General features: G+C 38.6%; 3 protein-coding genes across 4 annotated transcripts; 2 read left to right on the plus strand and 1 right to left on the minus strand.

Moving 5' to 3' along the window:
* Positions 1-2,601: 2,601 nt before the first annotated feature.
* Positions 2,602-26,747, plus strand: LOC123871826 (zinc finger protein 423 homolog). The gene is made up of 8 exons (XM_045915817.1): positions 2,602-3,095; positions 9,386-9,633; positions 20,760-20,902; positions 22,471-22,678; positions 23,303-23,947; positions 24,264-24,554; positions 24,913-25,230; positions 25,644-26,747. The coding sequence occupies exons 1-8, from the start codon at positions 2,993-2,995 to the stop codon at positions 26,475-26,477; spliced, it is 2,790 nt and encodes a 929-aa protein (XP_045771773.1). The 5' UTR covers positions 2,602-2,992; the 3' UTR covers positions 26,478-26,747.
* A 296-nt stretch (positions 26,748-27,043) lies between these two features.
* LOC123871963 (phenoloxidase-activating factor 2-like) lies at positions 27,044-31,866 on the minus strand. Of its 2 annotated transcripts, XM_045916050.1 has the most exons (7): positions 31,320-31,866; positions 30,844-31,139; positions 30,311-30,460; positions 29,770-29,867; positions 28,902-29,162; positions 28,061-28,262; positions 27,044-27,306 (listed from the first exon to the last, which is right to left on the minus strand). In XM_045916050.1, the coding sequence occupies exons 1-7, from the start codon at positions 31,627-31,629 to the stop codon at positions 27,145-27,147; spliced, it is 1,479 nt and encodes a 492-aa protein (XP_045772006.1). In that variant the 5' UTR covers positions 31,630-31,866; the 3' UTR covers positions 27,044-27,144. The 2 variants fall into 2 exon arrangements, with proteins under 2 accessions (XP_045772006.1, XP_045771997.1); XM_045916041.1 differs by having other exon boundaries at positions 30,844-31,866.
* Positions 31,867-33,383: 1,517 nt separating this feature from the next.
* LOC123871850 (C-Maf-inducing protein-like) lies at positions 33,384-60,716 on the plus strand. Its single transcript, XM_045915853.1, has 14 exons — positions 33,384-34,583; positions 41,600-41,830; positions 49,468-49,596; positions 50,484-50,534; positions 51,252-51,323; positions 51,857-51,946; positions 52,088-52,326; positions 53,158-53,376; positions 53,926-54,196; positions 54,524-54,622; positions 55,139-55,294; positions 55,802-55,957; positions 56,192-56,336; positions 56,679-60,716. Exons 1-14 carry the CDS (start codon positions 33,939-33,941, stop codon positions 56,801-56,803), a joined length of 2,628 nt encoding a protein of 875 aa, XP_045771809.1. The 5' UTR covers positions 33,384-33,938; the 3' UTR covers positions 56,804-60,716.
* Positions 60,717-60,948: the final 232 nt, after the last annotated feature.

Below are 60,948 nucleotides of genomic sequence, written 5' to 3' on the forward strand. Positions count from 1 at the left end.
GATAGGCAGACAGAGTCACATTAATAGGGTTCCATTTAGGTATATCCTTTGGGCACGGAACCCTAAAAAGGACACCTCGTGTTCACGCTCGACAATTTTATCTAAGTATAAAGTAATAATTTCAACGAAAGGAAAAATTGTTTCACATTTACTCATATTTTTATCCTTGATAGCAGACACCGTGCTTTCTACCTATACCTACCTAAGTATTTATGGGCAATATTTCAAGTGGACTCGTAAAATCTACGCGAAATTCAGCAAAACCATTAATGATTATTGTATTGCTATTTAAATCCTATAATTTACCTACCTACTTAGGTAGAATGAACCTATCCAAGGATCATAAAGGATAAAGACAGCTGTCCTGTAACAATCCCTTTTTAGTAAATTGCGAAAGAAGCGAGTGCAAAAATATATAAAACCGAACCCTCATCAGAACGGGTGGCAGTCGCGAAAGGCTTTCTAAGTAGATAAGAAGTTGGTACTTTTTCATAATACTTTATTCAAAGCTCGGAGATTTGGCTCAGTGACAGGCTAATCGGTCATGTCAGGAGGCACAGGACGCTTAAGTATTTATGCTTAACCCTTTTGTATCCAGCTCTGCTGCGCCCGACAACTCCATGTCAATCCATCCCGTTTTGAATCCAACGTCCCTTGAATATTTAATGTTCATTAATATGTCAGTTCCTGTAGGTACGCCCATTCAGTTCGCTTCAAACAAACATCATGATTTAACGCGTCATTAGTCTTTTGTTTTGGAAAAGCGAACGTCGACTAATTAGATAAAAGCATGGGTTACCTCACACTTTTTACGCTAACTGAGTACGTAGAAACTGAGTACGTGCGTACAGTAAAAAACTGCGTTGGACACTCTTGGAATGGGTAAAAACTTCAAAAAACTACTTACCTACCTACCGTTTAATTTACAATTGATAAGTAGATAAGTACCAAGTAGGTACAATTAATTTTGAGATCCAATAAAAACTAAGTATACTTTTATTCCATATTCTTTTTTCCCCCTTTTTTCGGCAGTCATCATAGTGCTACAATTTAACGAAAAATATGACCTACCTACTCAAGTCCAAGTAGGTACCTAGCACGAAGCACCTATCTACCTACGAGTAAAAGGCATACGAATAATTTTTGGAAAATCATATGGGGGTTTGCAGTAGGTTTCTCGAGTTTAACCTCAAAATAAAGTTCTGGCTACCCGCGGGTAATATATTCACAACTAAAAGGTGTCGTCGGGAGTCGCATCCATCGGTCCCTCAACACCGCTCTCTGGACACCGGGTGGCACTTCAATTGCTTTGAAATTCATGTTTTATGTACAGATTTTATAACTTTACAGCGGTCGGTAGATTTCTATTATTTATACAGTAGGTTCTAGATTCGTGACTGTCCGCGGGGATTTAGGTTGTAGTAAGTCGGGTGAGAATTTCGCTTTTCCGGGATAAAAAGTAGGTAGTTTATATCCGTTTTCGGGATTCAAACAATCACTGTACTTACGAAATTTTATCAAGATTGGTTTCCCAGATAAACCGTGTAAAGGTTACTTACTGACAGATAGGCACGTTCGCATTTTTATAGGTAGGTAATATTAGTATGGAAGAACGGATTACAATTATTTAGCTACCTAGGGTGCCAAACGAGCTCTTATCTCAGAAAAAGATGAAGAAGCATCTCACAACAGGTACCTACTTACTTCTCAATCAGCTGGGTGTCCTTTTTATCATATCTACCTCCTTAGAAAGGTTTAATTAACAACAGCTGATCAAATGAACTTCTCAATAAAAAATAAATACTTAGGTAGGTACCTACCCCACAAACGTATAAAATAAATTAAATGCAGTTATAGATAGGTAATGGCCATGTTAAATAACAGTTGAAGTAAAAGTAAAAAAGCCTTTGGTTTCAGGCTTTGTGTAGCCTATGGCCTATGCTAAGTAGACGAGGCGCGGGGCGGGAGGGCAGCCGCCCATTGGTCGCGCCCATCCGTGGGTGGAACGCGGAAAATATTTCTGCAGTTTTCCTACCAATTTGAAAAGCTTTTAGCGCCTGTCAGTTGCGTTTTGCCTCTTTTTAGCCGCGTTCACGTATGCTTCATTTGATTTTGTGAATCGAGAACGTCGAGTTGACGATTGATTAGGCTTGGGATTCAATGAACCCTTCGACAGGGAAATTGCGCAGACTGATTTTGTGTGAGTTCTTACGTTATAATAAAATTATATATATAAAGCAAACGATACTTTGCACTTGTAATTCTAATTAGAAATTAACGAATTAGTGATAGAGTCAATAGGTGTTTGTAGTAGATAGCACCTCTACTTAGGTACCTATCTACTCTACGAAGATAGGTAGATAACCACTTTTTATTGGGTTAGGACTAAGTTACCTATCATACCTACCTAGCAGGATTTTGCCCTCGTATATTAAGTATGCCTTGAGGCTTTTAGGAAAATATAGTGAAATGGTGGTAGTTGGGTGCATGGAGGGAGGGGGAGGGGGGAAGTAGGCGGGGCAGCAGGCGGGGCGCAGGGTGCTGAGCGCCGCGCTCGGGCGCTCCGGACGCCCACCGAGCCAGTCGCTCCGCGCTCAGCATTCTCATCGCGCGCACCGGTCATCACGAGACACCCAACCGTAGCCTCTACGTAGGCTCATCTACGAAGTTCTTCTTCAGTACCTTATTAGAATCCATTAAATCCTGTGTACGGCAAAATTCAAAGGTGCACACGCTCGGTCCTGTTTCTAATTATCCCGATCGATGGATCGCAGGCACCCAAATAATTGCCGTGAAAAAACCGTAAGCAGGACGGGCACCCCTTCAATTAGAGCCACCAGCTGTCGGACACGCGCCGCGCATTAATTTGCACTTGCGGTAATTTGGTACGCAAAAACCTCCAAAATAAACAGGTATCGATGCACCTGCGGCGATCTCGCGTAGCGCGGTAACTGACCGCGCACAGGACGAGCTTAGGTTCGGTGCTTTCGCTATGATCATGCTATTCAAAGGCAACAGCAGCAGACTGGAACATCTGATAGAGAAGATTCAAGCGAATAAGGAAAACCACGACGTAACGACAGAAGAGATAAAACGTAAGTATTTTTAAGTAAATAACCACCAGATGTTTATTAAATAACTTTAATTTGACAAACTTTTCCAAGATTTCTAAGTTGAATCATTTTGCACGTTGCTTAAACTCAAGATAAAGCAATTCTTTTAATTGCAGAAATCATTTTTAGGGTTCCGTACCCAAATCGTAAAAGCGGAGCCCTATTAATGTCACGCTGCTGTAGGTATGTCTGTCTGTCTGTCTGTCCGCATGCCATAGGTCTCTAGCTCGTAGACGAAATAGTTACAAACCTGTTTTTTTTATATGATTAAATATTCAGTCAAAAACTTCAATTCTTAGCATATAAATCGCACAACATAAACGGAAATAGGTCACATGCTAACCAATGAACCAGAATATTTACTGTCTACAGCTATACCTACTACTTATATAAAATTAATGTAGATAAAAACATTTAGGTAAACTAGAAAATAATTTTAGAAAATATTTAAGTTTTTTAACAAAAAATGGAAAAATAGTAATTATTATTTTAACATTTTCTTTGCCGCTAGATGCAGGAAAATACAAAGGGAAAATGATGAACTGTCACAAAACCATTCAGTCAAACAAAATTGAGTTTTGATATACACAAGTTTGTTTTTAGTAATAATTTAAGAAACATAAGTCATGTTATATTATTATCAAAAGAAAAACGAATATTTCAGAAATTCATTCGAACTGAATAAGTATCGCCCGTACTAAGTAGGTATTTGACCGAACAAAACAGCCCCATTTTATTAAAGTTACCTTTTGATTTGTTCAGACTCTTAGATACGAGTATATCTATCTATCTATCTATATCTAATTATATGGACGACCCAACTAGTATGTTAACATACCTACATAGGATATAGGACATTATCGTCAATAAGAGTGGGTGATAAATTAAAACACAACAAACGACTAAGTAACTTTTATTGCAATTTTTATTTATTTCAGTACTGGTACCATCACCAAATTTTTTATTTATTTTTAAAACAAACATACTAGCCAATTTTTTTTTAAACTTTTTTATAAACAGATAGAAGAGCTATCTAGAAAATTATAGAATAGTTGTCTAGTCTTAACGTGCTATCAGAGCACGAGAGACGGTCAATTTCGGAGTTCCGCAGTCGGTCTCCCTGCTCTCATCCAACTTATATATCTAGGTATTCGACTGATACCTATTAGATAAGTATGCACTACCGGAACTATGCCACTACACCCACTACACCCTCAAATCTTAGTTACAACCTACGAATGTTATAGCTATAACAAATTATCTACTCATGTCAATCAGCTACGCCAGTGGATTTTGAATAAGTTATAGCGAATGGTCCTTTTGCCTGTCACTATAGGTGAAGCGTGGAACACGTGAGGTCGTCGGTGAAAAATCGACATCTATAATATCAACCGCGCCTCCCCGGGCCCTTTGATATCCATGACGGAATTCCCACGAAAAAAGGATGATTTTTTAACAGCAGAAAAAGTGCGGGAGCAGAAAGTCGGTAGTGGAACGAAACGAAACGATGGATATTGCATCAAGACGACGTGGTGGGCCTGGTATCTAAATTCTAAGTAGGATTGTCATAGTATAATTAATGATCTACTTCGGACATTCGCATTAACATAATATGACAGACTTGATCATATTATTTTCTTTGGAAATAACTAACTATTTACCTAGATTTCAGATTTACATGTAGGCACTTCTTATCTCAATTGAAAAGATTTGGGATTCAATTTTGAATCCTCCTATAAGAATTTGTCAGGTTGGAGTTTTTTACTGTTGCTAGAGACATCGTCAACATGAATTTCATGTAACTAATAAGAAACTTATTAATATTATTCGGACGATTGAGATATATTCCAGTGGTTTTAAAACATGAACTTCCATGCAACCTAAAGGTCCTAAAGGGGCAAAGATTTAAGAAATTCTCATCTTATCAAATGCATTCACTGTGTAAAGAATCTTCCTAGCTTTTATGTTTGTATGTTTTATAATTTCTGAGGTATTATTTTCTTCTGAACCTAACCATTTGCTGTCTAAGAGTGTTTCGTGCACATGACATCTTTACTTACTTGATCAGGATCAAATTACGTGGTGCGCAGATAGCTTGCACCAAAAGACGGACATGGGCTACATTTTCCCACTCGCTTTAGGTAAGTATATTAAATCACATGGACGAAGTTCAGGCATCATCTATGTACGTAGTTAATTATTTATAATTTATAGGTTTATTGAGGACTAGATCCTGCCCGCAACTTCCCCCAAGTGGATTTAATCTTTTTAAAAATCGCGCGGAAACTTTTCGATTTTCCTGGATCAAATGTAGCCTATGTCCTTCCTCGGGATGCAAGCTATATCTGTACTAAAGTTCGTCAAAATAGGTTAAACGGATGGACCGTGAAAAGCTTGCAGACAGACAGACAGGCACACATTATAACTATATAAGCAGTAAGTATAATGCATGTAGTATACAGAATAGAAGTATATGGATTAAATTAAATTAAATAACAGTATGGATTTATTATTTCACTTGTGTCACAAGAACGCGTGTCCTTCATATATAGGTACCTAACAAAATGTTTCAATATCGTAATTAAGTAGGTACCTAACAATCTAAGTGCGATTAGCAGGCGTGAATTAGGTAGGTATATCTACGCTGATGAATTTGTATAATTAAGGGTTGATTAATCGCTTTTGATTTGCCCTTCAATTATACCTACACGGAAATTGATAAATTAATTACTTTGAACGTTTTTGTTGAGTTACGGTAGTTTTTTAACATTTAATTATTTACTGCGACATTATTAGACGCTACAATTTATCTTGCTTGGACATAATTTTATTCCAAACTGCTTGGCTGCAGTTGCAGTTGCAAGTTGCAACCTATTTTGACGAAACATTTATAATAATTAACAAAGTAGTTAGCAAATTGATGTTTTTAGAACTTAAAAGCATCAACCGACCTTCAAGCAAAGTATTCTTAAATTAGCAATGAAACTTGCAGAAGTCAGCTCTGGCAAGCGTGCACTGCGTGTTTTTTAAACCCCCGATCCACAAAGAGGGGTGTTATGAGTTTAACGTGTGTAGGTATCTGTGTATCTGTCTGTGGCACCGTAGCTCCTAAACGAATGAACCGATTTTGATTTAGTTTTTTTATACTTACTAATAATTTAATTGGCAATGGGCAGGGCACATACTTAGTTCGAGAAAACAATACCTACTCAGATCCTAATAATACATCTCGCATCAGAAAGCGCAACGTTAGAAGAACGTGGCATGTGGAAGTCTCTACAAGAGACCTATGTTTAGCAGTGGAAGTCTATCGGTTGATAATAATGATGATGATTTGTGTGACCTAAGCTTGAGGTGCATGCGACATTTTATATAAACCTGTGAGGATGATACTGCCATTGGCGCAATTAAAGTGTCATAAGCCAACTTTGTCGTATTAGTTTACAAATTGCGAAAATCCAAATTAAATTTGAATTTCGCGGACAGATCCGTCGCATGCACCTTAAGGGCCGGCGCACATAATATGGCGGAGCGCAGCGCCGAGCATTTTTCACAGTCAAAGTATTATCGACATTGTCCTCATTGAAATAATATCAAAAATCAATTGTGCATCCGTGCGGATACTCGCGCATCCGCGCGTAATCCCGCGCGTGCTCGCGCATTCTCTGGTAGAAATTCGCGTAATGTGTCACGCGATTAGAAAACCGCGCGGGCATGCTCTACACTGCGCTCCGCCGCGTTTCGCCATATGTGCGCCGGCCCTAAGAGAGTGGTCCAGGCATAATAGTGTAGTGTTAGCGTTTGGCGATTGCCGTTGATTGGCGAGGCGCCGGTCGAGGTGTCTCAGACGCCGCAATTAGGAAGTGCGCTTCCGCCGCCCACAGCCGCGGCGCCACCGTGCACCGTCGTCGTCACCCGAGGAATTGCCGCAATCGCTGCTAATTACGCGCGTCCTATCGCCGACCTGACACCTACTTACTTTGAAAATTTGATACAATTGAATGTTGAGTTAACAACACTGAAATGGACATACAAGTACTCTGGAAGAGGTGTGCTATACAAATGACAGTTATTTTTTGTGCCGATTCGAAGCACCCTACTGTACCTACTTACCAAAAATCGAATTTGACAGTGTATTAATTGGTCTTCGTGATCGAACCTTTATTAAACCATTAGTCTTATTAATATACTAGCTGTGCCCGCGACTTCGTTCGCGTGGAATAGCTCTCAGCGCGCTTTACCTATATAGCCACGGACGCTCAGGCGCGAGGCGTGTAGTACGTACGTACGGTAGCTTTCATACAAATCGGTTGAGCGGATGGGTCTTTAGGAATCCCGTGGGAACTCTTTGATTTTTCGTGATAAAAAGTAGCCTATGTCCGTCTCCGGGATATAAGCTAACTCTGTACCAAATTACATCAGAATCGGTTAAACTGTTGGACCGTGAAAAGGTAGCAGACAGACAGACAGACACACTTTCGTAACATTCACACATTTATAATATTAGTATGGATAGATAGAATATACCTAGCTAATTGTGGTTGTATGAAAAACATTTACAACAAACTTGTGCTGTCCCGATTTTGTTTCGAAAAATGATCCTTTGGTAGGTAGACGAAATTGAAACGATCAGTATTAAAAAAATTGTCAGTTTTATTTATTTTTATGAACAAGTCACGCTTGACAAAAAAAAATATATTACATACCATTTTTTTTTTACGAAAAATATTTAATGGTTACCTAAAAAGACAGTTCAAAACCATCGGAGGTACGCCACGGCTCGGGTGGTTTTGAAGATCCCCATACTGTCCCAGATAAAAAACTTATTGCACCTAATCACTGTTAGTATAGGTGACCTTTTTGCTAAGAACTGAATTTCAAATAAATCTTCGTAGATGTTACCTCCCTTTCCGTTACCTCCCTTTTCGAAAAAAAAACCTAACTAGGTCCCTTATTTTATAAAGAAAATTGCATTGTCTTCCTTGAAATATTTCTCCCTTTATTTCATCCATTAAATGACTCGTTACGTGTATCCGGGGTGTGAGGCAGGCGGAGGGCTCTGATTGATACAAATAGTTTCCACCTATTAAATGGGCTTGAAGGAAAGGAAGTGCGTTGTTAAGGAAAATGGCATCGCGCGGAGATCCAGAATTGCGAAAACCGTTAGATAAACGGGTTACATAACATCGTATTTTGTCGGTGTGTAGGTACAGAAAGAACTACTTACAAATACTGTGAAAAACTGTGAAATCCTAACAGCAGATTTTTTAAATTTTCAAATTGAATGTAGTATCAACATTTCATTATTTGCAGATAATATATAACTAGTATAGATTGTCACGGTTATAAAAGTCACAGATTTGACTAGTAAGTATCATCCCTATTATTGATGGTTTGACAGTATCCCCAATGCGCGATTCTAAGGTGTACTATGGTCCCCTATTCATTCTAAGTGGAGACTCGTGTTCAGTAGTGAACCAGTGAAGGATAGAGTGATACCTAAGTATCATATTATGGGGATGTTCTTAAAATCCTAAGATACCAGAATCACGATAGGCGGTGAGGGTGACAAATGACACCCCCCTATATAATGCCTGTTGCTTGCAGTCGAGAGGCTTTCGCTCTTTCTCCAACATTAGTCATCATTTGTGCTGGCTCTCATCTCTGGAGCCCATTCAATTTGTTTAAATTTCACGCTCTGAGGTGCTACGGAAAAATATTGGATGTTAACCCCAAAATATGGACCTTTGCTAATGTATGGGAGAGCTTTAGCAATAATGTGGGGCGTACGCGTGTATCTTAATATAACGGGTTTTAAGCTAAAGCTTTTCTTAGTCATGTTATGTCTATGTGTATGACAAACATTTTACGCTAAGTAGATGATACAAGTTACTTCGTCCGCGACCCGTGTGGATTCAGGTTAAAAAATTTCCTGTGGAAACTGTTTGATTTTCCAGGACAAAAAAGTCCAAGTGAGGAAACCTGCATGCCTGAGAGTTCTCCATAATGTTCGCGAAGGTCTGCCAATCCGTAGGTACTTGACCAGCGTGGAGCAGGTGGACTATGGTCAAAACCCTTCTCACTCTGAGAGGAAATCCGCGCTCAGTAGTGGGCGGGCGATGGCCATATGATGATGATAATGATTCTTTTTAAATTCCGATACAAGTTAGTGATGTGATGATAGAGTCTAAGATGGAAGTGGACTAACTTGGAAGGGGGATGGCAGTTTCATTAATGATGATGACTAAATTGTGGTTTGGTTGTTAAAACAGAAGCGCTGGGCAGCGTGGGCAGCGTGGGCAGCGCGGGCAGCACGGGCGGCAGCTCGTGGCCGTCGTCCACGCCGGAGCCGTCGCCGTCGCCGTCGTCCACGCCCACGTCGCGCGACGCCGCGGACGCCGACGCGGATCCCGACGTCGAGCCGCCCTTCACGCTGGGAGCCACCGAACACACACCATACAAGTGTAAATTTTGCGACAAGGCCTTTCCTAGGCTCTCCTACCTCAAGAAACATGAACAGGTTTGAAGCTTTTTATTATCGGTAGCCTAACTTTTTTACTTTTCTTTTAAATTCAGTTACAAGTTAGCCCTTGACTGCTATTTCACCTCATAGTAGCTGATGATGCAGTCTAAGAAGAAAGCGGGCTAACCTGGAAGGGGTATGGTAGTTTTATTAAACCCATACCCCATTGGTTTCTACATGGTATCTTACCGGAACGCTACATTTCCTGGCGGCATGACTCTGCCACGGTGATAGGCCACGGCTAAAACCTCGATAGTTTAGCCATGTTAGGGCTAGATGAAAAATATGATAGGCAGAATGCCAAGCTTCTCCATCACGAATATCAATCTAACTACTTATACGAGTCCATAAAGTATTTCAGTCATTTCAATTACTACGTCAACCATCAACAACCAATGTTGAGACAAGAAACCAGCTCGGTTAGGATCGTACAACCCTAGCTATTACAATGGTCATACTCATAACTCGTATCTGTAAATACGAATCCTGTTCCACCATGCTAGAGCTAGATAAAAAATGTGACAGGTAGAATAAAAATTGCAAGCTCCTTGCGAATGTTGATTTACACACGTCTTATGCGATTTCATGAAGTATTTTAGCCATTTCAATTACTACATCAACAATCAACGAACAAAACAAACCAACTCGGTTAAGATTATACAATCCCGAGTCATTACAATGGTCATACTCATAATTCATATCTGTTTTGTATCCAGTTATGCCATGCTAGAACCTGGAATCTCCCAGCTTCATTAACCAGGAGATACCCAAAATGGTCCATTTACAGAGACAGTGCTTATTGCGAGATATGCATCGCAGTAGCCTTGCGGTGTACAACACCGGGGCCTGCGAAATTGTGACACGCGGCCCATTACGCTCGTACATCTTGGAGTCCTTTGTGTGGCGCCGATTTAGCCGCATACGATTGCAGTGCGACTCACGCCGCGACAGATCTAGCTGCGATAGGGTAAATAGAAACGTCACTTTGCATAACGCCGGTCGTGTTCCTACCTACGCTAAAAGCCTCCGCAAATTACAGACTTTTTATCCACCGATATTGGGCTGGGCTGCTAGTGCGCCTATTGGGCCAACTAATATTGGTTGGTGGTGAGTGCGCAGACCAGCTAGCGTCGGCCGATTGGTCTCGAATAATTTGCTAGTTGTTTCCAACTAGCAAATTGCTCGAGAGCAATCGGAGCTGCGCTTGAATATATTTAAGTAGTTTTGAATCGTCAAATGCATCTGCCATTGGTTCGGAATGCCTTTTCTACCGAGAAGAACCAGCAAGAAACTCGACGGTTGCTCTTTTCAAAGATTTGATTTAGAATATTATGCCATGCGTAAAAGTCATTGAAGTCCCGCGCATTTCTGGTCAAATCCACGTTCTTTTATCATTTACATTGTCTTCGTTTGTATATTATGTGCTTTTGTCAAGAAAATAGTTTTAATAGATTTTTTAAACTTGTGTAAAGGCAAGTCGAAAATTAATTAGAGCTCTACGATTAAGAATAGAGCGGTGGCGTAATGAAAATAAAATTAATACTACTTATCCAGAAATGTGTTATTACCTTTAAATATACAACGGGGGAGAAGAATCAAGAATAAAATTGAGTGTTGGGTATAACCCATCAACAGTGATACTCGTAGGTTATTGCAAAGAATCGGCAAAGAAATTGCGAGTCACCAGAATAAATGAAATAGCGGCATGTATGTGCACGTGGAAGAGCGGCATACTGATTGAATTAAGAGGGCTCTCTCCGTCACTCGTTTCATACAAACGTAGTTCCAATTTCATTTGAATATTAAGCAACCAAAGCCCATGAAATTTTGCAGATATATTCTAGAAACTAATATCTATGTCTGTGGTTTTCCAGATTTCTGTTAAAATATTCGGTTTCAAAGTTACGCGGTCATAAAAATTTACATACAAATCTTTGAACCCCTGTAATTTTAAAACTACATATTTTTTGAAAAATCTAAAACACCACAGACACAGGTATTAGTTTCTAGAATATGTCTGCAAAATTTCATGGACTTTGGTTGCTTAATATTCAAATGAAATTGGAACTACGATTGTATGAAACGAGTGACGGAGAGAGCCCTGTTAACAGTTGTCCGATAGTTCGCCGACAGTCAGTTTGAAAGCAATCGTATCACCCACGGCCGACATAGAATCGTTATAATGCACTTGCATACATCTTAATCAGACTGAACTATTGGCCGATAGAAAGTCTGTAATTTGCGGAGGCTCTAAACTTAGATCCGGATCTTTGTGGCAAAAAACGTAACACAACATTTTTAGAATCGATTACTTTTATAATTGGCCAACACCATCCTATAAGGATTTTATTAGATTATCGGGATGCAATTGCCATCACTGTTGCGTTTTAGAGATATCGATCAATCCGTTGGGTTCGTAGTGTTGCGCCGACAAATGTATCGGTAGATCGTGTTGCGCGCGCGACATCGCTTTGACGGCCGGAAATAGGCTGCGATAAGAACTCCCTAGGCTGGCGTGCCAGTCTTTTATCAATTATCATTGCGCCGCTTGGGAAAGGTAATCATTATAAAAGTAAATCATGAGATGCTGTATTAAAGAGGCCCGTTTTAGATCGCAATGTTAAGAAATGTACCGACCTATCTATTAAATCAAAAACCTTTTGATCAAATTATCCAATGAGACACCTTCTCTACTACTATCGGCAAGTAATACCATAAACAATAAGCATTTTCTCTTTTAGTTACATTCAAAGGTAGCCCGGGCCAGATAGGCTATAGAAATAAAGCTCATGCAAACAATGTGCTTCAAAAATGGCGGCGCATTACCAAGGTGGCTTACATTATTAAATTAATGATAGCTTCAAGAAGCCTATATCATCGGTCAGCCTATCGTGTGATTTTCACACTATTTCCAAAGGCAACAATGTACCCTCTTAATAGAACTTCCAGATTCCTAAATCATGAATGCACAGTATAGGTGGTTTCATATTATTTACCTACACTACATATTTCTTATTATTATTAGGCTAAAGCGCTAAAACAAGCAATGAAAATTCTGCGCCAACAAGACTACATTGTACAGTAGCATCTCGTTTCGTAGAATTCATGATCTGCAAGATTATTTTTTGCATTGCATTGTTTAAATCTGTTTTAATTTTGGAATAAGAGGACGGACTTACTTATGTAGGTACCAACTAGGTGTCTCATTTTAGGGTTCCATCATGCCCGAAGGATGCTAACTGAACCGCGTTATTAAACTTCAGCTGACCGTCCGCCCGTTTGTCCTGTATCGCGTAAACGCAAAGATTACCCCCAGCATAAACAGTTACAGGTACCTAGAGAGTTGAAATCACAGAATGCCAAGAGCCAATGCATTGCTGGCTTTTCAGGAATTTGTTATTCCGTTCCCTGTAGAAATCTAATGAGAATATCCTCGAAGGGAGTTTGTTCCACAATATACATATAATAAGTGCGTGACCAAATAGATCTGGCACAACGCTGGTCGAAATACACCAGGCTCCCAGAATAACGGTGGTAGATAAAAATTATATTACAGAAGGCTACCTAAAGGAGCATTAAACTTTGCAGTAGATACCAACAAATGTACTAGGTAAGTAAGTGCACCACAAAATATTCCACGCAGCCTATTTCGTAGAATGATTCCTTAATTTGATACGAGTTTTGGGGTGCTACGTATATGGCCAGTTACATTCCGCCGATGACCCCGCGCCGGCGGGTATGTGAACCACCGATGACATCGCAGTTATTGTACTGGGAAAGTCGCTCGGTAGCCGTCCACTGCCCATTTCAAAGCTTTATTGGCTATCACGCTCGCCTTAAACTACTTACGACTAGTTTGAAATGTGTTTTGGTGCGCTTTACGCGGAATTTCGACGGTACCGGCTCCCATTATGGCCAACGCTCTCACGCTGTTTGTTGGTGAATACCTAATAATAAAGATACCTACTTCGCGTCGCGTGTTTTTTCGCTATAAATAGGGGCATGGTGTCGTGGTGAGAAGCACGGGGCGGCCAGCAGGGCTCCACCACGCACCCAGGGGGCCCAGGCGCAGGCTCCCGTGGAGACCATGAGTCTGCTTATGCGACATTGGCACGAATTTTAATAACATTATCAATAAAATCTACATTGAACAGCTTAGTTACAGAATTGTTAGTAAATATGTCTTTATCGTCTTTATACTTTGTATTAAGTTAATAGATTTAACTTATGTGGCTGAAAAATGAAAAGGCTCCATTTTACAGATAGAGTCATTGGTATTTTCTAAAACGAGATGAAATAAGCTATCGAAAGAAAAAGGAATTGAGTTTCCAGGTGCAACCAAGTATATTTTTTGTTGGAAACATCGAAAATAATTGTCTCAGCAACTGCATTGTTCCTTTGAAAATTTTTGACGGTAGAACATTCAAAAGAGGGGAAATATCAAGCCTATAAAAATGGCCAAATATTAGCAATTTTTTAAATAATTCTTCAAAATCGTCCAATATAGAACTCAAATAAAAAATGATACTGAAATAATTACTCATAAAGTCTAATTTTCAAGAAAAGAAAAGTTTCGTAGTTTGTTGATTTACTTACCTACCTGTAGAAATTTAACTAGGACATGAAGGTAAAACTTTGAAATTTTAAAACTTCGGGTTTATTAAAGTTTGTTCACTAATTACTGCTACTAAAGTATTAAATCATACCTTGAACAATGGTGCTCGCATCAATGCGATAATTATGCCTTGTGTTAACCTTAGGTAGGTGCAGAGGTTTCTAATGCGTTTTTAAATAAGTTTCGATGGCTCGTGCATATTTTTCTTTGTGAATGCATCCATCATTAGCTGGACGAATTTACCGCAATTCTGTTGTAATTAGGTGGGCAGGCCATCGTGTATGTATATATCTAGTAGATATTGGCTTGGATGATCTTAAGTTCTGTTTTACGCGTAGGTTTTTGAATTTTTAGCATACCTAGGTATAACTTGAAAAAAGCTATGAGTTCTACATATAGAATACACACAATAAATTTAGAGTAAGTATCTGCATCTTTTTCTTTTTAATATTATTATAAAAGGACGGAGAAATAATCTTAAATTAAAGTCTAAGTAAATTTTAGTGCTTCTCTATAATTAATATAAAAATTATGCTCACCACTGCCATCTAAAGCACAGGAGTATAAAGTCACAAGGTTTGACAGTTCTAAATTGAATTAAGTTTGCCTGTCCTTTTAGTATTACATTCGTGAGAAAAAGATGTAAATACTCTAAAATTCAGATCAGATCAGAGAATTGTCCTCTGGGAAAAAAAATTTTAACTCACGGACTCTATGCCAAAGTGCTGCTAGGCTATTTCGGCATAGCCCTCTTGATAATACAACTAAAATGGCTCTAACAACTAGAGAGCCTCCATATCTACCTATACAAAATGTACCTAAGTAATTTACGGAACCGACTAACAAAGAATGACATTACGTTACATAATAAGGGGAACATAACGTTCATTCAAATCACCTTCGCGTCATGTCGTCTTCACCTAAATAAAAAAAAACGGGCAAGTGCGAATAGGTCTAGCTCAAGAATAGTCCCGTACCATATGTAAGGTTATTTTTAAAAATTGATTTGAGTTGTCAAAAATAATATAAAATTATTAATTTATCTAATGCAGGTAGTTTGATAAAATCGATATTTGGCTCATTCGATGTCATACAATCTGTTGCTAGGAGGCCAACAAGATTGAACTTGCATAAATACGGGTGTTTTGAAGGTTTTAGTTTAGTCTCCTTCTGAGATTCGGAGCGATATCGCATATTTTCGGTATTTGGATTGTAAACTGAATAATTAGATGTTGTGATAGCAATCACGCTCTAATTAAATTATTTATTTTGGCATTAGTTTGTTTAGATTAAAACTCTCGGATTACACATTAAACTTGTGTTTTTTTTGTGTTGGTTTTGGAGAGGACATTCCAATAATTCGATAAAAATATTTAAATAATACCTGCTTTTCTGAGTGACGCCAATAATTCAGAAGTGGGATGTGTCTCACGTTGCCTTCATTTCGCTTTGGTATCTTTTTCAAAACAACCCACATTTGATAAATTTTTTTAATGAGTTCGGTGGTTTTGGTGATTAAAATTTTAAGTTTTTTTAAAGAATTTAGTCTTTTGTGAAGTGGAAAGTAATTTGTTTTAAGTGGTTCAGATTTTGTATACATCGAATGAGAAGTTAGTCGTTTGGATTTATTGTTGACTGGATATTAATACTGAGAGTTCGGCAGTTCAAGGGTAGGTTTTAATGATTTGACGGAGGACAGGATAGCCCATGATTTGGATTTGACTTAGGGCAAGGAAGCCCGCGACTGACACGACAAGATTAATTAGAAACACGAGGACGTGTTAAATTCAGGACGGCCGAACTGTAAGGTTATTTTTAAAAATTGATTTGAGTTGTCAAAAATAATATAAAATTATTAATTTATCTAATGCAGGTAGTTTGATAAAATCGATATTTGGCTCATTCGATGTCATACAATCTGTTGCTAGGAGGCCAACAAGATTGAACTTGCATAAATACGGGTGTTTTGAAGGTTTTAGTTTAGTCTCCTTCTGAGATTCGGAGCGATATCGCATATTTTCGGTATTTGGATTGTAAACTGAATAATTAGATGTTGTGATAGCAATCACGCTCTAATTAAATTATTTATTTTGGCATTAGTTTGTTTAGATTAAAACTCTCGGATTACACTAGAGGTGTCAAATATGGTTAGATTCCTATATCATAATATTAATGTTTGTTACAGAAAAATATTGAATATTTTTTACGTTAAAATATATTAACTATCAAAAAAAAAAGCCGCAAGCAGAAACTTGCATGCAAACGATTTTCAACCTTATTGACATATTTCAGAAAACCACATATTAGCACTCTATGAATGATACTGAGCAAGAATATGACAAAATAACAACTTTCTCGTTACCGTCAATAAGGTCGAGAATCGCTTGCACCTGTTTTTCTGTTGCTTTCACCCCTAGCGAACCATTATACAGATTACCACCTTAAAAGCGACGTCTGGGAGGTGTCGGAGGAGGTTCTGTAGAAATATATTATATCACTTTAAAAAAACAAATAATTTTTATTTTGTATTTTTATACTTAAATTATTTCTTTTCATTAATTTTTTTATAAGAATCATCAAAAAGAAGTGAGAACTCATCGCCGGCGCACTACTGAGCACGGGTCTCCATTTCAATAACACTCAAGTAATAAAAATAGTAGGTACCTAACACTATACTAGTACGTTGGTACTAGTATACAAATTTCAAAGGCACTTGTAAATCTTTACTTCAATAAGTACCTACAAGCTTCACAAAAATAAATAAAATATTCTGTATTCCTTGTTAGCACCCTTCAGGTTCAGATACGGAACCCTAAAAAGCATGACAATAAAGAAATCCCGAAAGACGTATAGTATATGGTAATAATTTTACTCTAAATACCTAGGTACCTATCTATATCTACCTACCTATTTATGTAAAATTAAAAACAATTGGAATGATAAAGAAATGTCAAGAAGGTACAAAAAGTAGATAAGTTTACCCAGTTACCTATTTAAAAATCGTTTTAATAACGAGCTTTTATTTTAGCCTTCATCACGGCTAAAACTAATACAAAAATCCAACAACCCAAGCTCCAAGCACGCCGGAGCTATAACAGACACTCGGTTCCTATGGCTACCTCCCAGTTCCATCATGAGACCCTGGATATAATCACTATGCCCACCCGGTTCCATCATGAGACCACACAAACACACACATTTCCAAAAAGACCAATACAATTTACGTACCTAACCTATAATAACAAACGCGCGAAATGTATGAAGTAACTAACCTAATCTGTGATAATATCAACTCCGATAACGAAATATGATATTATTTACATTCAGTATTACCCACAACCAAGTTCACAAATAAATAAATCTACTATCCTGATTGAATAGCAAAATCGAAAGAATCTATTTGATGAGTAAAACTACCGAGGGGCAATATTCCAAACGAATAAAAAACTAACGCGTAGCGATTATCACGCATTTTATCGCGAATGAGTATGATATTCGCAACCATATTGATATCGTGTGACGTAGATCGGTAGACGGTCTATCTTTGGCAAACGCCTCGTGAAATTTAAAAGCAATTTCTAATAGAAAATGTATTGCTTTAAAAATTACTATATTTTGTATTAAATATGGGGTTTATTGAAAATCTAATATCCTGAATATTTTTTTATATTGAATATGTATTATAGATAAATTATTTTTTGACACCACTAGATTACACATTAAACTTGTGTTTTTTTTGTGTTGGTTTTGGAGAGGACATTCCAATAATTCGATAAAAATATTTAAATAATACCTGCTTTTCTGAGTGACGCCAATACATAGTATAAGAAACAACACTAATTAAAAAAAATAATTGTGATGTCATCACAAATTCACATTTTCTGATTTTTCCCTTTACTTGTGCAACCTAATAGACAGAATTTTAGTAGTAAAACGGGAAAGAGGCACCAAATAGGATTCTCTGACAAGTCTTGACAGGCAAAGAAGTGATCCTATAAGGGTTCCTTTTTTCTCTGGAGATACGGAACCCTAAAAATGACCATTAGCAGTGAGTAGTGACACGTTCTAAGGATTATTCATAAGTTAATTATGAGAATGCTAATGTGGCTGCCAGAGGCTAATAATGGGAACCGTCGTTTCGGCCTTCGCCACCCGTAAACTGGTGCAGGCGGGCATAAAGACGTCCTATACGTCGACACACTCCTAAAACTAACATGCTCTTCACGGTTCCACTAATAATTGACCACCTCGCTGATTATGCCTTACTATTATGCTAAACACAAGTTACACTTGATTGACTGAGCCATTGAGGAATATGTTTTTTTGTAATTCCCGTGGCAACTTTAATTTTTCGGAACAAGACATTTGAAATAACTTGAACCTAAAACCTTCAGCCACCATAGAAATGGAAGTATTGGTTATCGATAAACTTGTTAGTAAGAATGATGGTGTTTGCTTAGTCGAGGGTTTGTGCTCTCGTGGTCCCTCAATTACCACAGCGAGGTATCACAAACCATTAGCACCTACGGCAATTTGTTAGCGCCATGGTGTAGTGCACCCGCTTGCTTGTACTCATAAGCCATCATCGAGGTATAGCTTTTGTTCAAAGTTGTGGTTTATTGACTTCTAATGGATATAATACAATTGATTTTTTTTAAAGGAGGCTATTTTACGGACTTTTAGGCTCAGTCACCGGGGAGTTGAATCCTTACCGCTAACTTCTCCAAGGCACACATCTGTTAGCAGCTTCTTTATTTTACTTGTCTTCTTCGTATTGCCCGACTTCCTGACTGTCTGGAGTGGACCTTTCCAATGCAGTCAAAATTACCTTCATCGTATTATAGCACGCATTCGCTTCTGTCGGTCATTCTCTGACTCCTGATTTATATTAACGTTATGACGTCATTTAGGTGCTATTCAAATTCAAAAACAACAACCTATTTCATGTAGACAAACTTATGGTTCCTATGACTAGTCGACTCTACCATCAGTTCTTATCTAAATTACTACACTGTAAATTATTAAAAAAATTAAAGTTTTACGACAGGTAGGTAGTAGGTAGGTACTAAACTTATTGCAGAGATTATGAGTGATCATCCGTCCAAGAGTTTTGTTCTCCGTCTTTGAAAATATTTATCAGATCTACAACAAAATATGGCAATGAATTTTTTATCCTTTTTTAATTGTGTATTTGTGCGAAATAATAAACCTACAGCCAACCGGTTCCTTTAATAGAATATGCTACGTAGAGCGGCGCCCGCGCATAAACATATTGCAGGCATGTTTACAGCTTGTTTTTAATTGGAGTTATCGGTACCTACAAGGTGAAATTAATAAATTCTAATGTCTGATATAAATCATAACGGCTCTAAGGTGAAATATTAGACTTTTATCGATGTTAGATTCGTATCAATGATATTAATTTAAGAAACTTGTAAGTATTTAGAACCACTGTGTACCTAGGTATAACGCAAACTTATAAAATATAAACTAAACTATAAACTATATAATAAATAAATAAAAACTAAACACCAGGTGTATAAATACTCAAAAACAAGTTGGATATAAGAGCTCTACTTCCTAGTTTCATAGAATAATAAAAATTTGATTATAAATTAATTAAATAAATATTTTATTTGATTTGATTTAAAATTGCTAGATATGAGTTAAGTGCTGAAACCTAAATATCAAATATATAAAAAATATTAGGTACTAATTGGTAAAAAACATGAAGGCAACAAGGGACGTCACGTCATCTTCAGAGCTTACCTAACGTAAGAACTTGAAAAGCTTGTTTCGGGTAACGTCACACGGCGCAACTCCAGGGCAATTTCAGTACAAAAATAAAATTGAATTTTGGAATAAAGGATTTGCCTCAAAGGTTGTCCGGGAGAGATCGCTTAGCGATAAGACTGCCTTTGCACGCTGCAGCTATTAGATCATGATCCCTGTATATTTGTCTTAGGCTAATGTTTTGTGTGCAATAAAGTATTAAAAAAAAAAATGACTTACCCTAAATACCTTACGTTCGCGTGCCATAATCCATACGAACGCACTAGGTTTTACCTCCTAGATACGTTCAAAGTTTAAATCTTTGGATTTGAACCTACGGATTTCAGTTCCTCCTACATAAAACGTTTAGCTTTGACAGGCAGCTTGAATTTACTAATTATTTAGCAATCACTATTGTCGTTAACAGCTACTATTCCAATTAAACGGTCGATGTTGGTAATTTATTTGAAACTAGCCGATGCCCACGACTTCGCCCGCGTGGATTAAGGTTTTTCGAAATCCCGTGGGAACTCTTTGATTTTCCGGGATAAAAAGTAGCCTATGTGCTAATCCAGGATATTATCTATCTTCATTCCAAATTTCAGCCAAATCCGTCCAGTAGTTTTTGCGTGAAGGAGTAACAAACATACACACACACACACACACACACACACACACACACATACATACAAACTTTCACCTTTATAATATTAGTGTGATGAACGTTCCTTTCCAGACCCATTCAGATCAGATGCCGTTCCGCTGCGAGTTTTGCTCGCACCTGTTCAAGCACAAGCGGTCCCGCGACAGGCACGTCAAGCTGCACACCGGCGACCGAAAGTACCGCTGCGCGCATTGCGAATCTGCTTTCTCCAGAAGGTACTATACCGTTTACTGTCATGCTTTTGTTTTTTTATTAGGGTTCCGTACCTCAAAAGGAAAAACGGATCCCTTATAGGATCACTTTGTTGTCTGTCTATCTGTCTAGATGCCCGCGACTTTATTAGCTTGGACTTAGATTTTTTTAAATTCCAATGGAACTCTTTGATTTCCTGGAATGAAAAGCAGCTTATTTCCGTCCTAGTATTTCCTTAAAAAACATTACCTAACATCTAGGTCACAAAAAAAATCTAGGTAGGTATAAGGTAAGTAGCATTCAGTACTTACTTAAAATTCGGTATATTATTGAGTTTTCTAAAGCTGAGAGCACAAAGCACTAAGTATTTACAAGCGCATGACACGAGAGGTGCTTGCATCACAATAGTGGAGTAGCAAGATTGATCACCGTAAGCCACAGCACAAAGCTCGTCGTCCGCGAGGCGACGCGTCACCTTTTTCGTCACCTCAGCACGACCACGTGACTAATTCCACGCAATTTGTCGGCTCAACGAATGCCGAGTGAAAAGAGTTGATGCGCTGACAAATGTCGTTGAGGGTCTCACAAAAATGAAATAATGGCCCATTCCTAAACCGGTGCGGCGAGAGCGGCCATTAGTGGAGGTGTTTGGGCGAACGCCACTATTCTGTAGTTTGCGTGAAAGCCTCTTTGTTGGTTGTGTTTGGCCCGCGCTTTATGTGGGTACTTATGTCTCCAATGACAAATTGTCTTCTCCGGTCACATAAAGACGATTTATCTCATTCAATAGAAATAAGTGAGTAGAAAGATTTTTTATTCAAATAAAATTTTACAAGTGCTTTTACAAATCATCTCTTACCACTGTTTCGGAGAAGAACTCGGCAGTTGCTCTTTCCAAATGTTCAATTTAGACAATATAATGTCGTGAACCTATGTAATGTATCTAGTTGCAGTCTCGTGCATTGCTGGAGCGAGCTGCGAGTCAATTGGAGTCATTTGCATAAACTTTGATTACTCGCAAAACTCTTATTCCTTACAAAGAGATAAAAGTTTACGCCATAAAAAGAGAGATGATTTTTTAAATTTTAGGCCGCAATGCTGTGCGAACTGAATTGTACTTTATTGCATCGTAACAAGAGTCGCTATTTAATTAAACTTCTTTGTGGAGTGAACCTTCTGTACCTGTTAGGTACTATTCAATATTCGGTGGTTCAACGTTCAAAGTTATCATTTCACTGATGATTCACATGGAAACGCATAACAAACAATTTATTAAAAGCTATTACAGTGCACGCACGGTGTGGACGGAGTGTAACCTCGGCTATAGCTCAGCCCATATGCAAAAGCGTGAACGCGAGGGCCGTGAAACCAATCAGAAGCGTCTCGAAACATAAGAGTCGACATTTATTTAAACAATGTTACTCTTTACTGGCTTATTGTGATTATCTAGACTAAGGTTAAAATTTTGTATTTATAGCTATTGGTTTTGGAATTAACTGAAAAAAAAATCTTTACCTACTGAGCTTTCTGTACCTATAAGGTACGACGTGCTATTAAGGACTCTGTTGTGCAACGAAAGTAATCATTTCAGTGACCATCTGAAGATTCACATGAAAACACACGACAACCAAAAGCCGTTTCAGTGCACGGTGTGCAACCGCGGCTACAGCACGGCCGCCGCGCTCACGTCGCACATGCAGGGCCACAAGCGTGAACGCGAGGGCCGTGAAACTAGCCGGAAGCGTGCCTTGCACTGCTTGCGTTGCGGCGATGCGTTCCGGCGACCCGATCTCTTACAAGTAATGATTATTATTTTAACTTGCATAAGATAATTATTGCGGTCATTGCAGCCAATCTCAACGGAAACTGTAGTTTCGTCTATAGATGGGAGACTAAGTTGCGGACCTCCTCTATTTGGTTGAGAGATAGCTTGTTTCCTGGAGACACAGGCTACTCTTTGATTTTCCGGGATAGCAGTAGCTATCCTTGAAATCTGTATTCTGTAGCACATCGAGAACTGTTATGTATTAAATAGGTAGGTAAGTATCCTTCTGTAAAGCACTGTTACTCGTAATTAAATAGTTATTAGATGATGCCTGCGACTTCATCTGCGCGGATTTACTAAAAATACTGTAGGAACTCTTTGATTTTCGGGATAGCAGTAGCCTGTGTTTCCGGGATACAAGCTATCTCTCAACCAAATAGATGAGGTCCACAACTTAGTCCACGTGGAATGTGAACTCTGACTTTCCAGGCCAAAAATAAGCCTATGTCCATCCTCGGGAAGCTATTACTCAAAATCGGTACAATGGATGGGCCATGAAAAACTAGTAGACACACTTTCGCATTTATTTTGATTTCTGCTTTGTCTTAAACTGTCACCATAATTTTAGAAATAGGTAATGTGTTTTCGTTTGCTTCAGGCTCATATGGCGAGTGTTCATGGCGTCGACGAAACTTCGATGACGCCTCCTCGTCGAGTTGCGTCTCAGCCACCACCACTGCTTGCTTGCATATATTGCACTCGAGATACTTTTACCAGCATGGAGCAGTTACAATTACATGTACGCGCAGCTCATTCAGCACTGTTGAACGGAGAGAGTTCTGCACAGTACACAGTTGACCAGCCGATGCCGACAGACCTGAGTAGACGAAGTCCTGAAACGTCAACGCCTGCTAAACGTACTAAGTTGAACTCCGGCTGTGCAACACCAAAAAGTGCTCTTTCCCCGAGCACACTCTTGTGCAATCAGTGCGACGCAGCGCTACCAGACTTTGAAGCGTTTCGAGCTCATTTGAAAGGTCATCTTGAAGAAGGTGGGGAGTTAGGGAGGATGAGTCCCGCACCTTGCCTCCACTGTGGTGCAACGTTTGCTGATGCAGCGGCCTCCGAGCGCCATCTAGCCGCTCATTATCTCGCTGTGTCTTGTGAATATTCTTGCCCCAGTTGTGTACGCAGTTTCCCTACACCGGAAGATTTGCAAAAACACCTGTTCGATATGCACGCTCATCATATGTACCAGTGCAATCTTTGCAAGGAAATATTTGATTCTAAAGTTGCGATTCAGGTAAGGATAACCCTGTGAATTGATACCTAACCTTTATTTAGAATCTTACAACTACAATCATTTATCCGTCCGCAGTTAAGTCCCTCTCATTTTATCAGTACAGTAGATACATATATTGGCATCTTGACCCCTAAACATTTAAACAGTCCGTATTTTATCTGTTGTGAGATTTTGTCTGTTGTGTTTTGCTATGTTTTCTCTTTATTTATTGTAGAGTTCATTAAGAAAAGGTTTTCAGAAATTGGACCAGAGCGAAAACGAAGCAGGTCGGCTCGCATGAAAAGGATAGTTATTAAAGGTATTGTTTGTATTGCAGGCTCATTTCGCAATGTCACATAGTGCTGAGAACAAAGTGTGGGTGTGTCGCTCGTGTGGCTCGGCTGGGGGCGCGCTGCGCACGGAGGCGGAGGGCGCGGCGCACGTGCGCGCGCGGCACGCGGCCTCGCGCTGCGCGTGCGGCGCCGTGCTCGCGGGCGCACGTGCGCTGCGGGCACACGCAGCCGCACATCACACCTACCGGTGCCCTGTTCCTACTTGCACCGAATCTTTCGCCGTGCAGTATCTACTCGAGCGTCACATGCAAACTCATCATGCTGTTACGCACCAAGTAAGTTTATCCGGTCCCAGGTAGGTAGATATTTTGTAGGTAGGTATCTATTATAGTTAAGGAAGGCTCCTCTATTATATTTTCATAATAATGGACGTATAGTAGGTACAGTTTCTATTGTGTTAATATTTTGTGGCCAAAGAATAATTGATTATTATTTATACGATTCCATTATTCGAAATGTTTCGATGGTTTCAGAGTTATAGTCGCAAATTAATTTGGTGGAAACTTGGAAAGTTGGGTTTCCTGGGAAATTAAGAACTAGCTCGAGAGACTACTCATTTGAAAGCAAAGCAGTAATTTGAAACATTAATACACATTAGAGTTAATGTTAAAACAATCCTATTACATATTCCAGGGTCTCAACGGCGATATAATCAGAGGCAAACGAACAGAAAACAACAATGCTGTTGAAGGTGATGGTGCGAGTTCTCCTTGCATCAGTGGTGATGGCCACGTGCCCATCGTGCCCAGCGGAGAGGAACGTAGGAGAAAGAATGGAGCCGTGGCATTGCAGTGCGCGTATTGTGGCGAGCGCACGCGAAGCAGGGCGGAGCTGGAGGCGCACACTCGTGCGCACTCCGGGGCCGGCGCGGCGCGACATAAATGTCTCATTTGTGATGAGGTCCTGCCGTCAGCTGGCGTCCTAGCCGAGCATAAACTTACACATTGCAAGGTAAAACTCTCTTACAACAACTCTGAACTCTCCTACAACCTCTATTACACTAAAAATTCGACTTTGTAAGTATAGTAATTGTTGTTGCTACTTGCGTGAATGTTTTAATGACATACTATAAACAGTGTCGCGCGAGTCGTTAAAACAACGAAAACACAAAGTACACGATTTTTATCCCATTAAAATAAAAGATTAATTCTGAGTGGGTATTATTTATTAATTGTATCAAAATTGAAGCGAACGGCTAGTTACTTACCTACATGGTAGATGATATGAAACAGACTGTTTGTTCCCAAGATCTTACTGTAACTGGGAAAAAAGAGGTTTTTGTAAAAAAAGGTCTTATTTTATTTAGTTCACAAATTGTTATACATAGTATCAAGGAGATTATGTATAATTTTTATGTATTTCAGGTAGTTGCTGGTGATACTTGTGCTCGATGTCGTTCAAGACTACCATCAGAAGAGGCTTTCTTGAGTCACATGGCACGTCACCACCCTGCGTTACCAGCCCCTTGCGTCATTTGCCGTCAAACTTTAGCTTCCGAGGCTGAAGCGCGGTTGCACGCCCGTTTTCACTTACGACCGAACGAAGACGAACAAAGATGTGCAATATGTCTAACAGCGTTGTCTGAAAGTGAGGCTGGGGAGGGAGCCAGGGCATGCAGCGCTTGCTACGCTCGCCATGCTGCTCCTAGAGCTCCACCGCCCTCGGACCATGACTGCCGTCTGTGCCGTCGGACCCTCGGCTCTCCGACCCGTTTACAAGCTCATCTTATCGAACACACGTTCGCCGGTATAGGAGCGTTTACGTGCTACCTTTGCTCTGCAATGTTTACAAGTGCAGCTGGATTGCAAAGGCATTTGCCGGAACATGCTACAGCACCTAGACCTTATGACTGTGGCCGATGCGGGTTGAAGTTTTTCTTCCGCGCGGAACTCGATAACCACGCATTCGTTCATCTCGAAGAAGCAGAGATCGCTCAGAGGGCGTTTTATGAAGCGTATGCCCGTGGGGCGGCATCGGCATGGGCTGCTTTGCAACCGACGGACTTAGCGCCGCAACCTACTGTATCCACTCCAGCATCGGTGGATAACGAAGTGACAGTCAAGCAGGAACCAGAGGTGAAAGAAGAACGCAACGATGAATACATCGAAGTATCGTCGCCCCCTCCTCAGCCCCCGCAGCCCGAGCCGGCATCTACGTCACCTCCGGTAGTGAAACAAGAGAAGCCCGACGAAGACTGAATGGAAAGCTAAGTTGAACGTTATCGTCCGGTGTGGGATACATTCCTACTGCAATACTAGATTACGTCCTTGCAAGTTATGCATAGTTAAGTTAAATTTTGTTATAGTTGTGTCTGTTGAGCGTTTAGAACGCAAATAAAGTAAAATAAAATTAGATAGACCCGTCGTCTTTTATGTTGGTTAGGGAACGTACTATGTTTTATAATATTTACACACGTATTTGTATAAACTTGTTAACTTAATAAATTATTATTATTATGCTTCACTTGATATGGACTTTTAATATCGCCTGTTATAGAACACTATAGTTTCACACAAAATTATTTGGAGTAGGTACATAAATTACCTTACCTACTACCCCTATCATATTCAGGGTTCCGTACCTGAAGAGTACCAATGGAACCCTATTACTGAGCCACCGCTGTCTGTCCGTCCGTCTGCCCCTCTCTTTGTCAGCGGTCTGTATCTCATGAACCGTAATAGGTAGAGAGAAGAAGAAATAATAAAAATTTCAAAAGGTGGCCATGCAAATAAAAAAAATCTTGTATGATAAGTACGGACCCCTTTGTGTGCAAGTCCGACTTGCACTTAACGGGTTTTGTATGTTCAGCTCGACTGTAAAACTGTAAGTGTAAATCACGCGAAATGGAGGTAAATGTACGAAGGTTTAAGCTGTAGCAACTTGCTGCTGGATCCAGGGGAGTAGAGCGGCCACGTTGACGTAGGCGGCAGGCACGTTCGCGTTGGCACAGCCCAGCCCCCACGCCACCAGCCCCACCACCACCCACTGCCCGTTCACCTGGCACACGAGGCCTGACCCACCATCACCCTGTAAACGTTTACATTCAACTTTATAATATACCTATCTGACCTAAAGATTAGCCAACTGCGCGGGAGATAAATTATATGTAGAAGTGTGCGCGCAAACACAGGTGCACACTCTATTCCTTCACTCTCATAGCAGCCCTCTCTCTCCGTTGTGATTGGCTGGAGATTCGGTTTGTAGAATCACACTATCACACTAATAAATAATAATATTACAAAGGCGAAAGTTTTTGTGATTGTGTGTAATATGTGTGTGTGTGTATGTTTGTTACTTTTTCGCGCAAAAACTTTACTGGAAGGGTTTGGCTGGGAACGGAGATAAATATAGAGATAAATAATATAATAGAGATAGATATAATATACCTGGAATAGAGATGGATTCCCTAGATTATAGGCTACTTTTTATCCCGGAAAATCTAAAAGTTTCCACGGGATTTTGAAAAAACCTAAATTCACGCGGACGAAGTCGCGGAGATCAGATATTATTATAATAAACAATTGCATGATTTTACGGTACGTCAAAAGATTAATTTATTGGCGATCTTTGAATTCAAACCACACCAGGCCAGACCAGGGTCACTAGAGTTAACATTCGAGATGCATGATAATTCACATCAGGCATTGTCAATCTGTTTTCGGGACCGTATACTTCTGAGATAATATGCTGCTAAAGTTTTCCTTTATCGAAAATAATTTTCCTTTTTACAAAAAAGATTTCACAGCTGTTGTTATGTAAGTTAAAGATGTAAGATACTAACCGTACAGGCATCTTTACTCGTCTCCCCGCCAGCGCATATAAACGAAGTGGTGTCGAGGACGAAGGTGGCGCCCAGGCGTGCAGTTTGCATCTGCGTTTGGCAAGTAGCTGGTGCGACAATCGGCACGTCTACTTCCTTTAATATCTGTTGGTATTGGCCTTGAAGACCAAACATATCCTTTCCCCAGCCTGAGACCCAACATCTATAAAAGAAGCAGAAATTGACTGACTGGTATATTAATTGATACCTATACAGTTCAAATCGCTCGGTATTTTCTCCGGGACGAGTCCAATGGGCGTCGTGCAAGGGGACACCAATGTGTTCCTATTTAAGAGATATCAGAGCCTCCCAATGTGTGCTGAGGGTGGCCACCGAGGGAGTTTTAGGAGTTTGTCTTTCCTAGGACATCGGGTATCTTAAGAATGTAGAAATATTTTATAGATACTCCGAAAGATAATAAATTAATCTAACTTTAGGCCTACCTACCTACCTACCTAAAGTAATAATATTGCTTAAAATTTAACGATGAGAACTGCTTGATGTTAGGTAAGTACAATTTTTAAATAGGCAGTGCAGAAAAGAATTATAGTTCTAGAGATAGAGTCTATAGACTCTATAGTCCAAGTCTAATGAAAATCAATTTAGGTCACCATTGGGACTAATACGACATTTTACTGACTTCCGAGTTGGAAGTCTTCAATCCCGAAATTTTCTTAACAGCTGAATATTAATAATAATGCTTCCCGTTCACCTCTAACTAGGTTTGATACTAGTGCAAGGTGTGGTAGATAAGTAGTGCAGCTTTGAAATTTTGAAGCAAGAAACTAGACTATAAAAATACCTTTGACCAGTATATGTTGCGGTTGAGGCCGGTGGTAAGCAAGCCCTGTTAATGGTTGTTGTAGAACCAACCGTCGGGGTAAAAGGCACTGCGGAAGACAGCCGCAGCACTGTAATATCGTACTGCAGAGTGTTTGCATTGAAGGATGGGTGTGTAAACACTTTCGCGACGGTGTATTCTTGAAAAGGTACTGGTTCATATGTGCCGGCAGCATCCCATTCACCCAATCTGACTTTTACATTCGGCGCCGTTCCCGAAACACTGTAAGTAAGACAAACCCTCTTAAAAGTATTTTTTGTAGATAATCCCCGGGATTTCATCATGTGTGATTTAGGGATTCCTTGGGAACTATTTGATTTTCCGAGATATAATATCCGTCACCGTAATGCAAGCTGTCTCTGTAGTAATTTTCGTCAAAATCGGTTTATTAACGGTTGGGCCATGAACAGCTAGCAGACAGACAGACACACTTACGCGTTTATAATTATATTAGTATGGAAATATGGATTTTAAAAGAATCCATGCATGCTTATAGTTTGTTGGTCTCATTCCATACAATCCTAAAGCTATTCTAATGATGCCGGCGTGGAATGGTGCCAAGAATACTGGCTACATTTCTGCACTGAACAGCCAGGCTGAGCCGTTGCGTAAAAAATGAGTCAGTCCTTCTTTTACCAGATTAGCGGTGAAATGGCTCCATGGCCCCAGGGTCTCCATGGCGAACGCGACGGTCCAAAAATGTTACTCTCGATAAGAGAGGCATACTTGCGCCGCTTGTCGTTTTCATCCATTTCTGCTGCGGTTCCCAGTCCTTATGCTGTCTCCCTGATATGAGCTAAGTTAAAAGGTAATATCTAAAAGTACTCACACGTAAGGTGACATACGATGAGTAACGGTTATAACGTTGAGTTGATCTATAAGAACTCCACCAGCTATGTAATCATTTTGCTTTGTAAGAATTAAGGCCTGAAAAGTGAAAAACGATGAACAAAAACTGATTTTACTTATTTACTTACTTATGTTGCATAATTATATTGCACTGTATGTTTATATACCCGAACTTACAGTGCATGGTAACACGCAAAATTATTACAGTGCAACCGTCGCAATTGATATGAATTGATATTGACAGAATTTACTCTCCCAGAACTTTGTTTTATAGCCAGCCAATAGTCAATCTGGAATGATAGCGACTATTGAAATTGGCACACTCTTCGGAAACTCTTTGATTTTCCAGAACAAAAATTGTCCGTCCCCGTGCACCCAAATTCCAAAATTGGGTTTTAGGATATGCCCAAAAAGGCAGATGGACAGACATTAGACAGACACACTTTCGCATTTATAATACTGTTATAGTATTTAGTATGGATCTCTAGTCACTAAGTGTAGGTGTAAAGTTTCGCACTCACCTGCCAAGGATATTCTCCAAAGCTAGCTTGACCAGCGGCAGGCATGACGACCGGGGCCGGCGCTGTTTGTAATGTGCCACAAGCTATTGTTGCTGCTGTTGTAGTACTTCCACAGCAGTATTGCTGGCCAGCAGGGCAGGGTCCGGCTGTCTGAAATTGTTAACTTACTTTGCTCTTTTCTTGTCATCATAAATGCTAAAACTACTATAAAAAATAACCAATTCCTAGTAGACCTACACGGTAAGTTTCATAAGCACACGATGTATATTGTATATATTACGATTATATAATATATAAATAACGATGTAGGTACTAAGTAAATATTTTCTTTACAATTATTTTGTCTCTACAGTGTAAAGTGTTTATTTTCTCAACAAAATTGTTCTCTTCTTTAAAAGCACGTCTTGAAAGTTTATTTGAATAAAAATATTTCTATTTCTACATAATATATTTACGCGACTTTTTTTTGCAGAGAGAAATTTATTAGCCATATTTACCATGGATAAGTTTCTTTACTTAAATGTATAACTTACTGGTGTCACTATTCTGAAGTCAATCATCCCTGCACCGGAGGAGCTTGTAACACAAGTGCCTGCTGGAACACATCGGCAGCTTTGTCTTTTACGAATCCGGTGTTCACTATCATGCATGTACTTTACTCTTTTCACTACATCTTCAAATCCAAATAATTTGTATCTTAAGCTTCTGCGTTCTCTAGGAAATTTAACAGCTGAATCGAACGCTGGAACCTGCGCAGTATATCCCATTATAAGTGGAGCTTGCATCGCTGCCGGAGTGGTGCCGAGCCGTGGATCGATCTGGAACGACCCTGAAGTGTTTTCGTCAGGATTAGAAACACATATCGCATCAGGATTGTTACAAAGCAAAACTGGTAAATTTTCTCCACCAGACGTCGATGTTAGAACTATATTAGTCGATGGAGTTGAAGTAATGGATGGCGTTGCAGTGGATAGTGTTAATGTCGTCAATGGCGGTGGTGTTACATTACCGGAGATCGTAGTTGGTGCTGTTGCTGTAGGGGCAGCTGTTGTCGTGGTTGTCGTGGCCGCAGCTGTCGTAGCAGCCATTGTTGTTGTCGTGACAGGGGCAGCTGTTATTACTGTTGTCGGGCGCGCTGTCGTAGTAGTTGTGGTGGTTGTCGTCGTCGTCGTAGTGGTGGCTGCAGTGCTCACGGTCGTCGGCATCGTCGTAGGCTGAAGTATCGGTGTAGGAACTCCTTGCACCACCACGATTGTAGCAGGCGGTGAACCATTCGGAGGCAAAAGCCCTAAACAGGCAGTCAACAGCCACAGGCACATAATATACGCAAGTTAGCAGCAGTCCGGCTAATCATAAACTGGCATGGATCTGGACTCGTTTAGTAAATATAGTTATAAAATCGGATGAGATGAGCCTATATTAAATATGTCCTTACTGTAACAATTGGTATTCCCCTAACAATTGCAGCCTTCATGGTATTTTGCGCGCAGCTATAGCGATAAATTGACGCAATCAACAAAATGTGTATTACTAATCCGTGGCAGGTATAGTCATCTGCAGTAGTTAATTTATTGTGCATCATAGTCTGCCATATATACATGGTAGTTACAATCTATACTCAAGATTATCATATAGGTACATACAAAGAAACCTGCCTATTTCAAAAATCTTGGTATGCGCAAGGAACGTATAAATAAATCATGACAGGCACGTATAGTAAGTATCATCTACGACCTATGTGGGTAGTAGGTGCGTAAACCTGCAGAAACATGGGTGCTTACTTTTAGTTGAATGTAATCAAAACTTCAGCAACTAGGCCACAGCGATACTTACAAATATTGTATTTGCGTACACATCGTGTTCAGCAAAAATAACTATTGTATCAAAACTCTAAATACTTCTTCAGTGCCATTATAGTGACGTCTTCATAAAAATTTGACTGTGTAACGAAAATATTTTTAAGCCGCATCAGCGATCGGCATACAACGATAATAATAATAATAATTGATGTAGACACAGCTTACTTAATGGTAGGTATATAATAATAATAAATAATATAAATATTAATAAATATATACCTACTCATTTAAATTTCACAAATATAATTTTTCACGCACTTAAATATAGTTATTATATTCACGATTTCACATTAAATTCATGGAAGGGTGTCTAGGTCAGTCTGAGTATGAAAATGTAACAGTCGATAATAACGACAATTATTATTAAACGATGTCAAAACAGTTTAATAGCGTTACATATTTAAACGGGATTGTATGGTGAATTGCATCATTTTATTTTTAGGCGGTAATAATGTTAAATTATGGTAGGTAATGCCCGCGAGTGCGACTTCGTCCGCACGGGTTGCGGTTTTTAAAGTTTCACAACCAAAGGGCAAGTGTCACTCTGTCATGATTTGATTACATCTGTTTAGATCCTGGTAAACTGACAAACAAAGACAAATTTTCCAACAAAAACAGTCAAAACATCCAAATTCCTCAACATTTTTTGTTGATTGAAAAAAGGCAAGTCTAAGGACTTATCTGATGTGTACTTACCTACCATCTATCTAGGTTCCTTCAATATATCTGTACGTTTATCATTTTGCAGTAGAGTCAGAAGGAACAAGATAAAAGTAATTTTACTGGTGAACCCCACGCCAATAATTTTGGCCAACAACTGCACCCGCGTTGAACTCTTTTATATGTATTTTGAAAATCAATTTGAGAAACACAGTCGATTTGAACGATTCGAATTTCGATCCTTTTTCAGAAAAGGAAGTTTTTAGTTACGAAAAAGTTATTTTGCCATTATCTTCTCTCTATATATTAATTACCTTTTTTTCCTATTTACGTCCACGTGGATTTTAAGTTTTTAAAGATGGGTACCTATCCTTTCGAACTACTTAAAATCGTGGGAGTCTAAAATCTCAAGTTTCAGTTGTTGATATTGATTCGTGCCACCTGCCGTTCAGTACTTACACTGCTACCAAAATGGTAGCAATCGTATCAGACAGCACCGAACTAACGTGATACAATAGTTTAACGTTATCGACGTAGATGGAGCTAGTCGAAGCGCCCAAAGCGGTCGCTAGGGGGAGCTAGAACTCGTAATCCGCAGTTGCGCATGTTGGTTGCACGTCAATATAAACAAGAAAGAAGTCCACAATCGAGTCTTCAACATACATTTATATATGTATAGTACGATACGCAACTCCAGGCAGGCAGTAGTGCTCGGTTTGCGCACACTGCTTGAGTTATTCGAGGCCGATTGTGTTACAATTTGACGCATAAAATCCGTAGCGTTTCTGCGGGTAATGATCGATTCGCGTAATTTACTTTATACACGCTTAATTTTAGATAAAGTTTGTACAGTGAAAAAGGATTGTGACTGCATAATCTTAGTGCTAATGATCAAATCGATGACATAAAGCAGTTGAAGTTCATTCCATGAGCTACATTTTGATTGAGATCATTCGCTGATAATTTTTTTTTTATGTAGCCACTAATGTCAAATAGTGTAAAATGTGTATTGTGGGTAGGATCTTTTTAAAACAGGAAAAATTTTACGAAGTGAAGGGGTAGGTAATAATAATTTTAGTAATCGCCCTTAAATTGAAATAGTTGTCACGATGCCTTCGCACAGTCAAGAAATAAACGTGGATCTAAATCCCAACGAAGAAGGTACTATCAAGACTGAAACGAAAGATGGCACCAAGGAGGACGTTAAATATGTGGCCTCCGATGTAGTTAATAATGGAGCACCGGCAGGGTTGAACGCGGACCAGAGGCTAGCTTTTGCCCTAAGAGATTTTTTGGTGGATGGTTCCTCGAATATGGTTTTGGAGGAGGACGGGCCGTCTCCGTCCGATCTCGCCGATTCCAAACTGCCTTATATAGATGAAACCGTAGATACCGAAGTGGAAACTAACCAATCAGACGGGGAACTACCTCAAAAGCATGAAACGGACGAAGTTCTGAATAACGCTGCTTGTCGGTTGAGAAGATGGCGGGCGGCATCTCGTAAGCTACGTCGACCGCGCATTATAAACAATTTGAGTAGTGACGATGCCGGTCACGGTGCTGTGAAGAATTTGAATGCCGGGCATACTGATCTCGCAGACCGGCTGCGAAGCTTGGCTGCGGCCAGCCACATGTCGGCGTCGGCTGGCGAGCTGCTCTCGCTGGCTCCTCCGCCGCCGGCCGCCACCGCGCCGCCGTCGCCCGGCTGTCTGCTCACACCTTCCTTGGCAGATCAAAGTGCGGCTGAATATTTTGTGAGTATATCTAACAAATCAATAAGTACATAAATCATATTTATTCCAGATGATGTCCGCGAATTCATCCATTTGAATTTAGATTTTCAAAAATCCCAGAGAAACTCTTTGATTTTCCTGGCTAAAGAGTTGCTTAAGTATGTCGCTCTCATGCAAACTATTTCTATACTTTCAAAATCAATTAAGCAAATGGACTTTGTAAAGATAGGCAGATAGACACATTTTCACATTTAAAATTACGGATTACCTACCTACTATAAATCCGAAAATATGTCTGTCTGTCTGTTACGATACTGTTTTACGGCTCAACCGCTACACCGTTTTTGATGTTTGCCACAGAAATAGCTTGCAGAAGGCTTGCAGCTTGATGACAAATGGTTAGGATACTTTTTATTCCGGAAAGTCAAATACATAGTTAACAAGGGATTTTTAAGAACCCATATCACGCGGACATGTTCATGTAGAATAGATGCATGCATTGCACATTAAAACTATGTTGGATAAACAAAGAACATTCGCCCTTCTCTAAGTAGTTTTGCCAGTTTTGATTACGATGGGTGTCTTTGACGTCAAGAACAATATTTATTATACCTACCTACCTACCTACGCAGGTACTTATGCGTCGGCAAAAACTTTCACAAACAGAGCCTACGGTTGCAACCTTGCAAGGTGTATTCTTCTCTTATCTTTGTAGTACGGAGGCTTATAATTTTATTATTTGTTGGTAGCTTATTTAAGTAACTAGGTACATAGGTAGAATTTGAAATGAAACACAGTGCCATAGGCTTTGATTGGAATTTGGTTTGTAAACAGCGATTTCTTAGAATCTTACAATAATCAGTAATCGCACCTAGCAAATAGGAAAATATTTGTTTTCAACCTCAGAATACATAATAAGTAGTTTCAACACCAGAATATGCTTTCTCTGCGTCACTGATAAGTTGATAACACAGTTGCAGCAAATAAGGCCAAATTACGCACATATTAATATAAATTATAATCTATGTACCTATAGGTATATAAAAAGATTTGTCCTGGCTGACAGCCTAAACTGTGCCTAAACCGTAGAATCCTATTTATTTATTCCTGCAATCACTAGCGATTGCAGGAATCTCTAATTATTTGAAAATATAGCTTCTGTCACTTAGGAATAATGTAGCTTTCTACTGGTGAAAGAATTTTGAAAATCGGTTCAGTAGTTCAAGAGATTACTTCCTACAAACAAACTTACAAACTTTACAGCTTTATAATAATAAATAATTAGTATAGATAATGGACTAAGAGCCCGTGAGGGCCAGACTTTTGTTATTACTTAAAATCATCGTATTCTATTCTATTTACTAACATGAAAACTTGTGTTCTTTCATTTCTTCTCCAGATGAGGAATTATTAATTTTGATGTGTTTATCATCGACAGTTTTATTCGCAGTTGAAGAGTCTTAGAATATTTATCGCATAAATCAAGTTTCTTGACGTCATAGGAGCGGTTGCTGGTTAAAATATATCTTCAATGCTATTGAATACATTTAAAGCGTTTCAAATTATGTTGGATACAGTTAAACCGATTTCATATTATTACATGTTTCCCATGTTTCCATTAATTTTGCTTTTATTGAACAGCCTGAAAGTACTAAAATATGCTGTACCTACCTATTATGAATATTCATTCAAACAACAATAGGTCCCCATAGGATAAAAGGATAATCTATTAAATTCACACTCATTGAAGACTTTCGTCTTTAGGCTTTGGGGTATTTATTGCACCAGGCACCCAGGTGGTGTGGGTAAAATTGCTTACGGTGGCGTACGGTGCAGTTGTAGAAAAAGGAGGGTGGAATGAACTCAAACAACTCCTCAGAACAATCCACATTATAAAAGGCATAGGTACACGTAAAAGGAGCTTACGTCTCTGCGATGCTGTCTTTCCAATAAGCTGTCCACAAGTCGGACAGCCTGCTTTTGAATCCGACATTTGAGACTTTGATGCTTGTTTTTTTATTACGGAAAAGTGAAAGGTTCCCACGAAATTTTTGAAAATCTAAATCCACGCGGACGGTTTTCACTCTACATCATCTGGGTAGTGTGAAAATTTAGTGTCGAATTGCTTCAAGGAAAATTACAGCAGCTAAAAATAGTTTTTCCAGACGTGTAGAAAGAAAAATAAATGAATTGAATACATACAATGTTGATAAGAAGTTGGTCACATGAAGTTAGTCGAGTCTCATTGATGAAACACGCAGTCGCATCATGCCGGGCGCGTGCAGGAGTATGGAATGTTTATTGATTTGTTCCACACCAACGCTGATGTTAATAACTTTTTACTTTCATCCATACAGCATACCGCATAGTTCAGATTACCCGTGAGTATTATCTAAGGTAATACTTACAGCTTGAAAATTTTCATCACAGGATTATCTTGAAATGAATTATTATTAATTCATCCAAGAGGATTATTGATAGGTATTGAATTCTGACCAAAACAGTGTTTTAATGGTAATTAATTTTTTCTGTCTGTCTATCTGTTCGCGCAACATGCCGAAACTTTTGGACGGATTTGAAAGGCTAATTCATATTACGTGTACCTATTTACCTTTACCTACCTACTTTATATATGTACTTTATTATATCATAAAAACGAAATACCACTCTCATGATATCTCAGGTACTATAAAGCCTACAAACTTGGGACGGTAGGTTCATTCTAGGGCGTAAACATCAGCTAAGAAACGGTTTGGAGAGAATGCATCCCTACGGAGCGGAGGTGAAATGGGAGATGTAAGGTCATATGAAAGCCCTATGGTGAGATTTTTTTAATTTCATGGGAAATTAGGAATGGTACGCAGAGGAAGACAATCGCAATAGTTTATGTATAAAAGGGGAAACTGACTGACATAATATTATCCACGTATATACCTAACAGCTCTAATTGCTGAAAGAAACTTGGAAGTTTTGCATGTTGATTTTCTCTATTCTTAGACCCCCACTGCTATGTGATGTGGGGACTAAGGGAAAACAACATCCATTAAGAGAGTATTGCTTTCTTGTATAGAAGCACGCTTATTTTGCGGAGATCCATGATAGACATACAAGGGAACAAAGCTTAATTTGCTATTATCCGACAAATAATACAGACAAAACTGTATGGTGCAACATGTAGCATGCGATATGCACCGTCCGCCCTCTCACTGCAATACATGCAGGGCCACCAAGTACTTAAGGAATACGCACCACCACCACGTAGCACCACACCAATCGACACCCGTTTCGCTCCGACACCGTAGGTGACCGTAGCATCTTCAGAAAATGGATAGATAACATGGATCGTATCTACCTACTTATAACTTGTAGGTACACTGCACCGGTGCGCGTGTGGTTACGGTACCATTTCAGTACGATTTTTTGGCAAAACATGTGTTGCATTTAGGTAGGAGATTTAGGTAGGTTTCTAATTAAACTGACATGAATTAATAAATCATTGTACCAACCATCTTTCATTTAATCATATTATTGATTTATTATGCATTCAAAGGCATTTCAATATTATTTACAATGATTTATACAATTTTTGTATCACAGATTACATATTACTTTAACAATATTGGAACCCCGTTGGCACGGCAATTTTTGGGTTGGTAAAGGAGAAGGCGCTGTATTATTATTTAAGGAAATTGCTTACTTTATAAATAGCCTTTATTTATAATAAAAACCTTTTAAATGAGTTAGTGAGCGCTCTACTCTCTTGTCTCTATAGTTTTTATGTGATCGGGAATTTTATAGTAAATTACACACATCGATTTGGAACCGGGTCATTAATTTTACGGCTTTCGTTTGAAGCTTACAAGAAAGACTGTTATCACTGGCCTTGCGTCAGCTGAGTTCTATTTTCCGAGAGACTGCTTGATTTTAGCCCGATAAGCTATTCGGGCCGATTGGAGCGAGTCGTATACCTCGCGCCCTCATGACCCAAATTTGAGTTCCGACGTCATCACCAGGAAGAGCTCAGTGGGGCGCCGGTACAGTGACCCGCGCTCACGACCGCTGCATCTCGTTTTATTTTACAATACTTGTACTACTTACATACTTTCAAGTTTAGTTTTTAACCAACAGAACCTATTATTAAGAATCCGATGTCCGCCCATCCGTCCATCTATCCGTCCGTCCCTCTGTCCGTCCGTCCGTATGTCCGACCATCCGTCCCTCTGTCTGTCATTGGGCTGTATCTCGTGAACTGTAATAGATAGAGAGTCGACATTGTCACAGAATGTGTATTATTATTGCCGCTATAACAGCATAATAATGATTTCAAAACGGCCGCCACAAAATTAAAAAAAATTAAAACGTGTTATTTCTTGTACGATATTACGGAACCCTTCGTGCGCGAGTCCGATTCGCACTTGACTGATTTTTAATCGTCGAATGCTTTCTTTTTAAATTCAAATAAACTTTTATAAATACTTTTAAATCATCAAATTCATCTACCATTAGTTTGGAATACCTTTCGTACCAAGAAGAACAATCAAGAAACTCAGCGGTTGCTCTTTTTAAAGATTCGATTTACAATATTATGCCATGTATAAAAGTAATTGCAGTCAGAGTAAAACGAATGTACATACCACGTATAACATAAGTGTCTAGTGTTGAAGTGGGTAGATAAAATGTATGACTGATAACCAAATCTCGTCAAAATTGAGTTTATCCTTTGATACAGTACGTAGGTACAGTCAGTAACAAAGTTAGGTTTGCACTTTGCATACGTCCATTATAGTCGCTTGTACTGGCGGGTGCAAAGTTCCAAATCTAGCTTTGTTGCTATAGAGTACTTTTAAAAGTTTATTTGAATAAAATTCTATTCTATTAGCCAATCAGATGTGATTGTGATGACCTACGCTACCAATTAACAGATTGTTATAACAGTATTTCTTACTTCTTATGCGGGATGCAGACCAAGAGCTAAGTTATGTTAGTTTAGCTTAGCTTGCACAGCTGACGCAATTTTTCATACTTGTGTGCAAACTATGCTAACTAAGCTATAATATGAGCTATCTAATATGCGAAACTAAGATAGTCGCGTACAAGCGTGGATCCACCGTTGTGGGCATAATGGGAATGCCTACAACCTAATAGACTTGTGACGTCATACTTCCACGGTCGGCTTTAAAGTTGAAAAAAAATCATCAAAATCGGTTTAGTAGTTAAGAGTTTTGGGACACACACTTTGCCCACATACACTAACAATATCTGATATTTTCTAAACATCTCCTTTGTAGGAAGGAACTATATCGATCATGTTCATCAAATCATTAAATTCATACTTCGACTCGCACTTGGCCGATTTTCGGGTGGCTGTGCCCACAACCTTTTTAGAGGTCTGGATCTGCGCCTAGTTGCGTATGCCTCTGCGCAGTCACGTGCTAAGCTAAGCCCCTCCCGCCTACTCAGCACCCCTTCCCAACACTGACTGAGCTTTCGCTTAGGTTTGATATTAAACATAGCATAGTTTTCGATCTGCCACTGGCTTTAAGATTAGGTAGTAGAAGAAGAAACCCGTAGGTCTTAGAATAACCACCTGACGTAGTTTTGTGCGGTCCCGTAGTTACGACACCCTAGCATTTTCTCAAATGCACGTGACCAGTTATTTCAACTATAAATATAACATTACTTTCAATCTTAAAACGAACATAATCATTATTTTTCTATTAAAATAACTGGCTGTTAGCTTGAAGCACAAGGTCGCCACTGACGTCAAACACCCATTTTGTTCGCGTGTTGTTGTAAGCGCTTCAAATGTCAATTTCATTTCGTAATTTCGTATACATGTAAACACGGCCACGCCTCTTGTTAGCAGAGCACTAATCAACTAATTACGCTTTGTATAAAATATTGGCCATTTAGTGGATCGGACCGTTGCCGACTGTTTTCCGACTACATCATCATGGTCAACCAATCGCTGGCTCACTACTGAGCACGGGGCTCCTCTCAGGATGAGAATGGTCATAGTTCACCACGCTGGCCAAGTACATACTTACATTTACGATTGCCACGTGCCACTTCTTGATTTACGGGTTACCAGCAATCAGCATCAAAAACAGGAGTTTTAGATTTTTTCACGGGAGACAATGTTTTACATAGATATTTTCTTAAATACTTATTGTTCGAAAAAACGGCTTTAAAAGCTCTTCATTTTGTAAAACAAATGCACATTAATAAATCATAAGTCAATGGTTTTAGCTACGAGTATATTAATCAACGCATTGTCGAACAAAGAAAATATTCTATCTAATGGGCAAATCGTCAAAAAAAACTAAATTTTCATTTAGAAAACATCGTGAGGAGGCCTGCATAACTGGGGTTCGAAGTCTCTGTAAAAACGAGACAGCGTTATACCACTGCCACATCTCGTTTTAACTGAAACTTAAGTCTAAGCAAAGTCGAAGTGCGCTCTATAGATTTCAACCTTAGTCCGTGGTGAACCACTAGTATTTTCATTTCCCAGTATAAGTACTGTATCCTCAACGTCATTGGAAAATCCATTCCACTTTTTCTTATAAATGATGTAAAGGGGTTATTGGCTGATAGGTACTTATTTACCTACTTGTAACTGGTGATTCTGAATTCAAGATTTTTTGCTCAAATTCATATAGATAAATACCTAGCCTAACCTTATGATGTAGGCTGAAAATGTTATACTCATAAAGTTATTCTTTATATATCTACATACCTATAGCCTTATAAATATATTATTTATCATATGTACGCACGAACCAAACTTTTTCCTTCTTTCTAAATAAGCAAACAGTTTTAACGTGAGAATAGAAAATAAAGTTTTTATAATAAAACCATATTGTTATATTAATTGTAAAGCCATATGGGATGCATGGAAGAGATTACTTTAGTGATAAGGTGGGCGACCTTATCACTAAAGGAATCTCTTTGTTTGTAAATATATCCTGTATTTTATTGTCATAGTTTTAAGCAATAAAGTATTTTAAATAAATAAATAAAATTTTTTTTGACAGGGTTCCAGCCCAGAATGTTGTGCTGACAGCAGTAGTTCTAAAAGTGATTCAGGCGGCACCCCAGCACCTCCTCCCGGACCGCGATACAAGCTCGCCGTAGAAGGTTCTCTCAGGATCTGTTGCTTTCAACACACCAGGACTGTCGTGGATAAAATACTCACCGCCAAGTTCTTCAGGAGATGGGAAACTCATGTACTCTGCATGCTAGAGGACCACGTCGTTTCGAAAACTGTAAGTGTAGAATTGCTAATTTATTGGTAGTTATCTAGAGGTCCTAGCACTACGAAAGCTATGCTTCCGTTCGGAGTCGAACCGTTCGTCGTCCCCAAGCACCCCAAGCATTTCAATAAAACCCTAATCGACTAAAAATCATATGCTTAGTTGCTGAAAAGATTCTTAAATGTAAGTTGTAGGCAAAAGTAGAATATTGATTTTAAATTTTGCGGACATAAAAATTTGCAGTTCAATTTTGAGGTTCTATAGGTAGGTAGAATTTCTAAAATTTAATGCACGACAGCAAAAATGCGTATTGGACTTATAGTGCAGTGTACTAATATACCTTATTCTCTGAATATCATAACGGGATATTTTGGTCCAATCAATTAATTTTGCAGCGCCTCAGCTCCGTTGTGAAAAGTGTTCTAAGCTGTTTTTAAACTAGTTGTTTATATTTTGCATTCCATGCGATCTTCTTCCAAATGTTACTGTTTTTCGCAAAACAATCTCGTTACGAGCTTGCGAATTACTGGAATAGAGTTTTTAAATACCACGTAAATAGAACAGCGAGTGTTGAAGGCCTAGTGGTTAAGATTCGGGGAGTCCGGGGTTCGTCACTTCTAAGACGGAGGTTAGACGCTCAATCTGGCGTCAGTTCAGTCCGTGACTGATGCCAGAATGACGGGAAACTGATTGTATACGCGTAGACTGATGATCCGATGGTCCGGACTGACGGATATTTAAATATTTTAATAATTTTTGTCAGTCTGGTTAGACTGACGCCAGACTGAACGTGTGTTTAATAGCTATCAGTCTGATGTCAGTCTGCGCTTAGACAGCGATGGAGTCGTACGACGCAGACTTGTCGCCGCTTGCGCCGAGCCCCCTACACTCTAAGATCTAAATTATTATCATAGGATCATTCAGTGCTCTCAGCGTACATACATTCAAAATTTAAAATTTCTTTTTGTATTTGTATAGTAATAATTAATCATCTAGTTCGTGTAAGTGGCACTGCCGTTCAATTAGATGTAAAATAAATAAATAAATAAATTATCGTTGTGAATTAAAAAAAACCGGCCAAGTGCGAGTCAGACTCGCGCACCGAGGGTTTCAATCTGTTTTAGAATGTACCTACAAGTAAAGCCTTTTCATATGATACCCCACTTGGTATAGGTAAATGTTATAGTTTCTTACTAATCTTACTTTGAAAATTAAAACACATTTTAATATTTTTTTCTGTGATGTAACTACAAATTCACGGTTTTCAGATTTATTCCTTTACTTGTGCTATAAGACCTACCTACCTGCCAAACATGATTCAAGGTCAAAGGGAAGTACCCTATAGGCTTCTGACAGACACGACGGACAGACAGACTGACAGACAACAAAGTGATCCTATAAGGGTTCCGTTTTTTCTTTTGAGGTACGGAACCCTAAAAATTTTAGGTAAGTTCGAAAAGGTCAGGAGTTGGAGCAGAAGAAGTTTATGTTCCGAAGAGCTGGACATTTGAATACCTGCATTGGATAATAATAAAATTAGCATTCGATAATAATAACTAGCATAGTCTTCTTCTTTTCCTGTGTCTCTTATCTCATATTTATGGCGTTATGAGTGTTAACGCGTCGAAGTTTTCGGTTGGACTGATGGTCAATCTGAATAAGCGTGTAATGTGCTTCGACAGTCTATCCATCTGGCATCAGTCTCATCACAATCAAGGTCACGGACTGAACTGACGCCAGATTGAGCGTCTAACCTCCGTCTATCTTTTCTGAGTTATATGTCTTTAAAGCACAATTAAATATCATATGTTTAACGGTGAAGGAAACCTAACAGCATCCATAACGTTTTCAAGGGTGTGCGGATTCTGCAAATCCAACGACGAAGAAGATATAAGATATATAAGTACCATTTAGGTTTAAAATATATGTAATAGAAATTGCAGTCCCACGTGTTGTTGGAGCGAGTTAAAAGTCAAATCCACGAAGTAATTTTTTTTTAATAAAAATAGCGAGCAAACTAGCAGGCGGGTCACCTAATGCTAAGTGATTACCACCGCCCATGAACATTTGCACTACCAGAAAAACCGCCAATGCGTTGCCAGCCTTTCAGGAGTTTGTATTTCCTCTCCCCATGTTAGTAATCTAATGAGAACACGGCAGAAGGGAGCTGATTCCACAGTTTGCGTGTGGTAGCGGGTGTGATTTGTATAATTTTTTTTTAATATCAAATAAAAAAACACAAATCAATAATAGGTACCTACATATCATAATCTGAACCACTGTAACGAGATAAAATACCCAGAACGCTGGCTGCGTTCGTTACCTTTAGTTGGATGACCAGACTAATATTAATAACATTAATAGTCTAAACAAAAATTTATTGTGGAATTTTATTATAAAAGATCATACTTTTCCCCACAAAAATGCCTATCGGACTTTTTTACGCGAAGCCAGCTGCGCAGCAGTCGCTAGCCTACTAAAATTTCTTGTTTGTCTATGGTGGTACAAGTGCCTATCGCTAATTTTCTTGTAACCAAGAATATAAAATTTGTATTACAAATCATGCATACAAAATTGCATGTGTTCCAGACCTAAAGCATATAATATGTAGGTATAATTAGGTTGTGCTCACCTAGGTGTGATTTGGATTTTCCAAATACACATGGTCTACGTTATACGTCACGTTTTACTTACCCAACTACGTCAAAGTAACGGTAGATTTTTATTTAAGTAGTTTTTTGCTTTTAAATAAGTTCGTATTATTCTCTGAAACCTATTATTTACAGGTACTTCACTTTGCTTGATGCTCGTAATTATGCCTACCTCTATACAAATTATATTTCAATAAGTAAGTAAGTAGGTAGGTACCTACTCATTAGTAAAACTACGAATTCTGTAGGTACCTACATTAAATATATTTTGAAATTTTTCCATATTTATTAACTTTAAATAAATCTAAATCTAATAATTTAAATTCTAATGAGTGTCAGTTTGTCTGTTAGGTACTTTTTCACGGCTCGACCACTGAACCGATTTTGACGAAAGGAACAAAGATAGCTTGGCATCTTAGGAACGGGCATAGCCCATAGGATACCTTTAAACCCGCCAAATCAAGGATTTTTAAAATCCTAAATCCACGCGGACGAAGTCGCTAGCATCAGCTAGTTATTTAATAACTAATATACAAGATGTTTTTAATGTTTTAAATACGTACATGTGCCTATATAAGTACTAATAAGTATTACAATAAAATTATTATTTATTATTATTTTCCGAATGATCAAGAAATTATTTTTATTACATGCATAATAATTATGCTGATAGCACTGCAATAAAATATTTATTACGTACATAAGTATTCAAATTGAATTACGCAAAACGCACTATGTGATAAATGAGTAATAGGACTGACGTTTGTTTAAATTGATACAGCTGGCTAGTTAAATATTATGAGCTATTTAAATTTAAATTTTACAGAGAAAGTGAAACTAAATTATTCAAGATAAAATTAGCAACGTAAAGATCTTTATTTTTACTTTAAAAGACGTTAAAATAAAATAACTTTATCTAACTTTATACTTGGTAGGCTTATTTTTGGTAGCAGTGTGTTTTAAAGACACTAGAGAAACATGTTTTTTTTAAATCACATTTAGCCCAAAATCTATCACATTGCACATTGCTAAATATGTATAACTTGGACATCTAGCTATTAGGTGTATTGCTACTTGCCTTTCATGATTCTGGGACAGCGGGGAGTAAGTACTTACCTAGTTACTTACCCTATTTTGATTCCTTTGATGAGTCTTAATAGGCAGGAAAGAGACTCTACAGACAACGAAGTGATTCTATGAGGGTTCCTTTTTTGGCACGGAACCCTAATAATAATATTTTTTGTTTGCAGTTCTTTTTTTTTAATTTTTTTTAAAGAGTATTTAGCCATCTAATCATGACTAATATTCTACTTTCCCCTCTAATTAAGCGTAGAGCTTGTGCCAGGAGTGGGTACCAGTTACGAAAATAGTGCAACGGGTACGTAGGTATGTCGTATTATCTTTGGGATTACCTATATAAATATATTATTTATCTGCATAATTATATAATTTCATGGGAAAGCGAAAAGAGTGACTGTTACAGCCGCGCGTCACCACGGTTTATCTTTTGACTTAGTATTCTTTCAATATTTTACACATGGAAAGTTATGCTAGCATGTAGCTAGGTATATAGTAATTACATTGTAACTTCCATGGATTTGAATGAAATAATTGTTTTTATCGTGAACTTTAATGAGGTCAATGAGCAGATAACATTCGTGCGTCACCAAATAGTTTATGTGCTAAAGTCTAGTTTACAAATAAGGCTAGGTATATCATGTACCTACCTATCTAGATAATGTCACGTGATCGTTGTAGGTGATGGCTCAATGCAGTCGAAAATATCGGCTAATTTTTAAATGCTTGTTTTCCAGCATATCCTATCACCTCTTTACTTATAATCGCACTATATATAATATTATAAAGGAGATAGTTTGTGTGTATGTGTGTTTGTCACTCTTTCACGCAAAAACTACTGGTTGGATTTGGCTGAAATTTAGAATGGAGGTAGATTACCTATACCCTGGATTAGCAAATAAGCTACTTTTTATCTCGTAAAAATCCACAGTTCCCATGGGATTTTTAAAATCCGTAATTCACCTTTTTAATCCTTCACGCCACAACTGATAAACCGATTTGGCTGAATTTGGAATGGAGATAGATTGTGTCCTGGATTAATACATAGGCTACTTTTATCCCGGAAAATCAAAGAGTTCCCACGGGATTTTAAAAATCTATATCCTCGCGAACGAAGTCGCGGGCATCAGCTAGTAATTTAATAATTATATGAGATAATCATGACTTCTAATAAATACGAGATAGGTGAGTAGGGCCGTGTAATATTCTTGACGTGTTTACGTCGATCTGCCTACCTAGGTACCTACCTAAAACGATAATGTTCACATGTACGCGAAGGCGATATAAATATTTAGATATTGCAGCTCCAAACAGAATTTTGTTTTTAAAACAGACACTCTTTGACGTCATCTGTAGAAAGGTAGCACATGCAAAAAATTTTTCAACACAATCATGTATCTTAAATATTCAATCCAAAAAAAAACTACTTTAAATGTTATGAAAATGATACATATAGAATTCCATGTAGGTACCTCTGGATGGAGAGCCCCAGGTTTAATTCCCGGAAGGGACAGTTTGGGAATTTATACTTTCTAAATTGTCTCTGGTCTGGTCTGGTTGATGTCTACGATCGTGGCTAATTATCACCCTACCGTAGCGTTGCGCTCTCGTAGAAACCGATAGTTAACTTCTAAGTTAGCCCGCTTCCATCTTAGACCGCATCGTCATTTACTGCCATGTGTGACTGCAGACATGGGCTAACTTGTAGGTATTGAAAAAAAAAAATTAAAAAAAAAAACTAAATAATTTCTGTTGAGTTTTATGTAGGTACGAGTATGTTCTGCTTACGCTCTATGATTTCTTTATTAAAATTTGTTTATTTGTTTGAAATCGAATAATAATAATTATTAAATTATAAAAAATCATCATCATCATCATGATCAACCCATCGCCAGCTCACAACTGAGAGTAGGTCTCGTCTTAAAATAGAATAGAAGACATTTTTATTCAAATAAACTTTTACAAGTGCTTTTAAATCGTCAAAATAATTTACCACTGGTTCGGAATGCCGTTCCTACCTATAAGTACCAGCAAGAAACTCGGCGGTTGCAAGAGCAACCGCCGAGCATTTTGCAGATTATTAATTGAGCAGTTGAAGAGTTTCAACTGCTCAATTTACAATAAAATGAGAAACGATTGACTAGTCTACCACGCTGGCCAAGTACGGATCTTTTGAGAACACTATGGAGATCTATACCCATGCAAGTTTCCTCACGATATATTCCTTCACCGTTAAAGGAATCGAAAACTTCGAGGTGCATGCCTGGGGTCGAACCCTAGACCCCCCAACTAGGAGGCCGACGTCTTAATCACTAAGTTATCACCGCTATATATTAAATATCCTCAGCCAATCGGATAATTTTTTACTGGTTGTAGTTTATAGGTAGATTAAAGTTCATGGTGTGTTAAAAATTAAAATATAGTCGAAGGCAAACGGCATAGGTGCAAGTTGTAAAGAAGGCCGTCTGCGCCGGCTTACGGTGCGCAAGCCAATAGATGCATGGGATGAGTCTTGACGTCATTGGCATTACCTACCTCTCGCCTTCGAATAGGTCTGCGCCGGCCGTTGCTCCGAGAGTCCATACTCTACACGACAGACTATGAACACAGTTCACTCAACGTAGGTAGGTACGATTACGTGCGCATCATTTATCGATAAACGACATAATTATAGATACGTATTTACATAATATTATGTCTAACGTCTACTAATGTCTAGCAGTTCGGCCCGATTCCCAGAACTAAGGGTCAGGTCTATAGAGCGCACTTTATAAAACTTTACTGACTTTGTAAAACGAGACAGACTTATATCTCTTATATAAATCTGTCTCGTTTAACTCAATCTAAACTTCTTAAGTCTGAGCAAAGTCAAAGTGCGCTCTATAGATAGTCTTAGACCTCATTGCGTCGCGCCCTATAAATAAGTTCGGTCTTCGGAACACAGGAAATCCCTACAAGAAACCTATGCCCAGCCGTGGACGTCTATCGGTTGACAATGATGACAACTTCTGACAAAATTGTCAGAAGGTGCAGCTCATCAGTACCTATCTATTTAATTTTTAGGGTTCCGTACCTCAAAAGGAAAAACGGAACCCTTATAGGATCACTTTGTTGTCTGTCTGTCTGTCTGTCCGTCGTGTCCGTCAAGAAACCTATAGGGTACTTCCCGTTGACCTAGAATCATGAAATTTGGCAGGTAGGTGCGAATTTGTGGTCACATCATTTAAAAAAAATTAAAATATGTTTCAATTTTCAAAGTAAGATAACTGTACCAAGTGGGGTATCATATGAAAGGGCTTTACTTATACCTAGATTCTAAAACAGATTTTTATTTATTTTTATGCATAATAGTTTTTGATGTATCGTGCAAAATGTTGGAAAAAATACCCGAGTACCACGGAACCCTCAGTGCGCGAGTCTGATTCGCACTTGGCTGGTTTTTTAATACACTTTTTAATTAACACTGAACACCTATTTAGTCTCTCAAGGAAATCTTCAAATCTGTGGACTTATAAGGTAGACCGTTACGATGACTGACCGCAGTGAGGTGGATTAAATTGCTTTCAGGCGAGCGTAGTGAATATAGATGGATAGTTTAATTTGATATGTATTTATTTTTTACTATCGAATAAAGTAGGTAAGTACCGTACATAAATACTTGGTTTTATGTACATACGAGTATAATAAAACTATCGCTACCTCATGTTAGGAATACAACCTTTTTTAAGGTTCCCGTAGATAAAGGATTAAGAGAGATAAAGGAACCCTTAGAGAATCACTTAGTAGTCTGTCATCAAAATACTGATCAAAATGGACTAGGCTCGACATCAGATTTTTATCAACTGACTCTTGCTTATTTCTTTTCAAGATGGTTGAAAGCTTTACTTTAGGTAGCGGTCTAATCAAAAACGATTGTTTCAGCCCTCTGGTCTGCTCGAGCGTCCCTTATCGTACAGCTGCATGCAGGAAGTGTACTGCATCTCTCGCTGGGATCCTGCGAGAAAATACTGCCTACGAATAGTGATGCCTCACGGATCACTTCTCCTGCAGGTGAAATAAAATTTTCTTCCGTTTTCTTTAAGCGAGTGAGACAAAAACTTTAACAATTAGAGATAGAGAACTTCAAAGTACCATAACTCCGTTTCACAAAATAAGTATGTACTTAGAGGAAGAGCTAGATTTCTAGTCCCCATGATTTAAAAATGTTTTGTACCTTAAACATTTTACAACAGTAGGTAGCACCGCATTTCTTCTTTTCTCTCAATTCAATACCAATAATAATAGTATATTATGGTATCTACTCAATATGTTTAGAATCTTTTTCTTATAACAAACAAAATGTCACAAAAGTTTAAAAAATATAGGTACTTATCTACTTACTTTAATCATTTGGAATATAGATATTTATTAAGCCTTTTATCTATCTTGAGTAATTTAAATTTCTCTCTAGGTACCTACATACTCGTAGTTAAAAAGATCATAATTTGATATAAGGTCTTCTGTGTAAGAAATACTTAAGTGATATTGGGGATATTCCCTCGTAGGCAGAAAAATGTATAGGTAGCTAAATAAAATTATCTATCATTGACGTTATAGTTTTCCCCAGAACCAGTGTTGAGCAGATACGAAGTTCAAACCGATAGTACTCTGACGTCTTCAATAATATGTTAATAAGGTTGCATCAGAAGATAAATTTTCGTTGTGCCTGCATCTTTTTGCCTACTGCCTAATTTATCGTATCACTGTAGGTAGGTACAATTTTTTGGTCGATTGAATAAAAAAACATCAATATTTTTAAATATTTTATTCAATGACCCGAAAAACTGTAGAATAAATTGCACAATGTGCTTGATCCTCTATGATAAAGTTTTTTGAAAAAAAATTATTGCTACCTAGCTCAAACATGGCCATGACGCTTTCTTTTCTTTTCTTTATAGGCCAACGATGCTTACACGAGAGACCAGTGGTATTACTCAATTGTGTGGAGGGTAAATATCAACGTTAAAATTTATTTAAAAATAAATTACCCACTTGAGAAATATATAAGTATATTTTTATTATAAAAGCAAATCGCCGCAATTTTTTGGGCAGGACATTATTATTTATTAAATAATATTACCTACTATCAAAATCGTCATAAATCTTCTTGAGCAAATTACATAACAAACCTGCCCAGCCTGCTTGCTATATACAGTGTAAAAAGTTGTGAACTACTTTCAGTGATGGCGATGTATCACATAAGTATAGGTGTGATTGATAGATACCCTAGCTATGAAACCTCATCCAGTTCCACCACATAGGTAGATGGATAAATCATCATTGCAAATCAAAATCAGTTTTACATGACTCGACTGCCCAAAAGAACAAATGTAATGTTTTCAGGGTTCATGTTTATAAGTTTTTTATTCCACCATAACTTCTAAATGCCTGAACAGATTTCTATATTTTCATTTCTATATTTATTTACAGCCTATAATTTTTTTGCAAAAATTAAATACAATCTAATTATTCTAAATTAATCTTTTCAAATGTGAAATTTTTACGTCTTATTAGTTAGTTTTTTGGCAGGTCGTGTTTTTTAAATTAAGACTTGTTTATATGACTTCATCAAGTTAGGTACCTACTTCGCCAGTGGGTGCTGGTGGGTCTGGCCTGTGTTAGATTTCCTTGTTTGTTGTAATATATAAAAATTGTTTCATTTACAGAGAAATATGATAAGATACCGCAATTTCTTAACCAAGTCCGTTAGAAAAGAAGTTGTGCTGAAAGAATTAAAGGTTTGTTGTAATAAATACTTTTTTGTTTATTTGAAATATATTACTACTTATACTAGCTGATGCCCGTCACTTCTCCCGTTTGGGTTCAGGTTTAAGTATTATCAATTTTTCATATTATAAATGCGAAAGTTTGTTTGTTTGTTGGTGTCTCCTTCAAATACTTCACAATAGAGCAATGTATCGACGTGATTTTTGTGTGGGTATAGACTATAGAGAGTGATTTACTACGCTTTTTTCTCCGAAAATCAAAGAATTCCCACGGGATTTTTAAAAACTTAAATCCACGCCGGTAAAATCGTGGGCATCAGATAGTATGATATACCTACCTAATATATTTACCACTGAATAGGTAAACCTATTCAGTAAATATATATATACTGTGATTATTATGATCAAAAATATTCATTCATTACATAGCTAGAACATATTTGTAGCGTTTCATGGTTATCACATTCAGCCACTGCCAATATAATAGGTATAGTATGCGCTTCAATCGTGCGTTTATAAGATCTTAAATTTTTCACTTCTTACAGAATATGATAGACTTCGCAATGACTACACCACTGCAAGATGAAAGCGTGACTCGTGCGCCACTGCAAATTCTTACGGACTTGCTTTCAGAGGTTGGTAGCTTCTACATTTAATAGGGTGAAGTAAATTCTACAATACAATGAATGACCCAGAGTCTAAAGGTTTGACAAAATTTCATATGCATCTGTGTAGCGATAGTTTTATCTAGTAGGAACCTCTTCTTTTATTGCCAGAACAAGGATAGTCCAGATTGGGAAGAATGGGCGGAAAACATATCGAGTGTCGCGGCGCCGCTGCTCGCCGAGCGTTGCGTCAACGGCGAGCTGTGCGCGTTGCTCGCGCGGCTGTGTCGGCACCGGCCGCGCTCCGCTCCGCTCCCCGCTCTCGCTCCGCCTGTGCGACGCGTCCTCACCCGAAACGTTGACTTCGGAAAAGCGCCTGATGCTCGACAATTTGTGAGGGACTACATTAGGTAAGCAATATACATGCCTTACACTATTTTATAATGATATAAGTATACTGAATTTGGCGACGTGTTATTTGTAACAACTTGATTAGGTATCGCCGTTTTGGAGTTGATAGCAGTATTGAGCGTCATGTGTGTGAGCATACGGGGAACTAAATATGAGTGATGTGATTGATGATCTGTCAACATAGTATCCAGGTGAAGACCGTTTGTCACAAGGTGCATGCCAGTTTAATTACCGGCTAATCACTCATGAATCATGGTTAACAGGATTAACTAATGCAGAATCTAACGTGTAATCGGTCATGTAGGTACCTAATAAGTGCGGCCTATGCAATTATTCACCCAACTGGCTAAATTATTTTATTTTTATGAATGATATCTATCTTTTAATACCATTTAATGAAGGCCGTACTTAAGTTGGTACTTAACAACCTTAAGACCGTACTTCGTCTATAACTACTTAATAACCTTAATTTTAGGTAAAAATCTCGTTGACATTCAAACAGCTAATTTAATTTTAATGACGTGGTTACAATTTTTACGAAATGTTTATCAGAAAAATCTAGGGCGATGTCAGGGTCACTAATCAAGTCCGAATTACTATGATCTTCAACGTTAAGGGTCTATGCAGACGGGCTGCATTTGGATTGCAAGACGACTGCAAAATTACTGTTTGTACTGCTGCATACTTTAACTACAACTAAGTACATTACAACTCACAACTTTATAGGCAGTTATGCTTGTATGCAGTCGGCAGTTGATGCAGTTGTGTCCGATTTGATGAAGTCAGACTCGCACTTGACCGGGTTTTTCTAAGTAGGTGCCTATTTGCAGTGCTCTAAGTGCTCACAACTCCGGGCACAGCCTGGTGCGTCGGTTCGTGGAGGTGACGCACGGCAGCGGCGCGGCCTGCCCCCACCCCCGCGCGGCGCCCAACCTGGCGTCCGTGGCGCTGGCGGCCTTGGACGACCACTACCGCGACCGGCCTTCGCCGCACATCTGCGACGATACTGAGTACGAGGTGCTGTGCTTCGCTGATATCCTGGAGCACATGTAAGTTCTGGGTAATACTGAGCTACTGGCAGCCAAAGACGACTTACTATTGCGAACGGCGCTCACCACACGTCATGTGCGACGATACCCGGCACAAGGTGATGTGCTTCGCTGAAAACCTTGACCACATGTATAAGTTCATAGGTTGGAATCTATAGAGCGCATTTTGAAATTAACTAGACTGAAGTTTCAGTTAAAACGAGACAGATTTATGCCAGCGGTATAATGCTGGCTCGTTTTAACAGTTTCTTGAGTCTGAGCAAAGTTAAAGTACGCTCTATAGATGTCAGCAGGTCACGATACAGCTCTATCTTAACGCGTATCTACTATATGCATCTACTTGCACGGTGTTCTTGGCGCTGGCGTAAAATAGACGATCGCTATTGCAACCGGCCGCTTCGCTAATATTCTTGAACACACCTAAATTTTGAATATCGCTTCTCATACAGCTCTGCCAATCCGCACTTGGCTAGACTGTGGCCTAAACCTTCTCATAATGAGAGGAGACCCCGGTGACGTGTTGATGATGATGATGACATGTCTTTGCAGGTGTGAATATGATGATTGGCTAGTGGTGGTAGGCGGGGTGCTACAGCCAGTGCCCCTGTCAGCGTCCGCGCTGAGCTGCCCGCGGGTCGCGTCGCGGCTGGGCAGTGTGCTCAACAGGCTGGCGTGGGACCCGCGCTGCGCGGCGCACACGTGCGTGGCGCACGCACGCGCCGCGCGCCCCTCCCCCCCTTCCTGGCTGCGAGCCACTGCCCCCTCCGACCCTGCGCTGGCACTACCACACGATCAGTTGTGTCAACTTTGGGGAGATATGGTAAGTTCATCATTTACTAGCTGATATCCGTTTCGTCCGCGTGGATTTAGGTTTTTAAAATCCCGTGGGAACTGTTTGATTTTCCGTGATAAATAGTAGGTAAATACAGCCTGGCATTCTCCAGGTCATTTATCCTTGCAAAAAAATCACGCCAGGCCAAACAAACAACGGATTTCTCAACAGTAGGTAAAGTTTACGCGGCATGGATGAAATCGGTAATGCAGAACGTTACTATAGGTACAGTTTTAATACAGACTAAATAATATTATGTATCTAACTATACACTTACCCTTTATAATAAATAATAGGACTTATTTTATCTTTCAGCTGAAGACTCTACTAAGCTGTTGCTGTAAAAGAAAAAGTTTTCTCCAAAGTATGAGCAAACATCTTCCAGATTTTCTAATAGTTGGACTCGCAGAACATGTAAGCTCCCCTTATACCTACTTATTACAATAATAATTATGTTTGCACAAGAGATTCGGCCGACATGATTGGACTTTTTTTGTGAACACGATCTAAAAGCAAAAACAAATTTCAATTTACAGACCAGGATGAGTTTTTGAGGAGAATATTATGATAATTTAATATTTTAAGATGTTTGGTGTGTAAGTTATTATAGGGAAATGTGTTTATTTGAGCGTCAAATAAAATGAAAGTTAGGTACAAGTCATGAAAACCATGTGATACCAAAATATGCGCCGATCAAGTCTGGCCCAGCTCTCAACCCATGGTTATGAGCCGAAGATATTTAATAGGTACAATAATTATAATGTATGAGCGCATAATATTATAAGTAAGTAGGTATTGTATATCCTAAACTTTCACATCTTTCGCGTTACACATGGATAATATACCTATGCGTACGGTATCTACCATTTATAAAAAGTTATTTTCTGACTGTATTATTATTTATACTTATATATTTTATGATTTTTTCAGCCCGCAGCATTAGAGGCCTTATGTCTCATGCTAGAATGGGAAGTAGCTAGTGGGGAGCAAACGCAGCTAGAAATAATAGCAGCACTGCAAGGCACTGAAGTAGGACGACAGTATTATAAGGATTTGTGTGAGCGGCAACAAACATTACAAAGACTAGTGAGTACAAATTGGATACTTATAGTTCGCGCAACACAAATAGTTCAATGTGAACACGAGGCGTATGATGGCGCATTGTTCAAAACAGTAAAAACCGATCAAGTATGAGCCGGACTCGTACACGTAGGATTCATTACCTGTCATCGTACAAGAAATAATACTTTATGGAGCCGCAAATTCGCGGTTTTCGGATTTTCCCATTTACTTGTGGAATAAGGTTGAAATGTAGAGTGCATTTTGACATTGATAAGACTTAAGTTCCAGTTAAAACGAGACAGATTTATGCTAGCCGTATAACGCCGTCTCGTTTTAACAGTGACTAAGTCTGAGCAAAGTCAAAGTGGGCTCTATAGATCTCAGCCTAAGACATTGTGCTATCTGTCAAATTTCATAATTCTAGATTTGCTTGACGGGTCTTCACAGTCAGATATTTAACAGCGAAGCGCTAAAAAAGAAAACTTCGCTAAACGGTACAGAACCATAAAACTTCTTCCTGATTTTTTTTAGCAATCGCAAGGCGGCCCTCGGCGACTAGCGCTGCCGGTGCGCGCGACCGACGCAGACGTTGCCGCGCTTTTGGAAGCGGGCGCGCTCGGAAACCTCGAGTGCCTCAGCCTCGCCTTCACCAGTGTCACTAGCGCCTGCGCTCACCACCTCATCAAGGTAAACGAATATGACTTTTATCTAGGTAGGTATCTCCTGCCTCTACTTACCTAAAGTTGCGTTTAGTAGGATTGAGGCTTATTGCTAATGATTTTTCACGGAAAGTGATTTTTTTTTCATTTTCACACTTAGGTACCTACAATCTTTTACTAGATACGTTAATTTAACTGGGAATTAGGATCAAGAACATTCGTTTACACTATCTGAATTCTATAATGTTGGTTTTTTTTTTAGCTACCCTCACTGCGCTATCTAAATCTGTGGGCCACGAAGTTCGGCGACAGCGGCGTGCAGTTGATTGCAGAACATCTCCCTCGCTTGCAGGTGCTGAACCTTTGCGAAACGCCAGTGTCAGATAAGGGGATTGAAGCATTGTCAGGTAGCTACTACTTCAATATTTTGTGAATAAAAAAATACATTACATTCCATTACTATACAATATTAATATGAATGCGAAAGTGTGTCTGTCTGTTTGCTAGCTTTTCACGCCTCAACAGTGTAAACAATTTTTAAGAAAATTGAGACGGAGTTGGCTTACATCCCGGGAAAGGAAATAGACAACTTTTTATTACGGAAAATCAAAGAGTTCCCATGGGATTTTTAAAAAACCTAAATCCACGTGGACGAAATAATGATGATGATGATCTACGCTGTTAGATATTTTCTGCTACACATTCTGTCCTTTATTCATGTATTTCAAATTTTAATACAACAATTTCAGGTCTGTCCAGTCTTCGGCGGTTAAACCTGAACAGTACAAAACTATCGGCAGAGGCTTTCGAAATTTTGAGGAAGAGATTGCCGCAGCTTCAGGAGTACGACATCCGTTACACAGAGGCTTGGTGACAGCGGGCGTCGGCGCGGCGCCCTTCCTCCTATTCTAATAAGGATCTCATGTGTTTTAACTTGTTTTAAGGGCTGGATCAGGCCTAATGTGCATCTGATAGCAGTGCTGTCACAAAGCCGCTATATTCTCTGAACCAGAGCTGGCATTGTTATAATTTAAATATGTTCAAATCAAGCGTTTTCAACATGTTTTAAGTTAAAATATAAGGAGTCCTTTTTGCCTTTGGAGATGCGGAACTCTAAAACCAGTTAGTTTTAAACATGTTTTGTCCTGTTGTTTTTTAAACAGTTTTTTTCCAACCCGAACTGAGCGACACAAAGCGATAGTCCTGGGCAAATACAGTTCCAGTTGGTTAGGTCTAGTCTAGCCCTAAAGCTGATCGCACACTAGAGGCAAGCCGCAAGACCCCCACTGGCTTACGCAAAGCTTTTTTTAAAGTTACCAAAAATGAGCTGCGCCATGTAAATGTTGTTTCTGAGAAAATGCAACTGACGTCAATTTTCAGCAATTAGTAGCTAGGAAAATAAAACGATTTGCATTTGGCGCATGCAGCTCGCCTTTTACTTTAGTATGCGATCAGCGGAGTTGCAGGAAAGATTGCTGAATAATTTTTTAAAAGTAATAGATACTAATGGATATATGTTGCGAATGAATAGGGGACTAAAACGAAGGAGAAATAAACCTTTTTTAACAGCTTATCGTGTAGGTGACATAGTATAGGTAACTACATGGATCGAATTTATTTACTCTCCTGTGAATTGTGATGGCTATTTCAATTCGTCTGAGAATCTTCAATGTTTTTCTATTAGAACAAACAATGTCTGCTATCTATTCTATTTACTTAAGCATTTATATCTCTTTATTATTTAACCTTCAGTGTTATATCAAGGTGTCTAATATATGCTAATAAATTTCCAAGTACATAGGTAGGTTAGCAATCAATACTCATTACCTATTTTTAGTTTAGGTAACATTATTGTTACTATCAAAGCTATCACTTCTCTACATGTGGTTCATCGGGCGCCTTATCTCATCAGTTATCAGTCTAAAACAATATCTTTTAATTATCTTTACGACTATTCAATTAAAGAGCGCACACGGCTGCAAACAATGTATATTTATCAGCCACTTGGAACATAATATGATAACACCAACCGAATTTATAAATTCATTATGAAACATTCGATGCATAAGTACGGTTAGACTTTGCTATAGTGTGCAACCTCCATTAACTTTACCGGTGTCAGGCGCGGATCCAGCCCTCAAAAAAGGTTATGGTCCCAGCTACCCGAAAATCGGTCAAGTGCGAGTTGGAGCATGAACTCGCTCATTAATAATATAGTGCATTCATATGAAAAATGTTTACAAAGTAGTTAGGTATATGACACTTTGACCAAGATTTTGTACAGTGCACCACCGAACACGATAGACCGTGGAGTTGTGACGTCACAAGTCTATTAGAGTAGTGGGCATGCCCATCGTGCCCACAACGATGGATTCGCGCTTGACGGATGTAAACTTATATGGGTAAATAGATAAAACATTATGTATTAGGTAGGTTACGTACCCTCAAACTTGTGTAAAAATAATGCATATAACTTAGGTGCATTACTTTTACACAATATTATATGTGTCCTGCACTCCCCACCTTTACTAAATTAATTATTATTATTAGGTAGGTAAGTAAGTTGGTGTATTGTGTGGATGTATGTTAATAACTTATTTCGAATTGAACTTGTAAATAATGCTAGGTAATTTTAAAGAGTGACACCAAACTTTATTTATTAAGGTCTTCATAGTATTAATACGCTTGAATTGTTAGTATTCAATTGTTAAGTGTATATTGTTATCTTAGGGATTTTTTCAATACATTTGCTCGTAAAGCGGCTCTTGTTTCACCGCTATTAAAAATTTAAAGTAGACTTAATAGCATAATTATAATTAACATGAGCGACAAAATATTGCCGCAGTTATTGAATAAGCAGTAATTTTCGTTATCGCACTAGTGCGGTAATATTAATTATAACGTTCGCTCAACAGAAGCTGAATTGAGGCCTCCATTTTTAATCGAGCGTCGCGTTGTTCCCGTTGAGTCACACTCCTGTGAGTAGCACTGTGACACAAGGAGAATAGTGACACAAGAGGAATTTTATTTTCTCGATCAGTCACATTCGTGTGTAACAGTTTGAATGAACGGGAAAAATAATAATTATCCTTGAGCTATACTGTGACATAACGCCACTTTTCGTTTCCCCTTGATTCGCATCATTTCTGAATAGATCTATTTAAAGTAGGATAGTAGGAAAAGTTTTGTAACAATCACGTACAATTAATATTTAAACATTCGTATTAAAAACCTATACGCTACTTCTTCTGTGGTGTTTGTTTTCCAACAATATCTCAAAAATTGTCTTTTTTAAACATAATTATGCAATCATCCAGATGTCCTATTATTTTTATTCACAAATGTATTGAAAAAAGTACGATGCACGTGCGTCTTCGAAATTAAATTCTCGGTGCTATTTGAAACCCTCGCCTACGGCTCGGGTGTTACAATTTGCACCTCGACTATAATTTTTAACACACTGCACTTGCAAATAACTAATTATATTAAAGGTTGATGGGGCTGTGAGAACTGAGGACTAAGAATGGTCGCGACTTGTGTTGCGTTTGGTTTGAATGACTGCCGATCGTGTGTTCAGTGTGCATGTAGCTTAGTTTTAAATTGATTCTTAATACAAGGTAATAATTTTAGCAAGTTATAAAATAAATGTTATCATAGAACTCTTCACAATAAAAAAACCACTATGTCCGAATTTTATACCTAGACATTCATTTCGATTCTAAAAACAGAAGGGTTAGTACGAGCTCGCACATCTCGGCAACGTTTATAGATTTCGAGTAGTTAGCTAACGAAATACTAAAATCAAACAAAAGTAAAATGGCGCTAAACTGAACCGTTATAAAGCTCAAGTTCGTTCATACATCTTCAGCCAGCGCCCCAAACGGAAACATTGGTCAGTGGTACAAACAGTGACATAGCTAGGTTTGCACCCGCCAGTGTAAGCGACGATGCATGAAAGGGTGGAAACCTGGTTTTGTCGCTGCCTCTACCTAATGATTATACACTATACAGACTGGAAACTAGGAGCTTCGGCTGCATTTTACGTATACAGCTATGTGTGCTTAGTATGAGATTTTACATTTCACCAACATCAACATTGATAGAATTCGAGTGCCGAAAAACAAAAACGTTAAGAGAGTTAAGAGAAAAAGGGGCATTTTCCTTGATTTAAAGTCAAAAATTCACAATGTTTCTACTTGGTGTATGAACAAACTTGTGGTTGAAAACATGGCAGTTACGCCATGGCCATCTTACTTAAACGCTGAAGTATTTCGACCCTCGAATTCTATTAATGTTGGTCAGTAACACATACTGATGTTTACAGTTTATAGTCGAAAACTAGGTACCTATCAAAGATGTCGAGTTGTGCAAACTCGTACTAACCCACTGCATAATAAATTGATCTCACTAATAATAATATATCTACTTATCTTTATACACATAAATCTACATCATGATAAAATATATAATTATACTGAAAATTTAAGAAATTTAGCTTTGTCATAATGTAATTGTAGAATTCAAGATCGTTGGAGAAAAATATGTGAGAAATATTGAATACCTACTTACCTTGTAATAAGTGCGCCATGTGGCCCTACAGAATTTATCGTCTTAGATGAATATGTACCTAAATTGAGCGCGGGCCTTAAATGATAGAATAATGAGTAAAGTTGTGTATGGTGTGTGGAACGTTAAATAAATAGCAAAATGTAATTTAAAAATACTGTCATTTGATAAAGAGGTTTAAGACTTATGAATTTTTAATAAAAAATAATTATAATAAAATATATTTGTTGTTTTATTCTTACACATTACAATTTTTTTTAAACCCTAAATGTAGGTAAGTATATAGTTCCCGACAGATTGAGATAGCAACCAGGGCGGGGACACCCCGCACAACCCGATTGCCATCTAAACCTGTCGCGTACTATATAGTGCGTAAAAAATGACTTCTCACGCGCCATTTTAACTCTGGGTCAACTATCATGTCAATAGTACGGTTCACCTTTAAAATAAGGA

The sequence above is a fragment of the Maniola jurtina genome, chromosome 2 (genome assembly GCF_905333055.1).
Source record: "Maniola jurtina chromosome 2, ilManJurt1.1, whole genome shotgun sequence".
NCBI classification, from domain to species: Eukaryota; Metazoa; Arthropoda; class Insecta; order Lepidoptera; family Nymphalidae; genus Maniola; species Maniola jurtina.

Excerpts from the sequence above, each read along its gene's own strand:
- LOC123871826 (XM_045915817.1), top strand. The coding sequence starts at position 2,993 with ATGATCATGCTATTCAAAGGCAACAGCAGCAGACTGGAACATCTGATA. Across the intron at positions 3,096-9,385 it reads AACGACAGAAGAGATAAAAC|AAGCGCTGGGCAGCGTGGGC; the intron begins GTAAGTATTTTT and ends TTGTTAAAACAG. Across the intron at positions 25,231-25,643 it reads ATAAACTTACACATTGCAAG|GTAGTTGCTGGTGATACTTG; the intron begins GTAAAACTCTCT and ends TATGTATTTCAG.
- LOC123871963 (XM_045916041.1), bottom strand. The coding sequence starts at position 31,629 with ATGTGCCTGTGGCTGTTGACTGCCTGTTTAGGGCTTTTGCCTCCGAAT. Across the intron at positions 30,461-30,843 it reads ACTTCAGAATAGTGACACCA|ACAGCCGGACCCTGCCCTGC; the intron begins GTAAGTTATACA and ends TAACAATTTCAG. Across the intron at positions 28,263-28,901 it reads GCAACATATACTGGTCAAAG|ATGTTGGGTCTCAGGCTGGG; the intron begins GTATTTTTATAG and ends CTTCTTTTATAG.
- LOC123871850 (XM_045915853.1), top strand. The coding sequence starts at position 33,939 with ATGCCTTCGCACAGTCAAGAAATAAACGTGGATCTAAATCCCAACGAA. Across the intron at positions 34,584-41,599 it reads AAAGTGCGGCTGAATATTTT|GGTTCCAGCCCAGAATGTTG; the intron begins GTGAGTATATCT and ends TTTTTTTGACAG. Across the intron at positions 51,947-52,087 it reads TTACGGACTTGCTTTCAGAG|AACAAGGATAGTCCAGATTG; the intron begins GTTGGTAGCTTC and ends TTTTATTGCCAG.